General features: G+C 41.7%; 3 protein-coding genes and 1 long non-coding RNA gene across 6 annotated transcripts in view; 1 reads left to right on the plus strand and 3 right to left on the minus strand.

The window, feature by feature from the left end:
- Positions 1 to 2,637: 2,637 nt before the first annotated feature.
- Positions 2,638 to 7,472, plus strand: LOC119028356. Its single transcript, XR_005077689.1, has 2 exons — positions 2,638 to 2,679; positions 6,828 to 7,472. It is a non-coding gene; the product is annotated as an uncharacterized LOC119028356 (long non-coding RNA).
- lmo4b (LIM domain only 4b) lies at positions 7,379 to 19,249 on the minus strand. Its single transcript, XM_037114235.1, has 5 exons — positions 18,586 to 19,249; positions 16,676 to 16,916; positions 11,993 to 12,089; positions 10,618 to 10,773; positions 7,379 to 8,384 (listed from the first exon to the last, which is right to left on the minus strand). Exons 2-5 carry the CDS (start codon positions 16,909 to 16,911, stop codon positions 8,376 to 8,378), a joined length of 498 nt encoding a protein of 165 aa, XP_036970130.1. The 5' UTR covers positions 16,912 to 16,916; positions 18,586 to 19,249; the 3' UTR covers positions 7,379 to 8,375.
- A 31,621-nt stretch (positions 19,250 to 50,870) lies between these two features.
- Positions 50,871 to 60,685, minus strand: hs2st1b (heparan sulfate 2-O-sulfotransferase 1b). 2 transcript variants are annotated; one of them, XM_037114233.1, is made up of 8 exons: positions 60,566 to 60,685; positions 59,997 to 60,106; positions 58,069 to 58,307; positions 54,238 to 54,323; positions 53,699 to 53,837; positions 53,492 to 53,589; positions 52,293 to 52,450; positions 50,871 to 52,164 (listed from the first exon to the last, which is right to left on the minus strand). In XM_037114233.1, exons 1-8 carry the CDS (start codon positions 60,607 to 60,609, stop codon positions 51,938 to 51,940), a joined length of 1,101 nt encoding a protein of 366 aa, XP_036970128.1. In that variant the 5' UTR covers positions 60,610 to 60,685; the 3' UTR covers positions 50,871 to 51,937. The 2 variants fall into 2 exon arrangements, with proteins under 2 accessions (XP_036970128.1, XP_036970129.1); XM_037114234.1 differs by having other exon boundaries at positions 59,997 to 60,646.
- A 4,886-nt stretch (positions 60,686 to 65,571) lies between these two features.
- The window catches only part of LOC119028082 (claudin-18-like), a 7,118-nt gene continuing 879 nt past the window's right edge, over positions 65,572 to 71,810 (minus strand). Inside the window, exons 1-5 of one of the 2 annotated variants that reach the window (XM_037113587.1) lie at positions 70,626 to 71,810; positions 67,556 to 67,720; positions 67,333 to 67,471; positions 67,138 to 67,251; positions 65,572 to 66,561 (exon numbers count right to left, since the gene is read on the minus strand). The exon at positions 70,626 to 71,810 is cut by the window's right edge and continues 879 nt beyond it. In XM_037113587.1, coding sequence (XP_036969482.1) covers positions 66,420 to 66,561; positions 67,138 to 67,251; positions 67,333 to 67,471; positions 67,556 to 67,720; positions 70,626 to 70,845 — 780 coding nt within the window. In that variant the 5' untranslated portion in view covers positions 70,846 to 71,810 and the 3' untranslated portion in view covers positions 65,572 to 66,419. Of the gene's footprint in view, positions 66,562 to 67,137; positions 67,252 to 67,332; positions 67,472 to 67,555; positions 67,721 to 69,588; positions 70,464 to 70,625 lie in introns of those variants that run through there. The other variant, XM_037113588.1, reaches the window with a different exon arrangement.

Here is a 71,810-nt window from a genome sequence, read left to right on the forward strand (position 1 = left end):
ACAATGCAAAGTGTTTAAACAGCAACAACAACTGTTCAGGCCAACAGCGGAAAGTTTTTAGTAATTTAATATAACTTACCATTGCCTTTTGATTTAACAATAGGAGCCCAGTACATGTTTCATTGTCCTTTATCCGACTTCCCCTGACGTCCTCCTTTGCTGCAGTTATAGTCACAACAGCCACTAGAGGGCGCCACCCAACAAGAAACGTAAGTATGTGTCAAAATACGTCGCTTGCACAAGTCGACCTACATTGTCGTTTTTCCTCAGGAGCCGCTGTTAGCCGAGGGGGAAATGTTCCCAACGTGACCAAACCAGAACGTGCCTTAACAGGAACACTAATACCGTCAGTCAGCAGGATTTATGAGAAGGCAATTTGTCTAAAACAAAGATAATGAACATAACGTTTCGCTTCCAAAATCACAAAAATAACTGACTGGTTGAACGAGCTCCAACTCCCACTGAAGTATCGCAACACACCGCTACTCTCATTTCCCAGGAGTGAATGTTTGTCTATGTGGAAATCATGAAAATCCACATTAACAGGTAACTTCTCTGTCTTTAGATCATGAGCTGATGCTACACAGCAGTGCTGGTTCACCTTTTTGGCGTGCTACTGTTTATTTACAGCATCCAACCTGAAACTGGAGACGCCAAAATAACAAGTTTTTCTTCCACAGTTTCATACCGCACACTGCATTCATCGGTCGAACGTGGCAAGCAGTCCAAAACACAGCCAACCATTTAAACGACTGAATGTGGAAACAGGCTGGTGAGTCAGTGAATACCATTATATTGTAGTGTTTTGACCACTAATCATTATAATCTGAGGAGAAACTGGATGCAGACTGGAGTGTGGTGTTGAGACGCTTCACTTGCCCAAGTTTTGTCAAAAACCTGATAAATGGTTTATGAGATACAAATGAACAAAGGAACAGACAAAACCCCTTGGACCTAATCAGTGTAATTACAGAAATGCTGGAACCAAATGGTGAGATGCATAATTTTCACAGGTTTTGGCAAAATGTGATCGAGACCGGCCAAGAAAACAGATGGACGGATGAGCTAATGAAGGAACAAATAAAGAAGTGAAAGTTGAACGACGGTACGGAGGAAGTTCTATTTAAGAAAGACAGGATTGATGTAGCGTGTATTTATTTTCGACACGGTAGAAAACATGATCGCACTCGAACGTCCTGTGAGGCTGCAGCGTGGTAATAAGTCATGGTTCTGGTGAATCAGAGCTAAGAAAAGTTCAGCAAAGTCAGTTTTTTTTTTTGCTTTAAGACATTTTAAAGGCCTTAAAAGTCTGTTTATTTCCCACATCACAACACTTCCTGTCGATGAGTCTCAATACTTGCTGCACTCTTGTTCCCACGCCTTGAACTCAAAGGTTTTTTGGCAAAGTTTTGCTCTACCACATGAAGAAATGACATCGCTAAGAAAAAAAAAAAAAAGAGGTGGGAGCTAACATGTGGCTACGAGGCTACAGAGGTTGTCGGGGGAAATTAAATGTCATCACGCCGCCGAGCGCGGAAACTCATCGACCCACTCGTCCGCCTTCACAGCCTCGTTGTGTTCATACTCAAACTATTGTAGCTCTCACTTTACAGATGATTACCTCAATATTACCAGGTAACGTAGAATAATACTTTTAAGCTTTTGAGATGTTTAAGCTCACACAATTTGAAATTCAACAAACCTTTAAAATAAACAACAGCACGTTTTGATTTTTTTGTATATTTAGTCTTAAATGTGTTGTTGCAGAAAGTTCCATTAGATTTTAATTTACTGTTAGTTATTCATTTCTTTTCTTCTTTTCTTTAACCTGGACCTGAATAAACAGTTTCATTTCAGCTGCATTTTCTTTTTTTTTTTTTTGCTTGAATGACAAACTTTGAAATTCAGCCTGAAACTATGTTCCTCAAGTCGGACGCCAACTGGTTCTATAAAGTTGCGTCTTAAAATCTTTTTTTTACACAAGTCACACTCAGCAGTCCTTTAACTTTAAATTACCTTTTTATGTTTTTATGTTTTGTGTGTGTGTGTGTGTGTGTGTGTGCGCTCCAAATGTTGCTGAAGAGTCTTGAATATTGATCTTTCTTCCCTCAAACCTCAAGCCCAAACATTATGTTGTCATTTGTTACAAATCATTCGCACAAATTATACAGTACGCCCCGGTCTTCTCAATCAAAACTGGCCATCAAATAAAAATCTTGTTTTTTGTTGTTTTTCTGCAACATTTACCAAAATAAAAGTTTTCAGCACAGTCGCGAGGCTTCTTTCCTTCTGTACCAGTGTACAGTCTGCACAATGCACACAATGGCAGAAATCATGTGGGGGGCACAGGGAGGTTTTGGACCCCCCCTCTCCAGGAAAAAGAGAGATTTGTCCCAGTCAATAACCTTTATCAGTGAAAACACATCATTTGAAAGTATCTGAAAATAAGCAATGAAAAAACACTACAGACTACTACAGTAATCATTATTTAATGTACTAAATAACATAACGGCTTGATTACCAATGGAGGCTGTGGTTTTTAAACATCCCCCCCCCCATATGCCTCAGAGTGGTTTGGTCCACTTCCAATCAACCTGCAGCTCACACACCTGTCCCTGTGGAGGTCTGTCAGCGTGGTGCTGGTGCTGCTGGTGCTGCTGGTGCTGCTGGTGGACAATAGTAAGTAGATATTCTGCAAAAGTTCACCTTAAACAAAGCTGCTTTTGTTCTCTCTTCACAAAGTTTTTGGGTTCGAGCACAAAAAAAATGCATGTTTGGTTTCGACAAACAGTGTTTTAGCTTGAAGACGCTTCCTGTTTCAGTCGCCACAAACACACATGCTGTAGCGGTCCCGAGGTCTCTGTGAGAACTGCTGGTTCTGTCTCGACAAACAGGGCGAGAAAATGTCCCAGGTTGTCCTGAAAAACATTCAGGAACTGCTCAACAGAGACGTGAAACATCTCCAGTGGTGGACATCGTGGTTAAAGGGATATTCCAGTGTATTCCCCCCGAGAGATCAAGTTTGCCGACCGCTAGTTTACGTAGTTTTAGCAGCCTCAGAAAAGACCGCACGACAACAATACACTGCAGTATTCACTTCCAACAAGAAACTGCCATCAAAAAGCCACAAATAATGCTCAGAACAGCACCAAACTTCAGCAACAGCACAAATAGAGTTTGAGGCATCATACGTCTGCTAGCTTTGCCGGATTTCTATTGAAAAGTGAACACAGCTCACCACTCTCCTGCAGCAGCTTCCTGTTGTGAGGAAGTCCCTGCTAGTTGAATACCGAGTGCAGTTAGAAATGCTCAGTTCCGTTCTTTCCCGTCAGCTCTTGATAATAACTGTTATAAACTGGTAGGCAAGACACATACGAACTTTGACTGCATTTCCATGGAGTAATAATCATACATTTTCGTCCTTGAGCTGCAGAACTCTACTGCACTCGGTAATCGACTCGTCAGAGCTTCCCCACAACGAGCTGTGTTGTGTGTAGCTAGCTGATGTTTGATGCCTTGAACTATGTGCTGCGACCCTATTTGTGCTGTTGCTGACGTTTGGTGCTGTTCTGAGCATTATTTGTGGCTTTTTGATGGCGGTTTCTTGCTGCAGTGTATTGTTATTGTGCAGTGTTTTCTGAGGTTTCTAAAACTACGTAAACTGGCAGTCGGAATTAAAGTTGGATTAAATTTACACCGGAATATCCCTTTAACATAAATAAGAGTGGTGCATCATTTGTGAAGCCAGGCCGCTGCTCCGCTGTGACATTTGTTTTTGTACATAAACTGTTTTTTAAGTGGATGGAGCCTCCGATCAAAAAGCAGGATAATGTTCTAAATAACATAACGGCTTGATTTCCAGTAGAGGCTGTGGTTTGTGTTATGCACCCTGCCTCCTCCCAGGGTCATAAACTCTGTACTTCTCCTCAATAAATAAATCTATAAAATGTGTTGAAGTTATTCTCGCGAAGCATCTGGAAGGTGTTACGTATATTGTTTCGGATACGAAAAGAGAGCGAGAGAGAGCCAGTTCCTGAACAAAGCTCCTCCACAAACATCTGCTCTTCCGTTAAAGAAAAATAAAAAAAAATCTCCCAATCACACCGAGATTAATGATGATCAAAAAAACTGGCGGCGGAATGAAGACGTAAACTAATTACAAATAAATACAAGGTGACTAATCATAAGTAATCCAGTTGCGGTGCATCAGCAGACTCCCCCAGCGAGAGCAGGGGAAGGAGCCGGAGTTGAGGCGAAGTGATTTCCCTCAGGCAGACATGCCATTTAAGTGTGCTCCATTGTTGTGGGTGAGATCCATTAGCCCTCACTCTGCTCCGCCACATCAAAGCAAATTCTCACATATGGATTATGTGTGAATGGTTTTTTTCCCCAATATATATATATATATATATATATAAAATCTAGAACTGAGCTATTTGACATGTTCAATAAGTTGATGATGTATGAAATGTGTGTGTGTGTGCATCATGTGTGCAGCTTATGTGTGTGTGTGTGCACGAGTGTGAGTGTGTGTGTGTGTAAACAGCTTAATGGAAGCAAGCGGATTTCATAATGGAAAGGGCCAACGTCAGCGTAGCACGGAATAGTGTTGTTGTGATGTGGATTACTGAGGTCAGTTAAAAGCAAAAAAAAAAAAAAAATCAAACCCAAAATCAACTTAAAGGATCAAATGTGATAGTCAAAGGCTTCTTTGGCCGGGGAGTCGTTTTAATAAGCAGGTGAAAGTGGGAGCGCGTGATCTGCCTCTCTGGTTATCACCTCCCCCCCCCAAAAAAAAGAAAAACACATCGGCGTGGCATGTTTCGTAATTCATTCTCCCAATCATCCTAAAAGACCCTTAAATCAAATGCAGCAGTTAAGCTAAATGAGGATGATGCTTGTGGAGCGTTCTGCAGCCATCCGAGTATTAATGCTGACTGCATTCTGATGTTTACGTAGCTGTTCCGCCCAAATTCCAGGTTTAAGTGGTTCAGCCAACCTCCAGCCAAAGCTCCATTTAAATGTCACGTGAAAAAGCAGAATTATCCCTCGAGATTGTTTGACTTCTTTTTTTGGGGGGGTAAATCCGAACATATTGCTTTTGTGCTTTGGCTGAGTGAAGGTCTGAAGTTCAGTGTGACGACGCGAATGTTTGTGATCAGTTTTGTGAGAAAGTGAGACAAAATCTTGGTGACACTTCATAGAAAGTATTATTAATAAATGGTTTATTTATAGTTAATTATAAGTTATTTCACTGTTAAACTATGAAACGCTTCATAAACCATTTATTATCAATTATAAACATCAGTTCTACTTTTATAATAATGTTTATAGATGAACTTCACAATATTTATCGACATTTGCAAAATATTGTAACCATCAGTTGCAACTTTACAACACACAATTGCTAAATAAATGGATTTTAAAGCATAAACATCATTGTTAAATAACTATTACCTCATGATTAATTAACTATATTTTTTATTTAACATGTATTAACTTGTTATAACTTGTTATAAAATGTTAGCAATATTTGTCATGTGTTGTACTTTTGTAATTTTGAAAAAAATGCACCAATTTTAATTTGCTAAATTTGAATAGTTAGCATTACAGCTTACACTCTTGTTTTTGCAGACCTTAAAGGGTAAATTCACCCAAAAATGAAAAGTCTCCTGAATAGCCATGACAACACTGACTTGAAAAGATGTTATTCGAACGTGTGACACGCGGTTGAGATTGTGTACCCACACATCAGGAGTGCACGCTTACGTATTCAGCTTAGCGGCTAAAGCGAAGATTTCCAAATCAAAAGGCTTCTAGAAAATCATCTGTTTTGGGATCTCTGTGCTTCTGGCATTACGGTGGAAAAGCTGCATGGAGCCAGTTTATATTTTGGTTTTAAAACAAGTTTCCAGCTTCTTCAGCTGTTGCTGAGATGTTGCGTTCGCTGTTTTGCTGTGAAGCTCCAGAAAACGTTTTGTGGACTTCAACCATCTTTCCATCGACATTGGGATGATTGGATAATAACTGAACCTATTTATAGGTAAACTTTAACTTTGTATCACCTGTAACACCTGTGAGTCGGGTCGGATATCTGTGTGTGTCATCTTATCTTGGACTGAGATCTAATTTTTTAGCAGTTATATTGGATCAGTTACAGCGTCAGCCTATTATCATACTGCTACAGCGAGGACATACTTGTCCAAACATGATCTTGAAATGTTATTCCAGTGCGAGTTAGAAAAAGCTCTGAAGTGACTACAACTTGTCAGAGGAAATTATATTCTAACATACTTTCTTTTTTATTTATATGTATGTATGCATCCTCGAGAACAGAAGATCTCAAACTTCATCATATCAGGAGCCCAAATCATGGACCCCTGTTTTGTAAGATCTGTGAGAAAAAAATTTTGCTTTAACTTGACTTTGAGAACTGCTGCTCTTGAACTCTGAGGTTTTGTGCCCATGTCTAGGACTGATTTTATTATTTACACCTGTGATTTTCAGAATATCCTGTCTGGTTTACACCGTTCAGATAAAAATGAGGACCTACTGTATGTTGATTCAAAGTAACCCACTCAAAACAATCAAGACAGAAGTTCCTCCAACACTTACAGCCCGTGAAAATACTTCAGGACTCGTGTTTCACCATTTAGGAACCACTAGAACGAGAGTTATATTTGGCATTCAACACGGTTTCATCTGGCTTTGGAAGATTTTCACAGCATTTTTACTTCATTCTAAAAACGCAACAGTCTGTTAACTCTTTACTCTGTTTGAGCTGATTTTTGCATGAAGTCTCATCCCGTAATGCTGCATTGTTTCAGGGACGGCGGGCGGCTCGCGAGGGGCCCAGGCTCCACGAAGATAAGCGCATCAGCCATTACCGGGTTCCTCCTTCAGACCTATTAGGTCTTGCAAGGACTTCAAACACCAATTTGTTCTGCAAATAGCCCATTCAATTTGTGCCTGCCAAAGAGAGACACCTCTCTCCCTCTCTGCAGTAATTGAATCTTCAAAGGGACATTTTCCTCCATTTCTGTCAGGTATTAGAGTGATGAATAGCAAACGGTCATTTGAACAGAAAAGAGAGGATACATGTTTATCCATTTTCAGTTAGACGCTCATCATACGCCTTGATGATTGCATGGCTGGAGACTGAATGGCAGCGCGGCGGGGTCTTCAATGGAAGGACAGACGAGTTGAAATATCTTTTTTCTTTTTGCATGAAAGATAAATTCTTGGGCACTTTGCGAGTGAGAGACGGTTATAATTCTGTAATTCAGACATAAAGACGCTCCTGGAATGCTTCATTGGTTTAAAAAAAAAAAGAAAAAAAAAAAGAAAATGAGCGACTCTACAATGAATTTAAGGAGTCTTTTTAAATCTTCAATATTTTTATTAATTAAATACACCATACTGGAGCAAATGTCTCGGAAAATATCACAAATAAATTTCTCTTTCGTTCAGCATTTATATGTTGGTGATGATCTCTACATTACTGACTATGAGCACATTTTCTTCAGGTTTTCCATGGGTTCAGGGTTTTTGGAAGGGGGACGAGGGAGGACTGGAGCTGAGTGCGGAGGGTTCAGATGTACTGTAGCCACGCCTGGACAACAACATTTACATGCATACTGTACATACATGGTAGTTTTACAAATACACCAAGAGAGTGTTCATGATTTGTTTTTCCACAAAAAGCCACAGTTTTTTTAAAACCCCCTTTTTTTAATATATATATGTATATACCACCAAAAGAAAAAAGGAAAAAAAAAACAAAACACATTCCCCTTTTGACAACACTTAAAATATAGAAAGTGGAAACACCATGTTGCTGGGAAATGACGATAGAAAAGGAATAGAGGAAAAAATGAAAAGTTCCCGGTTTTCCCCCCAAATGTCTTTTAAACAAATATGCAGAGTTAAAAAGTCTGCACCTCTTTAACCTCAATAGTCTTTTTTCCCTCTCTTCAGTCACAACATCCTCTCGTGTGTGTGTTATTTAATTTTCTCTTCCTCAAGAGTCCCCTTGGATTTTGACCGGTCTCTTTCTCTTTTCTTTTCTTTTTTTTTTTTTTTTACTTAATCCAAGGTCATGGAGTCCTCAGCGTCCTGATTCAGGTGCGTTAAGTGCAAGTATCCGCCCGTATTTGGGGAAAAAAGCCGCGGCTGAAGGCTGAGTGTGTTGGGCATGGGGTTGCAGAAATAAAAAGTCAGGTTACTTGGTGAGATGGGCTGGAGGATTCCTGTGGGGCAAAGGGCCTGGGAGCACAGCTAAAAAGGCCGGGGTGCTGCTGATCCACGCTGTCTCGGGTGACAATGAGTAAGGGCTAAAATGAAGGCACACATCCTGCTTCCTGTGCGGCTCCTGCCTAACACACCTGAATAGTGAGAAGGAAGGGGAAAAAAAAAAAAAAGCATTTTAAGAAACTGTGCGCCCGTCATTATCACTTCACATAATGCCATAAATGTTTCACCCTGACACATCAACTTTTTCCTGCAGCTCTGGTGTTTTAATTTATTGATCAGCCAGGCTTTGAAAACCATCTGGTGTCCCATTTACTTTGCATTAACTTAAAAGTGCATCCACGAAGCGATTCTCTTTGGTATAATTATAACCGCGCTCCGACATAACTGCAGGAGGTGTTCAGTCCGATGAAACAGAAAAATGCTCTTTTCTTCTTTGCCTTTTTTTTGAGGTTTTATGATTCTAAGGGTGATTTACTTTTCCCTTCATCCCTCAAATCACTAGGAGGGCTTCAGTCTATTAGTAATTGCAAACTCCTACTTGGGGGCTAATTAAAGTGACTGACGCTGGGAGGGTCTCACTCCCCTGGGTCAAAGCAGCTCTGTATGAGAGAGGTAATTTGTCTGTTCTGAACAAAGAGATTAGGAAGAAGCTGGGAAGAAAGCTTAATAACGGAGCATCAAATGTCCTGCGCCACGAACAACACCAATTATGTCACGGCGGAATCGCACATAATCAAAACAATGGTCGCCAGATAACCCCCATGTTTCCGCGTGAGCAGTGACTGCTTCATCCTCCCGCACTCCGTTTCTACATTCAGCCCATGTTGTGCTGCTGAGGATACACGAGGTATATTGATTCTGAGAGGTGTTATCCTCCTGTACGTCTGTGTTATTCACTCAAATTCTGTTTGAGCAAAAGCAACGAGAATGCTGGAGTGATAAAGTGCTTCAGCAGCACGATAATTCTCCTTATTTCACTCACGGAGATAACAAAAGCATCCCGAGACTGTTCCCACTGAGGGATGCGTCTCTGTTTATTTAATAATTCTCTCTGCTATAATTAAAGCACCAGGGCCAATATTCAGATTGCATTTTAGCATCAATAATTCAGCAGTTTTCACTACAATTGATGTTAGCGCATAAATAAGCAATGAGGCCTCATATTTACTACACCAGCCATGCTGCAAGAGACATTGAGGGTGGGAGTAAGGACTTAAACAGACATTTAAAATTAAGCTAGATAATGCAACGGCTTTCAATTTAAATGTGAGGAGCTCTAAGAGCTCTAAGAGCTGATTTGTAGAAGTGACAAGCCCTTAAAAGGCCTGTGACGTGGAGGGAGGGAGGCAGGGAGGGAGGGAGGAGGGGGCCTAATGGAGTTCTACCTCTCCTCTACTCACAAAACCACTCAAGGTGAAATGCATGCTCCCAACAATATAATTCCTCTTTCAGTCAGAGTCTGACACACTCCAAACACCTCCCATATCTCTGTGTGTGCTGTGTGTGCAGACAAGGTATCAATAAAGCTCCTTGTTGTGAGGCAAAAATGATTATATCTCCTGCGGGCAGAATGAAGCTATCCTGAAGAATGAAGTTATCCTTCGTATATGATTAGGCCTTCTGTTTTGCTTTCACTGGAGGCATCAAGATCAAATCAGGGAAAAACCATGATGACAGCTTTCATGATATACTGGCTGCTGCAGCTTGCCGTCTGTGTTCAACCTCGGGCCCTGGATACATATTTTTGGCCTTGGAGTAATAACTTAGCCCAGGTGATCCCGGTCTTGTTGATACAGTACTCAAATGCCGGTTTAAACACAGGGTATTAATGGCAGCGAGGGTCGTTTTTCAGCACAATTGGAAGTCTGGCTCGGGACAGCAAATAAATTCAAGATGAGTCAAATATGTATCTGCCCGTAACAAACCGAGTGCGAGGACAGCAGCACAAAAAAATCATTTTCACATGTTTTGTGCTGACGGTTAATACAGATTTTTCTGAGTGCGTGTCCTCCAACACCAAGAATGATGGAAAAATCCATTGGCTGTCTAAAAATAAAATTCATCTCTGCTCTGCAAGATTTAATATCCACTGCATGCCTTGCAGTGGAGTTGAATCGACGACATCAATATAAACAGAGTGAAAAATGTTGCCGTGAAAATTACAGATGTTTTTCTTTTCCTGCTAATGACTCCAGCTGAGTGATGACAAGCTTTTACTGACTTCTACTTTACTTTGAAGTCATCAGCCTTCTGCCCCTTGTAAGACTTTGAAATGAGACCACAAAGAAACTGCGGAGCACTCTCCACCATCACAGAGCCCTCGTCATGTCTCCCTGGTGCAGAGAGAAGGCGGGGGGTGCTTACCTTCTGATCGGGCAGTAGCGGGTTCGTCTGCAGTGAACTCAAATGGCCGTTGATGAGTGCTGTGGGTCTGTCGTGTTCGCAGAACAGGCTGCCGTTGATGTAGTGGAACCGATCCCCGGGGACGAGCCGGTTCCGGCAGGTGGAACATGTGAAACACTGCAGGAGGGCAGAAAGGACAACCGATCACAACCAGGCCTTCCAGGACCACTGGGCAGCGCTAGATCCTATTATGTAATAACATCTCGGAGCTCAACACACGCTCGTGAACGCAGCACAAACAACAAGTGTGAGTGGTTGTTGAGGGTGGGAAGTACAGATACAACTCATTCACAGCAATTCAGGGCTTTTCTTGAGTATCTGATTGATTGTTTGGTCTCTAAACTGACTGAAAATCATGAAAAATATTATAGAAAGTTCACAAAAGTCATATTCAAGTAAAGGTAAAGATATTATAACTGTGTGATATAATCAAAAAGTGATAATGCGACTATTTTGTCAGGTCCTGATATGATTCAAGATTACGGGGAATCATAATTTTCTTTCCTCCAAAAAAAGAACAATTTTCTTGTCAACGTGCAAACACGCCTCTGCAGGACTAAAGACTTTATTATACAGTAATTCTGTCTTGTAACATTTTATTTTGCTCCTTTCGTCATCTGAATATTTCATATCTTGATTACTTGTCCAGCTAAATAATTTATACACAATAACACAATTTATACAACTGGTCAACCAATTTTGTATTTTTTTTCAGATTACCGATAAAATCAATTAATTTTAAAAAGAACTACTTTGATTTTGGTGTAATATGCGATTTGTAAAGTAGCTAGTCACTTAATAACTTTAGTGGACTCAAAAGTACAACGTCTGCCTCTGAAACTGTAGTGGAGTTCAAGATTATGTAGCAGACAATGGAAAATATTCAAGTACAAATGCCTTCAACGATATTTAGGTAGAGTAATTGAGTAAATCTATTTAGTTACATTCCATCACTGATGCTGATGTTATGAAATGAGAGAGATATTTCATTCAGTGTCACATAAGACAAAGAAATTTCTCACAATGGAGAAGCCGAAGCAGCGAACTCTGACATTTCTATTTAAAAATGGTTTATTGCTTTATTGAGCTGCTCTCTTTAGATTCTAGAGCGGCGAAACTTTTCAGCAGTTCACCGACCGCATGAAACACCAAACAAGCTATTCAATCATCGTGTGATCGATTCAAGTCAATACAACCTTTTTGTTTCCTGGGAAGTGCCATCGTATGCAGCAGCGCGTCAACTAATTCAGCACTATAAATTACAGGGCTATGGTCTTCAGTGTGTGTAGCATTCCTAAAGTGACCCGGTTGAAAGCTTCTTTAAACTTGAGTTTACCTTGAGATGGTACACGTTGCCCTGCGCCCTCATCACCAGTTCACTGGCTGGAATGGACTGACCACAGGCGCTGCAAGCTCCGCTGTTTCCAAATAATCTGCGAGGACAAAACAAAGAGGAAGATGAGTGGAAGTGTTACTATGGAACCATGTGTAACTGTGGCAACTGTGACATCTTCATTGTTGTCCGTCGAGTCGTGTGACTGAACGGGCCAAGTTCACTATTCCATTTCTAACTTGAAGAGAAAACATGCGGGAGGGGAGAAACAGAATAGAGAAAAAATAAAAAAAATAAAATCACAATATCGACAGAGAAATGACTCCTCCAGCACTCTGCTCTGCACGAGCATCCAGCACTGAAACTGCATATTACTTCTGGTGCACATTTTTTTTCAACCCTAATAATAACCTGGAACATAAGCAATCAGGACCTAAGAGGATTTGATTGTACATCCAGGCGGAGACATAGTGCTTTTGCCATTAGGACTCCTGTGAATGCTCTGTCAGTGCCGTGTTTCCATTAGAAACCCGTAGCTACTCGGGTTGATATATAATGTGCATGGGTTAACCTTTTCAATCATGGTGTCAACACTTTAGATTTGCTTCTGCTCATCTCTTTCGTCCCTAACCTTCTCTCACTCGCTCTCCCCTCCCTCTCTTTCCGTCTGCCTCTTGATAATGAAATGCTTGCTCCAGCTTCCCTTCTATCTTCCTTCTGAGTCCACAATTTAGATTACTTCATCTCGGTGAGCAGCAAACTGAATGAAATTTCGATTTGAGCAGAAAGTAATTTACTGGGATCTGGACCCATTTGTCATCATATCTCACCGGGTGTTTGCTCTATCACTGCACTTTTCCTAAGCAATCAAATAAGACCACGGCATCTGACATGCTCCGCAGAGAAGGGGAGAGAGGGATGGAAAAAGAAAGGGATAGGGGGGAGTGGTTAACATTGGTGTGCGTGCATCAGATAAAGTTGTTTGGCTTAAAAAGAAATTAGCGGGGAAAAAACCAAAAAAAAAACCAAAAACACAGTATGTTGTTGTTAAGACTGACATTTTTTACATGCTCTGACATTCTTGAGGACAATTCATGAAAAGTATTGAACAAATTCATGCTGAGATGGAGCGAGGGGGAATAAATGCCTCTACCATCCCGAGCATAACCCAAGCAGTTGTTAGATGTATTGACGAACAAACAAGCCGGAGCTCTTTGCAAAGGGACACAGAAATGGCTTTCAATAAGACAGCCTAGGCAGAAGCAAATTTTGTCTTGGCATCATTTGGAAAGGCTCCATCAAAACTCAATTTCAGAAACTAATTAACTGGAGACTGTCGTCACAACACTGCCAATTCTCTGCTTTCACTGGGACAAACATGATAGTGGGGAGACGAACATATAGGCCTCCGCTTTAAGACGCTTATGCTCGTGCTATGTGTGGAGAAGCGAAAACTGCAAAGATGTTTCTGCATATCAAAGGCGCCTCGATCTAAAATATTCTAACTTTGCTCAGATTTGAAAACGTGTTCCCTGTGTGTTCGTGATGAATTCTTTCCTCGAGGAGTTTCTCTCCGTGGCCAAGCTTTTTGAGAGGTGTCGAAACAAAAAAAAAACGTTTTTCACCGCAGCCTTTTATGTTTCAACCACAGTGTGCAACTCATAGCAGGTTAATTATTTTACCAGAGGATAGCTCTTGATAGTATTTGATTTAAGGAGCCGGAGCCTTTAGGTGCTCAATTAAGTTGCTATATCGGTTTGAACTTGGGCTCTAATGGCCTCCTCTGCCAGTGACCTACAGCGCTGAGGTGAAGTCGACACCCCAGGTCAGTATAATTAAGGCCAAGGGACTCTTTAATTGCAATGACACATCTGGTTCCAGCTTTTCTCCCCTCCTAAATAAATCAGTGGTCGGGACTTGTTTCTGGAGGATGGTTTTATCTTGATTTATCTGTTTTCCTCCCCCAGTGGATGTGACTTTGCTACGACCAACCTGTCTGATTAAATTAAATAATAAAAGGGGAAAAACACATTTGCAGCTGTCTGTTGTCTATATAGGCAATGACTATTGGATTTCATTTCAGCACTGACTGCCAGGTGAAATATAGCATGGCTTGCCGCTGGGCTGTCTGGTAAATGCAGACCTCATTCACCAAGGCCTTTGAGTAGGGTAAAATTACCCCACAACAATGATTTCTGCAACACAGTCCATTAAAAATGCCTCTCTACATCAGCAGCCAAAGCACCTTAAAAGCACTAGGCCATATTGATACTGAAGCGGGGCTTTGCATAATGGCAAGAGCTGCATTAGAGAAAAGGGGTGGAGGGGCCGGGGCGAGGGGTGGGGTGGGGTGGGGAGATTGCGAGGATGAGGGAGAGGGCGTGCGTGGATCCGTGTTGTGTGTGTGCATGTGTTTTGGGAGGAGGGGGGATGGTGAGGTGTGTGTGTGTGTGTGTGCAGGGGTGGAGAGTGGTGGTGGTGGTGGTGGTGGGGGATCAGCCAAATTACACTTGGTTAATTCAGAGTAACAGATCTGGCCCCAAGTGAATTGAAGGCCTTGAATTAATTCTGTTATGACAAATCAAGATAAACGTTTCCCCTAAATTGCATGCGATTTAATTAATTTCTGAGATCCCGGTTTTTTCCCCGGCCTAATAGTTCACATTCTCTTGTGCTGTCATAGTGCTTGAGTGGGCAGACTTCAAAGTGATATTAAATAACCAACTATTAGATTTACCTCACACGTTCTATTGGAAAAGTGCCATTTAATTACCTAGGCTTATTCAATTAAGGGGACAGCATTCTCGCTGAATCCGGCAGCCACAAGTAAATTAATTCTCCCTCTACTAGCAGCCCGCAGAAATAATATCACCTCCAGCTTAAAACAACATGATCCCCCCACAGCAAACGCAAACTTTGGCTCAAAGTTTTGACATTAAAAGCTTTTTTTTTTTTTTTTTTGCTTCGGTGGCAGCGCCGCGTGGAAAAACAGGGATGGTGCCTGTCCTGTGATGTTTGTGAATATTTCCTAGTTGATTGATGGGAGATGGGTATCATCCCAGGCCAGGCACACAGCCCATTATAGCTGTGATGTGATGCGTTTCGACTCCTGATCCATCAAGATGAGCGTTTTCATATCACGCCGTATTAATATGAGTTTGGAAGCAAACGGCTTAAAATGTATGTCGCACGGGCAGTTTAGCAGTCTATTACAAAAATGAGTCTGGCCCTTTAAGATGGGGGGGGGGGCAGGGGGGGCAAATGGCCTTCGCAATAATCCCTCTTCTCTATCTGTCTTTCTCTCTTGCTCTCTCTCAAAAGCCAATTTGGTTAATTAAATGTTTTGTTTGCAGTGTGGCTCTCATTCATTTCGGACACGTCATTGGGAGCGGATACAAGCCAGGGACCAGATCTCATTAGATAAAACCCATCAGGACTAAAGGAAATGGAGGGGGACTATAATTAAAGCATTTAATTGTGTAGACTCACTGTCAGATGTTTTTTTTTTTTTTTTTTCTCCCCCGCTCCTATCTTTATCTCTACAGAGATCTCATGGTTCCATAATATGCATTTTAGCTCTTCCACCAAGCATGCTCTCATTACAAGTGGAAAGGTGTATCCCCCCCCCACTTCCAATTTTAATTACGTTATAGTCCCATTATGAATGAAGTACCCCATTGACTTCCTCATCCTCTTCATGAGGTGGGTGTGAGAGCGCACAGGCACACTTTACATTCTGAATTATCTGTGCAGATTCAACAGCAGTGTTGCATGTCGTGCAGGTTGTTGACTGCAGAGCAGCTCCATCTTTTTAGATGTATTAATGCAAAAATAAAAATAAACCGTACCCAGAGCTTTGATACATGAACTGACGTGTATTTTAAGAACCTCGAAATCATGTCTTCCGTAGATAGAAAAGTGATCTGATGTCAATTAACAGGAGCTAAAGTCAAGACGGTTCTACCGATTCAAGAACGTAGTTGAACTTTCGGTAAACTGCACCCGGCGCCGTCACATCAGACTGCTCCACATTACCAGAATGAGAGTGTCATCAATGAGCTCTGGTTGGGTGTCTTTCACACCGACTAGAATATTTAAAAAGGGCTCTCTTCTCTAATTAAATGGTGCTTTTTCTTTAATGTTACACAGAACCAGATAAGAACACGCTCTACATGTGCCTCGCTGAGGAAGCACAAATCTTACAAGACCAATTTTGTGTCCTTCAGTCGACCATGAGCAGCCAACAGGACAGACATGCAGATGGCCTGCAGAACAACTCTCTTTTTTTTTGCTTTGTGCTCTGACAACATGCCAGCCTGTTTGACCTCCTTCAGGGTAGACCAGGGAGACTTCAACCAGGAGACTTTAATGAACGCTGATGATGTTAGTACAATTTGAGACACATGTTCAGCAGAAATACACCCAATTCTGCTGATCTTTGCATGACCAGCAAAGATCTCTGTTAATTGAGTTTTAAAGCCTTGTTTATGTCAGTTTCTAACTTGATTCACTGCGCTTTCTTAATCTATTCCAGGACTTTTTTTCAGAAGTAAAGTTTTCTTTCTTTTCTTTAAACATCCATGCAAGATGTGAAATAAAAATATCTGACTTGCTGTTACATTTCGTTCACAACAACGCTGATAAATCCAAATACCGGATGAATGCATTACAAACTCTTCTCCTCACCTGATGTAGTCGTTTCTGCACAGGATCATGCCGCTTTTTGTGTAGCACGACGTGCCGATTTCGCCCAGCTGGGCCTGGCAGCAGGAACACTTGAGGCATCGGCTGTGCCAGTAGCTGTCCATGGTGTAAAGGAGGAAACGGTCTGCGATTTTGCCCCCGCAGCCTGCACACCGCTTCCAGGACAGAGAACCTGTGCCCACCGGTGGTGGCTGGCTGCTGCCTCCAGGATTCACCATTGTCCCTAAAAGAAAACACACACACACACACAGGAGAGACGGTGGCTGTCACACCCACAAGGTCGCTGTTTGTAGTACACAACCAGTTCAGGACCTGTCGGAGGTCAAAGGGGCTACGCTAGATCCATACACAGCAATGAGGCCATGAACGCCACACGACACGAGTGAATTTCTATCCAGTTTAAAATCCCAGCCCCTTGAGCATGTTGTTGCATCAGCGTGGTCTTTGAATGCAAATGGCACCGAAGCATAATAGCTGATCTCGTAAAGGGAACAGTTCTGAGTCTTACAAGAGAGCTACGAGTCATTTAGCGAACTAATCTGCCCTTGATCTCCCTCTCATCCCCGTGCTGTTGCTTCTTTGGACCTCTCATGATGAAATGTCTGTTAACTGATAACACTGGCGGCCAGAAGGAGAACAATTATGCAGCACGGGGGCTTTTGTTGAGCTGTCCTGAGTAAGAAAAATCTAAATAGCACAACACTTCAGCACCGCAATTTCTCCACTGCAGCTTGAATAGCTGGAAGGTGGTGATTATTGCCCAAACACAAAGGAATACTGTATGAAAAAAAAAAAAAGCCCCCCGGTTCCAAACCGACATGTGAGGCAGGTTTGGCTCGCTGGTCCTTGTGTTTACCAACACTTGATGCTTGCTTGGCCTTTGACCCGAGCCGCGAATTCGATCCTGCCCCCCCCCCCCCCCCTCGCAACTCGAGAAACCAATATTTACCAGCTTCTGATAGGACGCACTGGACACGAGAGCTGCTGTAATGATGCTAAGTGTTGTAATCTCATGCGATGCAGGCAGGCAGGGGTTTTGGTTTTTTTTTTTTGCACCCCACAAAAATTAAACGTGGGTTCTTTTCAAATGTAATCCTCTACCAATTTGGTCAGGCTAGACTACAGGGATAAAGCCAGATCTTTGTTGAAAGGCAGGTAGGCTAATTAGAGTTGGGGAGGAGGAGGAGGAGGAGGAGGAGGAGGAGGAGGGGGGGTGCACACAGAAAAGCATTCAGTAAGCCCATTAGCGATGGCTCTTAGGGACAAACCACAGCAGTACCTCAGTGCTGATTAAATCTAAAAGGAGATGAATCAAAAAAGGGGGCCGACCTGAAAGTGACTCCCTGGATAAACAAGACGGACCATCGTCAAGTTTCATTCAGAGAGGAGTTTCTTCTTCTTTTTCTTTCTTTCTCCCTCTCTTTTTTTTTTTTTACCCTCTGAGGGATGGAGGGGACAGGAGGAGGAGGAGGAGGAGGAGGAGGAGGGTGGCTTTTAACTTAAATGGGCTAACTCAAGTAATTACACGGGCAGGCAATTTGGGCGCAGAGACCAAGTCATGGAAATAGAAGAGAAGAGGGGGGGAAAAACGTATCAGGCAGCCATGTGCTATATATTTATACACACACATATATATATATAAAAAAAAAAGGTCCTTTTTTAAATGGAAAATGAGAGAGAAACGCAGCATCACACTGGTGTTAATGCGTGAGTGTGTGTGTGTGAGAGAGGAAGAGGAGGATGATTAATGTCGCAAGACGATCAAATATCATTCATAACAGCACAAACACACACCAGGCAGACACAATTAGAAGCGACGTAGCTGCTGTTTTTCAAAACGCAAACAGATAAACAAATTTTTTTTAGAAGAAGAAGAAGAAGAAGATACCCACCTCGTTTGTCTCTCTTGAGTGTAATGGCTGTAAAGTTAACGAGTGGAGGCGCAGGAACGTAAACAGGTGAAGAGGTGGAGGAGGTGGAGGTGGAGGAGGGGGGGAGAGCTGCAACAGTCCCGGGGAAAAGTACAGGTGAAATGCGGACACACTATCGCGCGCGGTCGGCCTCCTCTCTCCAACGGCTCGAACCCCTCTGCGAGCTCGGGTTGGTTTGTTTTCAACACCCCCGGCGGGCGGACGGACGGAAGAAAGAAAAAAACAACAAAAAAAACAAAAACAAGGCAGCGAGAGCAAATGGAGTTATCAGATAGTATTTCCACTGGACGGTTCCCGTTTGACTGCCGCTGCTTCGCTGCTCGTTTTGTCGCCCGAACAAGAGGAGTCCATTGCCACAAAAAAAAAAATAATAAAGGAGAAAAAAAAAAAGAGGCGTGCTTCTCGCTGTAGTGTTCCTTCAGAAACCGAGAAGAAGAAGAAGAAGAAGTGCGTGTTGTTTTTTCGCAGAAGAAGAAGTAGAAAAAAAAATGAAGGAGGGAGAAGGAGCAGACGAAATAACGAGGCTTGGCAGAGAGGCTATAATTGACCGTCCTCCGGTCTGGTTTCTCTCTCTCTCTCTCTCGGTCTCTCTCTGGTCCCGCTCGCTCTACATGTGTCGCTGACAGGAAGAAACCTCCAGTAAAAACCCCTTTTAGCCGCGTGACGACAGCGCCGCCGCAGCCAATCGGCGCGCATTCCATTTAGCAGGGAGAACAAATCCGGCCAATCAGAGGCAGGCGAGGTTTGGACTGAGGGACACGCAGAAAGGGGAAGGAAGGGAGGAAGGAAGGATGGAGGTGCGAGCTGCTGATGCACACAGGTAGAGTTTACACCACGAGACACTTACATACACCTGTGCCCTCTTTGATTAATAATAAATAGTGTTTATAATCTTTAATTTGCTGTGATGTCATCATAATAAAACTGACAAGGTCTCCATTTTTTTTTTTTGTTTTTTGGGTCTTTCTAAACTAAGCCCGCTGCGACACATCAGGTGCGCAGGATTCACCTCACGTCTGAGTTTTTTAATTAGTTGACATTCAATAACTGCTTAGTTTACCGAGGGTGACTCCAGCCTCTGGAGAAATATCACGGCCTAATAGCTGCGTAGTGGCGCCATCGTCTGTCACCGAGAGTAATCGCAGCGGAGGGCCCTGCTGTCGTTTACGACCTCATTAAGCCTCAGGTCATTGGTTTCAACACCTATTAAGGCTAATCTGCAAGACCTGGATTTGGCTGAGATCCTATGATTCAGTCATTCATTCATTCAGCCGCACAGGTTTTTTAAAAAAAAAAAAAAAAGATTCTTTTGACATGATAAATCTGCGAAGCGATTGCAACACCTTTTATTAAAAAAACAAGGTGGTGCTGACATGTTTTCTGACAGGACGCTGACGGAGAAGGGAGTTCCTCCTCGCTCATGTTCAGCTTCCAACCCCAAAAGACAGAGAGAGACGGAGAGAGAGAGAGAGAGAGAGAGAAGCGAACCTCTGTGGAAAAACAAATGACGTCTTCAAAACAAAACAAAAAAGTAGCGTCGCCATTGGAGAAAAGTTGCCTCGTAGAAAAAAAAAAGTTGTTTGAAATTCACCGGGTTGAGTGGTTTTACATGACAAAACAGCTTCATTATAAGATGCCCCCGGCTTCATTAGAAAGACATCAGATGTATAAAGATGATCTTTTTCTTGACTTTAATTGTTTAATTATTCTCGCAGCTCCGAGGAGATTGTGCTGCATCAAGCTGATTTCCCCTTTGGCAGAGCCCAGTGCTACTCCACCTTGGTTTGAGGCACATTCTCCTGACACCCTCATCAAGCCTCTCACTCACCAGAACAAAAAACCGCAGAAGATTGCAAAGAATATCTTTTCCACCAAGGAATGATTAATTGATATAAATGATTAAAACAGTGGGAAATTATGGAGTGAATTTGAAAAGGGGCCTCACAGGAAAAGCTTTGTTTGTTCCAGGCCTATTTTAATGAGCTTTTCATAACTGGGCAAGAGAAATTACTCTGCGTGTTCCTTTTTCTGAAGCTCTTTTGCAAAATAATTATGGCTAGTTGAAGTGAGGAGGAGGAGGTGGAGGGGTCAGGGAGCTGTGAGGGGGTGGTGGTGGTGGGGTGGGAGGCTTTTGGAGATGAGGGGGAGGCGGTGTTCCCTCAGAAATTGATCATCTCCTTGCTCCGCTGAGATCCCTCAGTCCTGTGGCAGTTTCCAAGCAGCTGCATTATGAAGCAGACCAGATGAAAAAAAAAAACAAATAAAAGAGCAGCACACAACAATATGGCAGAACACTGTTTCAATGTTTAAACAGGGGGACAAGAGAGCGTCAGATGTGGCTCCGAGTGTTGATACTCCCCACAGGGGTGATCTCACCGAGATGAAAAGGAGACCATGGTGCTTCATAATGAATCCGCTTGTCCTGTGGGAGAAAAGCAAGAGAGCCACATTCAAACACGGTGGTTAACTTCAGATTGGGATTCACTCGCTGTTATTTTCCATTAACGTGACATTGAGCCACAAAGAGACCGGTTTTCAATCTGCCAGTTTGCACACCGCGGGGCAATCCTCTGTCTAAACAAAAACACAGGTCACTCTAACTTTCTCTCACACTCGTTTCACGGGATCACGCTGGATTGTTTACCGGCTGCTGTTTGTGATATAGAATCGCACACACTTTACTCTGTGTGTGTGTGTGTGTCTGTTGGAGAGAATGATATTCAGTTCAGCTGAGCCGACTGATGAGGGAAGATAAGAGTTCAGATTATCTCCAGATAGAGACTGACTGAACGGAGGATGGCAGACTCGGACAGATCTCCAAATGGAATCTTCTAAGTAACTGGCTACTTACCCAAAAACACATTAGGAATATTTCGACATGTTGGAAAACACATTTATTCACCCACTTGCCTCACGTAAGGTTCAGTCCCATTTCCACATTTTTACCCCCTACCCCCATTTTTGAGTGCACTCTGTCCCTCTTTCAAACAGAGTTACAAGGGGTGCTCAGTTGAAATCTCCCCTCATGAAACCTATGAACAACCCGTCAAACCTTCATACGCCATCAGTAGTCATAAAAGTTATTTATACATGCAGACATGACTGGACGTTTGTGGAGCTTTCTCTCGCATTACCGTAGCATTCCTGGTATTATCGCCATGCCATTTTGCCACTGATCTGATGGAGACAGAGAAGCATGGAAGCTCACAGTCTGGTCACAACTTCATGCTATTAATCAAATCATCATAACATGCTCCTACACTGCCAGTCCGCACTGATATTAGAGGAGCGGAAACCAACATTTGAGAATTGACAACCCATCCAATTCACACTCCAAACAAACAGGGAGGGGTAGCATATCACCGTAGTAGCCGTTAACTGCTGCTAACTTTAGCTGCATTTGGCTAGTAAGCTTGGTCAACCGTGCAGCTAGCGGTCGTATTAGCAGTGTTGGTGTGGTTCCCTATCGGACGATCAGCTGTTCAGGTACAAACTGGCTACGGGCTAGCTGGTTAGCATGCTAACGTATATAGAATTTGCAACAAAAGTACATAGGTATCTGATATTTCTTCACATTCCAGTTACTTAATGTTTTGAATAAAAAATTCTTACATATGGCGCCTACATTTAGGCCATTATATGCTATCAAAGGAGAGGAAAGATATAAATCAGCAAAATAAAACGTGAGCTAGATAGCTAGTTATCTAACCTGCTATAGACATCAGCAAAGTAGTAGTTATTTTTCTGTCCAAAGTTCCACCTAGCAGAACCTTTAAAGCTCTAAAACACTTCTATTGTTACTTATCCTGTTTGTTTGGCCCGCAGGTATCACTTCACCTGGTGCAGGTTTAGAATTGCCTTTGGGTTTCATTGCCGTTGGACAGAGTCGGGCTGACTTTTGAGTCTAATATCAATCCTCTCCTCTCACTCGGCGTAATTTGGCCAAAAAGCATATAAGCAAATATCCCAAAATGTCCATTTGTTAAAATCATTCTACAACAAGACCAGCTCATCCAACATTTAACAACTGAGTCAGTTATATCTGAATGTTGGTGGTGAGTTTGATGTCCAAAATCTAACAAATCATAAAAATTTCTGGTGCTTTTGTGGGATGCTGTAAGACATTTTTATTCACAACGTGGCAAATCAGTTCACTCCAGCTCATGGTTATGGGCGACACAGACACAGTCATGCGATGTGTAGTTGGAATGGCATGAAAATAAGCACATTCACAATGAATAAATACGTGTAACCAAAAGCCTTCGATCCGAGTTCATGGCTGTGTTTCTTTGTCTTGTGGTACAGTATGTTCTCTGTTCTCCTTTCACTCTCCCATATGGTTTCAGCTCGACTTGGGTCACGAAACAGTAAAACAGCCAGAAACTCAACTCAATATTCCCCTCTCAAAATGTGCCTCACTTCATTTATTTTGTGGTATTGATCTTGTTCATTTATTGTTTGTAATTAAACAGAAAACAAGTGAGCTTCAAGTACATAGAAATCAACAACTTAATTAATATCCCCTGTATGTCAGTGGGGCTCTTTAAAAGCCTTTGCTCATAGGTCTTGATTTCATCAGCTCCGGGCTCTGCAACAACTCTGAGCAATGTGTCAGGACCAATACAGTGATGAGCTGAAGATCAAGAGACAAAAAGTGAAAACAAATATTGAACTTAGAGTAATATGTAAATCGAAAACAGCTCACGGGTCAAAAGTTAGACAGAACAATACAAACTAGCGTGCAAGGAAGTATTTGCAACATTTCTTGGCCTTAAATGTCTTCAGCATTTTGGAAAATGTGATCATTTTGCATTCTTTCTGAGAGGACGATGAAAAGGTTGATTTTAAGTTCATGTCTGTGTATAAATATGCACATTGTACGAACTAATAATATTTTAGGATGTGACAAAGCTTTGGTTATGATTAGACACAAAAACATTTTGCCAGGTTTCAGGTAGATCATGGTTTGGGTAGAAATGACGGCTCGTACTCATCAGAAAAACAAACATACCGGTCAAATGTGAAATCAGCTGATTACGACCAATATTTAGACTTCCTCTTGAGCAGCAGCCTCTGGTGGCCAAAGTGATTATTGTAGCAGCAAAGGAGGGAGTCAGGGTTAGAAGTCTAAAAAGATTTTGTAGGGTTATGGTCAGGATTAGAACAAGGAGGTTTGGGACTTAACCATTAGTAAGCAGTCTGGAAATAGAAAGTTGACTGTGAAGTCTCATCAAATACAAACTCTTTGATTTTGAATTGTAGGCCAATATCGACCGAAAGCAGAATTAGACTCAACAGTCAATAATCTCTCAAGAATCAGCTCCCCTACTTTTAAACCAAACCATACGTTGATGGTATAACAAAGATCTAATTCCCCGGTTGCTTGGGGTGGTGCAGCAGTCATGTTGTCTTGGGAGCTTTGATGTAGCCATTGGCGATCCATCTTTTAACATGTTTAGGTATGAGGATGTGTGTAAAATGATCACTGGTCTGAGGTTACCATCTAGATACAACCCTGAGTTTTCTGAGGTGTCCACTGGCGCAACACGACTGAACCGAAAAGCTTCGCTATGACAAGAAGAATACGAGTGTGTTTTCTTTGTGGCATTTCAGACAGTTTGTCACTTTCACAGAAAACGGTAATTTAATTCCACAAAGCTTTCCTCATTTGATGCCACAATAAACAATGGGGGATTTTTTTTTTGCCTTCTCTAAATTAACTGTACTTTAAGCTCATGTCTGTACAAGATTTTGTTCTTCAGAAGCAAACCTTTCCTGGCGACGCTACGTAAATGAACCTATCTCGTCTGTCATGACATCTTTATATAAGTGTAATGGATTTTGTAGGTTTTTTTGATGGATCAGGGTGCACATTTTCAAACAAACCAGAAGCCCTTGACAGTAATGAATGTGCACAACAGAGCCAGAAATCATCTCAGCGTTGGTGTGAGAGAGAGAGAGACAGAGAGAGAGAGAGAAAGAGAGAGAGGGATGTGGATTGATGGAATTCAGCAACCAAATGACAGAGAAGCAAAAACAGCCCTTCCTTTAAGTGCTTTAATCGTCGGATAATTGCCTCTACACACTATTTCAGACTCTCTGCATGCGCACACGTACAAACACAAACAGAACACCATGTGCTGCCTCTAACAACATCGCTTTAATGAAATGTCGTGAATCCTTAATGAGTCTCGATGTCTTGTGATAAATTTCATAATTATTCAACCCCACACAACCGGAGTGGGAAATTCATCAGTCAAAGCAAATTAGCTGGGATCCATTAGAGTTCAGTGTCTTGTAGGGACATTCACTTTATTAGCTCCTTACACCCATTGCCATAATTGGGAGCATATTTCATTTGTCTCTAACCCCACTTTACTGAATGACCGCTCTTTCGCTTTTTTTTTTTCTTTTTTTTTATTTACAACGACCTGCTCTGTGCTGCATAATGTGCATACCGCCGCTGTGGTCCAATACAATACATTGTCAGAGATGATGTTGTTCCTTTGTTCAAACTGGGCTGCGTGTTTTCAGAATGGCATCACTTTCCCCACTGAGGCCAAATCTACCGGGTCCATCTCTGACAGATTCATCTCAAACTTCAAATGAAAGAAGTGGTAAGAAGAAGCAGTGATGCCTGCTGTCTTTAAACGTAGATTAAAACAAGCCAATAATGAAAGAGGGTTTTGTCTCTTGGCGAGGAGGCAACGGTCTGAGCACGCAAGCTCCTTGTTGATCAGCGGCACACGGCGGAGGGGATAATTTCTTTAGGATGACTGATGACGGCTTCCACTCACAGATGCCTCTCTTGTTTGTCTTGGGGCTGCCTCGGGGTTCGCCTTACCCTCGCTCCTCTCCCTCTTGCTCTGACAACCTGCAGACATCTCAGATGAGCAGCATTCTTCCCACAGAGACACCCAGTCTCAGACGTGGAGGAATGAACGGGGAAGTATCTCAGTTCAGTGTCGAAGCCGTGAGAAACCGACGGTGGAGAGTGGCACTCAGCGGTGATTTGTAGAGATTAGGGATCACGAACAGGTGCAAGTCAAACTCTTGTGCTCTTTCTTAGTACAACTTGCATTAATTTGTAATAAATGGCGTCTGAGTACTGCAAAAACAGGCAGCACATTTTCTGAAATCTTCTCAACAATCAATATTAAGTTTTGGTTTGCAAGCAGGGCAAAATAACAGCCTTCATTCATGTTCAAATACCTAAAAATCAAATTTTATTGATATGGTCTTTTGGCTGACTGATGTCTGCAGTCTGACTTGTTATAGGCAAGGCAAAACCTCGCTGGAAGGAAGTCAGTGCAGATGGTTTGGTCAATAAAGTGTGTGACTTTAGAATGGCAGACCTTTTTTCCTACCGACTGTCGACGATGGCTTCTTTGAATCACGACCACAAGCTTCCATAAATAGTTTCCGTGAACTTAACCAAAACGTTTTACTGCCGAAACCGGACAAACATTTTTTTGGGTCACTCCTTTCATTTGTTTGCTGTTCTAAAGCAAAACAAACCTTAACTTTGTTGAGTTTAGCCAAGCATTCCTTTAGTTTGGAAGACTTGTTAGTATTTGTTGGTGCAAAGCCAGCAGTAGCACAAACGAGCGCTAACACTCGGCTGGTATTTTCACAGCTTCATTTGTACCTGTATCCACCGAGACGGGTGGAGAGGCACATCTGAAGGAGTCCAGGCGGCACGGTGCAACTTTGTGTGTAGGGCTGAGTGAGTACAACACGCAGATAATGCAACTTTCACAAGTTTATGTATCATCGGAGTAAAATGTGTCAATGTCTGTACCTGCGATGACGGCAAATCTTATAAAAGACCTTTCTGTAAATGGTTTTCTGCGGGTCTAGACTCACTAAACTGACAACAAAGAACTCTTCTGGGCCAAAGTATGCACTTTAACATGCTGCAAAGATGACATACGACAGCCAGCTAGCGTGTTCTTTCTGCACCTGCATCAGCGGAAATACCTTTACGTACCACCAGGTGGCAGCAGTTTGTACTCAGCAAGTTCCTGGACTGAGGTTAAAAACCTGTTGTTATTATACAGTGTTGTTTGACTGACACCATTCCCGCTAACATTGCCACTACTAATCAAGAATATGTCTGAGCAAAAGCTGCAAGTTGAAGAGAAAAAGACAGCTCCATGGACGATTCTACAGACTCAGTCGGCCAAAAAGCCGCATCTGCAGCACAATACTGATTGTTCTGTACATAGTTTTCTCATACTGCAAATAATAAATATAGCATGTTTCTATCAACTCATGTCATCTTTAGGCTTAAATTAACAAGTTACGCATACTCCCGCCCACTTAATGTCTAAGTCCATTCCAAGTTTTGATTGTTAGATGAATAACTTATTTGGTTGAACAGATACAGATCGTGTTGTACCTGCTCACAGCTATTCCAATCCCCTTCGGCTTCACATCAGCTTGTATTTTTGATCAATAACAGCTCCCCAGTCAAAACACACCTATTACGTTTAGAATATTATGAGACAAGATTTTAAGACCTCTTCAAGTTAAAGGGATATTCCGGTGTAAATTTAATCCATGGTCTAACACACTGTGACACAGAATAAGACCTCCCCCCAAGAGATCAAGTTTGCCGACTGCTAGCTTACGTAGTTATAGCAACCTCAGAAATGACCGCACAATAACAATACATTGCAGTATAATCCTCCAGCAAGAAACCACCATCAAAAAGCCACAGATAATGCTAAGAACAGCACAAAACTTCAGCAACAGTGCAAATAGGGTCAAGGCATCAAACATCTGCTAGCTTTGCCGGATTTCTATTGTAAAGAGACAACAACTCACCACTCTCCTGCAGCAGCCTCCTGTTGTGAGGAAGTCCCTGCGAGTCGATTACCGAGTGCGGTTAGAAATGCTCAATTCCGTTATTTTCCCTGTCCGCTCTCGATAATAACTGTTATAAACTGGTAGGCAAGACACATATGAACTTTGACTGCATTTCCATGGAGTAATCATCGTACATTTTCATCCTTGAGCTGCGGAACTCTACTGCACTCGACTCGCAGGGCTTCCCCACGACAAGAGCTAGCTGCTGCAGGAGTGTGGTAAGTTGTGTTCACTTAATATGAAGACAGCTACTTTAATACGTTGACGTTACAAGGTAATCTACCAGATATTTGACTGGCCAAAGCTGTACTTTATGTTGAATTTCATCGAGGTTCTGTGCGTTTTTGTTTTTTTTTCTTTCGCCTAGGCACTGTGTGTTCTTTTACATGGCTAAAAATACGTCTCGCTGTGACATTTAGCGGTACAATGCTCTGCCTCCTGCTGGTGCTACTCACTGCTGACGGTCATCTACTGCAGGTAACACGCCGCCTAACGATAAGTACCTCATGTAATCAAAAGACCTAAACTATCACGGTAAACTCAGAAACTCTTAGGCTCATATTTTCTATTAATTGAAAAGTCGTGCGCACTTACTGACAAGGACTAACTATACCAGGGATGAAAAATGTTTTACAGATTGGTTAAACTCAAAAGACTCGAGAAGGACGGCACTTAACATCAAGCAGAACTATTTTAGTCAGTGAGTCTTTGTGAAACGGTAATGTTAGCAGATCCAGACGGCTGTCATGTGGATGTATTTTTCATTAAATGGATTAATTCAATAAAGTAAATGGATTGCAGGATGAGACACTGCTTCAACCTGAAGGGCAAACTCCCTCTCATACTTAGTGCCAAATTGAAGCATTTCCCTTAGTTATCTGGGGGGGGCACACAAGTTTTTTTTTTTGTTTTTTTTTCCACAACAGCAGAGGGCTCTTCACCGAGGCCTTGCTGTAGCGTCTTAATCTCATTCTGCGCACATCACGGCCATGTTTGTCCAAAGAGCCTTCCGCTGTGGCGCTGACCTGATTGGAAGGTAATAAAAATCCAAGTTGAACAAAGGGAAGAAATACATTCAGGCGCGCACGCCGGCACACACGCACGCACGCACGCACACACACAGAAAATAGCACCCTTATCATCCCTGTTTCATTTAGAGTTGATTGCTGTCGGATTATAATGCAATCACCACGCTGTGTGAGCCGTAACTATGGGAACCGGTTTTAACTGTTTATCTTGCCAGAGATCTTAATTTAAGTTTGAACACTCCGGATCACTTAGATGTGAGAGACATGGGAAATTGACAAAAAGGGGACAACAAAGGGAAAGGGAGGGAGACGGCAGCCGCGGAAGAAAACGGAGAGAAACAGACACTTTCTTGTTCTGTCTGCTGTAGTTCATATGCAATTTAATTTGTCTTACAGAGAGAAAATCAATTTATGATGACAATCCACAGGGCACTAATGAAAGCAGCGGAGCTCCTTTGCCATGGGAAAGTTTCTGCCTGAGAATGCCACTAATCTTGGTAAAATGAATCATTCACACTTTATTTGGACATCTGTGTTAACCCCCTCCTCCTCCTCCTCCTCCTCCTCCTCCTCCCTGCTTTCATTCATTTGTGACAGTTTTATTACAACTCGTGCAGGTGGCTGGAGGCTCAGGAGCCAAAAAGAAATGCCGCATGGAGATGATCCAAAATGTTAAGGAGGTGTTTTCCTGCGTGGACTACAGCTGTCACTAAACTTAGGACACTTTAAGCTAACACACTGTCTCAGCACACTGGACAAAACAAGGCAAGATTTTTTTTTGTCCTCGTGCAGAAAGACTCGACTTTAAGGTGTGAACAAACCCAGATTAAAGGCTCGGGGGGCTATACGACTTTGTGTAAGCCTGAACTAACTCCATCCTTAATACAGGAAATTGCACACGCTGCCACAGTATCCACTGTGTGGCCTGGAACTCAAGAGAAGCAGCTTTATCACCTTTTAGGCATTTCAAGAATTCTACAAAGCGTCTGCAGACGGCCCTTTTTCTAAAAAGCGCCTGAGCAAAGATTATAACACTTTATCTACGTGTCTTTTTCATTCATTTTCGTTTTTAAGGTTTGATACTTATGTTTACTTTAATGGTGGAACCTTCCACTGCATTCATGTCACTGCTGCTGTTCAAATCATCTGCCCCCTCAAGTGCTCGCACAACCTTAAGTTGCTAAGCTAGCGCCACCATTGCTAAAGCTAACTCATGTCAACTCTGCGAATGCTCAGAATTTGCAGCTCCCGTCACGACTGAAACGCACCGACAGCCCTGCAAAGAATCCACAACGTCCTCCAGCCTCTCGAGCCTGCTGCTGACTGGGTCCTTGAGCTCGAGTTCACTTTAAAACGCCTGTAAAAACTCCCATTATCGACAAGATGAACTCATTGGCAGTTTTGATGAAAGCAAGAATTTGAGATCACCAAATAGGGGATAGGACTGGCTGAAAGAGAATCAAACATTATTCTGAGCATAATGACATTAAATTAATTTTCCACCCGTGTGCCGTGTTTTACCCCGAACCCAAGTTGACTGAATTGTAAGCCGAAGTGTAAAATGGAAATAAGTTGAAGAGGCGAGGTCAGCGATCAATAGGAAGTTAATTAATGAAGAGTATGCAGTGTTGTGAAGTATGGATTTCCAATTGGCTATGATTGTTCTCCGATCATTGAAATGTCACGAGCATTACGTCTGAAAGAAAATCAACCTACCTTTAATTTACCTTGAATTTCCAATCTCATAAAGGGAAATATTTAGCTGTGCCTACAAAACCAACCGACTCGCACTGAATAGGCGCTTTTCTTCTCTCTCCTGGACGGCAGACTTGGTTTGCGGGAGAGGAAACGAGCGAATGAAGCTGAATCACGGACAGATCACGAGTCCCCGAGACGCGTGTCGATTGGTGAAATGTCAACTTGTTGATGGAATTCAGAAAAAAAAAAAAGGTATTCGAAGGTATGACTCAACTCCTGGCTATGAATAAAGATGGCAGGTCCTTTATGAAGCGTTCAATTACATTCTTGACATTTGCACAGCTTTGATCCAAACCATAGAAGAAGAGGCTCAGTTCTTTTTGGATAAACGTGATAAGTGAGAACAAGGCCCGGAACATCCAGAGCACATATGATTAAAGTAATATGTTTAATCTGTGGAGGAGAAGCTGATGAATTCATCATGTGCTATGTTTAAGATAGAGCTGTGCACACACTGAACATAATGAGCATCCGTCGTCCTTGACCTGCCGTGGACGCACGAGCACGCTGCGACGGAAAAGATCACGGCCGTATTTGATGTTATCGTACGGAGAACACGGCCGCGGTATTGTTCAAGCTTCAGAAGTTTGCGTGAGGGGGGGGGGGAAGTTGTGCTGCGAAAAGAGAACAAGGATAAAAAATTAAGTTCTGATTACAATTACGGGACGTGACACTTAGCTGATTTCAAATCAGCGAGGCCAAATTTCACAAAGCCTGTCAATGGTGGCAGCGAGCTCGCCAGATCCCTCCCCAATCAAAAGTTTGCTCTATATAATTTTACGCAATCAGATTTCTCCACAGTCATCCAGTGCAATCAGGTAATCAGAGGGGAGCATTAACAAGACAAATGGGGTTTAAAAAGTGGGTGCACTCTGTTTGCAGGAACTTCCTATGGTGAAGCCCCCTCCCCTTCTTGATTACTCCTATCACCCTCATACAGCGCAACATCCCCACTAAACAGCTTTTCGACTACAGTACAGCCTGTATGTTCAGTGTGATTGACTTTACATGTAAAAATCTGACAGGTAAATTGTGATTCTTAAGGCTTTTTATGTCAAGTGATTAACCGCTCCAACCGGAGAGTGCGTCCGAATGACTCACGCTGTCGACAAAAACGGCACCGCGGCCTCTTTCGCACATTTTTTCTTTTCTTTTTCTTTTTTTTTTTTTCATTTTACGTGTGTTCATTAGTTCTGTGATCCAGATTGCACAGTCAGGGACTATTTATACCAGGATGCATTTTCACTCCATGTGTGCAGATGTAGTGTGAATGTGACGGGCTTTGTGCTGACGGCTGTCTGTCTTCTTTCCACCTCGGCTGACTGTCTACAGTTTCACCAAAATAAGCTCAACGTACCGCGACTGTAGAATCTTAGAATCGTGAACGAGGATCAGGTTTCCACAGCTGTTCTTAAATCCAAAGGTTTATGTTTAAAATCCTTCTGAACTCTTTAAAGGGGCACAAGGACAGTTTGGAGAAGAAATTCAAACTCAAACTTTTTCTTATATTTACGATATTAACAAGGTAATAACACAAACTCACATTTATTTGTTCTATAACTGAATGAACAAGATGTTCCCCAGAATACTGATTGAGGCTAGAAACAATATAAACATATAAACAAAGTAAACCAGTATAAAATTGTGTTGTTTTTTAAGATCAGTGTGTGTATTATTCAGTCAGTGTGTTTATTAAATATGTTCAGGCATACAAAAAAAGCAGTCACTGAAGATCTTTCCCTTCCTAAAATTACATATTGCACCTTTAATATTTCCGGCTTCTTGTAAGATAACAAACATATCAAACACTTCCACGCCCAAAGTCACTAAACCGCTGATATGTACGTTATATCTTCAAAATCCAGAGAAATCTGTGAAATCAGTCGCCGTTTCAGTTCGTTTCATCAGGAAACATCAGATGATTCTTCAGAGATGGAGGAAGAGAAGTGAATGAAACATAAATGAAATGTTAATACGTTACCTCATGGATGCAGATTTCTGCCTGAGCCACGCAGAAGGATTTTCGTCCACAGCGGTTGCTTCCCAATGAAGACTACAACTCCCATGATCCTTCAGTCAAAACTTTATACCAGACAGGTTTCACAGTGGAACAAAATGACGTTGTGAATGTAAAAACTTCACGATGTCATCTTTTCATTGCTTTGTCTGCTTCTGTAAATGTAATCAGACACGACAGTGAAATGAGAGCGTGGCTGTTCAGAGAAGTAGAACGTACTCTTTGGTTATTAATTAACGAACACAACTGTGGGCCAGTAACGCTATATTTAGTTTTACTGTTTTACCAGCATTTTCCTACAACTTAACTCAAACAAATGAGCGGAATATGTCAATTTGTCTAAAGTAACGTTAGCTAAATATCGTATGTCAACAGTGGTCGACAGACTGAGCTAACCTCGGTAAAACAAAATGATCTCTGATCTCTGTGATTAGTATCCAAGCATGTGTTGAAAAGATTTAGGTTAATTCACCTCATCAGTCAGAAGTTGCTACATTTAGCTTTAACACCGACTGTTCTGAGCACCGTGACAGTCGTGACAAGCTACAAATTAAAGTAGCCTCAACTTTTAACAGTGACTTACTGGCAATGTAGCTCGCTGGACACGCAACCACCAAGCGTGTAACAGCCAAAAACCACAGCTTCAGGGGGCAAGATGGTATATTTGCCAAAAGTAGGTATTTAAGTTTTATATGCATGCCTCTGGATGGTAGAATTTGCTGCATAAATCTTAGCATGAGCAGCCTAACGATCCGAATCAACGCTATTTAATCATTGAGTCTACGTTTGTTATCTGTTTCAGTTGACAAACATCATATGTGTGATTCACCATTTAATTCAACTGGGATCATAAAATGATTTGTCTCTCTACGTTCACTACCATGCAAAGTTTTCATGAAATAAACTCCCAAACGATCCACCAGCAGCGGTGCGACTTCAGCTCGCTGTTATTGTACCGACTACACAGTAACATCAATCTTCTGCTCCCGCAAATTAGCATAATTCCCCAAAATGTTAAATGACTATTTCTTTAACCACGGGAAGCGTATGTATAATTAGTACCTATTTTATTGGCTGGACTGTGGCGTTTTCTCATACATCAAGCCATACGCACCTCGTATGATAATGCACGACACATTTATTCTGTGCAGCGCCTCATTGGAATTTCTCTGCCCAAACTTTTCCTCCTGTCCCAGTTCTAATGATACATTTCTGGGTAATCTAAGCGACTGACCTCTTCCGACACTTACCCAATCCTTGGAGCAGATTTTCTTGGCTCTGAAATAATTAGGGAAGTCGATGCGAGGATGACAAAAGACAACAGGAAAATGAAATAGGCCCCTCTCTCTGGCCCTTAGGGTCTTTGCAAGCAATTCTAATTAAGCCCATCCAGAAACAGAGGAACTGGATTGAGGCAGTTTCTCATCAGGGTCCCTCCATGAGCCTCTTTTGTCATGAACACACAGCCAATTACAAAGCTCAACAATAGAGTGGCGAAGTCTTATACCCTCCACAAAGACAAGGCACTATGGAGAGCTCAAAATATCCATAAGCGTGGAGTGACTTTGTGAACACACTCTCACCTTCTTAAGGAGCGAAATCAAATATGCCTTCGTTTTTAGCTTTTCTTTGCGCGCGCGTGGCCCAAATTGTCAGACTTAAAACCAGCTTGGAGGTTCGATTCCCGGTGGCAAACGCTGCACAGTAATTTTTATGTTTCCAAGGGAACGCTTCAGATCCAGCGGTTTCTTAAAAAGGATGTGTGTTCCACTAATTAAAATGAAATACATTTCAGTGTAGAATAAATCTCAACAACTCCCACTCTATATCAAGACAAGCCAAAGATAACCTCACTTGCTTATCATCTTTGCATATTAGTCTTGGCGAAATAATATGAGTGGCTGTGTAATCGTCGAGCTTGCCAGACCTTAGATTATGGAGCTGTCTCTCATTTTATTCATTGTGCACAGAGGGTAATTACCCAGAGATAAGTGTTCCTCTATCAGGGTCCAGTCACAGCGCTCCGAAAGCAATCTCCTCAGACACGGGTCCCGTCCCAGGCTATTTGGGCGACGCCGAGTGGGAAGTGGGTGCTGCAGGACGCCGGCTGAGCTTTGTGGTTGCCTGCGCTCGGATGAGGCCTCCTGACAGTCACGGCCAGGTGGGCCAATCTTTCAATCAGACACCCTATTTACCATTGCAAAGCTCTACTGCCCTGCCTCATTTATAGCCGCTTAGCTTCCTTGTGATGAAAGGCAGATAACAGTGTACATGCACCCTTTCCACTTCTTTCCTCAGATGGAGGGGGGGGGGGGGAATCATCTGGTGACCTTGAACATTATTATTTATTTGTGTGTGTGTGTGTGTGTGTGTTCAAAAATGAATGCTCCGTTGGATTTGTAGGAAGAAAAAAAAAAAAAAATCAGACGCCGTGTCAGAAAGTGCAATTAGTCAGTGAAAGAGGATTCTGTTTTCTTTGTGATTTCTGATGGTCGATGAGTGAGGCAAGATTCATGCTTTTAAGAAAAATCAATTAGCAGAAGAAGAAGAAGAAAAAAAAAAAAACCCTCTCTTTTGTGTTGTGAGTCTGTGCCCTAGGTGTCCGGGCACACACACACACACACACACACACACAGAAGAAAAATATGTAAAGTCAAGAAAACAATATCTCCTCATGACACATGGAGGAGTAGACAGACTTTTATATACTGTAGATTCTAATTATCCAAACTAACATCTGACTTCCAAGTTAAAAAGGAAACATAAACTTGAAACTTGAAATCAAAAGTGATATTAAAATAAGATACTGAAGGCATTTCAAAGGTTACTCTTGACCTAAAGGCCCCAATCAGTAATATCTGTAGTCAGGAGGATGAAAAGTAAGATTTCAGATTGTCTCCTGCATTTTCTGACAGCACGGATTGAGACAAACCTTTGCAGCCTCATAAACTATCTCTTAGTCCATTCACGACAACATTATATATTGTATAAGATGATGAGGCTATATGTTTTATATTAAAGAAAGAAACATGCTTATTTGATTTCTATTCAACAGTTAATGAGGAGACTGAGACCGCCTTCATGTCTGGACCATTAATAGCTGGTTAGTTTAGCTCAGCATAAAGACTGAAAACAGTTGGAAGCAGCTAGCCTAGCTCTGTCCAGAAATAACAAAATCCACCCACCAGCCTCTACAGCTCGCTGATTATCATGTTATTTTGTCTGTTAAATCTGTATAAGGAAGTGACTGCTCTTGTATTGTATATACCCAGGCTGGCTGGTTCCCCTTGTTTCCAGTCCTTGTGCCGAGCTAAGCTAACCGGCTGCTAGAGGTAGCTTGATTTTTTTTTAAACTTCTATGATAGGTTTACATGCCTTAGTTCTCATACTTCCCTGTCTGTCTGAAACGCTCTGTTTTTTTCGCTCCTGTCTCTTTAAGGCTCCTCCCCCTCCTGAATACCCAAGTCTCCTTTGATTGGTCAGCTCACACACGCCTGACCCAGCATCGCTAACAACAGAGCAGCTGTGCTAAATTCATTCTTATGCACCAAACTCTTATGATGCAGTGTGATGTCACAAAGTCACGGAATTAAAGGCGGGACTTCTGACGAGGCGTTTAAGGAATAGTGTTTTCTGTGGGAGAGCGGAGCTTCTGTTGGACTTTGACCTTTTAAACTTTCATAAATCTTTTACATGCACGCAAACTAGAATAGAAAAATAACGTCGCCCCAAATTAAAAAAAAGACTTTGTTTGTACCTCAAAATAGTACAAAAAAATATGTAGCACTTAAGTTGACTACTTGCTTATGGTTACCCACAACACCCTGCTCCATGTAGAGCTGCAGAGAGGGCTGCGTGTTCCCTCTCGGGGGCTGAAATCCCAGCTTCATCCAGAACTCCATTGAAACGCAGCGCTGCGTCTTCTGTAAACGTTTCATATGTCAACTTGATTTTCTTTGAGCTGAGTGTTCGGTGGACATGAGGAGACCTTATGTCTGCCACGTCACAAAAGGAAAATCTACTATGAGAACAGCATCAAGTGGAAGCTTTTGATTATAGAAAATAAACATGTTACCTCAACGCACCAGAGGGGGCCACGCCGCGGGTCAGCCAACTTCTGCTCTCATGCTGCCTTTTCATGTTTACCATGGATTTATAAATCTTTGACAGACTTTTATTTATATGACTTCATTCACCATACTTGCTGGAACTGGGCACACTCCCGGTTTTCCAGTGTAATCAATCAAATTTAGCAACATAATGGGAGTGTTCAATAAATAACTAGGCTAAATCTGACTGGACCGTTGATTTATTTTAAACTTGTCTTAATGTCTTACGGTAAGTTGCCATATCTCTGGTTGTGAGTGTCAGTGTTGTGACAACTGAAGTTTTAGCCACAAATATTATATTATATCAATATAATGCCGGGAAGTATGCTAATATGCTACTTGTGTTTTTTAGGAAACCAATTTTGACAGAAAGTGTATCTATCAACACATTCTCATGAATAAATGGCTGAATAGATCGATTGCCAGTGACTCCCAAAATAACAAATATCACCATTCCCAAAACTACACGAGTGTTGCGGCGAACAGTGACGGCGTACCTGATCTTTGTCATATACAGAAAACTACTTCCTTGACTTGAGGTCACTAAAACTACATGGTTTGGTTCAGGAAAACATCCTGGTTTGGGTTAAATATAACTTAAAAATGCTTGTAAGTCACAAGAACTGTCACACTGGACGTGAACAACAGTCTCCTGGGGGAAGTCCTGTTCTTGTTTGACAAACCCGTCCATCTCCTGACCTCCTTCCTCTGCAGTCTTTTCACTCTTTGTACTGCTTCTCACTTCCTCCTTTGCTGCAGTAAGAATCCTTCAGTCACGAGAGGTCGCCACCTTGCAAGAAGCGTAAATATGGGTCGTAATGTGCTGCTTTCACTGTCGATGCGGAGCATACAAATGAAAGGGTATTTATACAAAAAAAGTTTAACAATTAAGTGCCAAATAAAGACCTCAGGCCTCCAGTAGTTGCTAGTTGACTCCAGTTTGAACTCTAAATCAGTGTTGAAATGAGGACATTTTCTTCAGAGCAGTCATTAACCACGTCTCTGCAGCTCCAGGTTCTCGCCTCAGATGATCCCACTGAAACTGAGTCCCGTGTCACCCGGGCACCCAGAGCAAACACGGGCAGGGCAACCTTTATTTATCATGGGAGAGGTTTTGCTAAGCGTGCATGTTCTTTTCTTGGTCTCGTAACCGCAGGCATCTAGTTTTTTGGCCTTTGAGCAGCATTAGCGGAACAAATGGGAGCAAAGTGGTTGTTTTTGGAGGCGAAATTGTTACTCATTCCTCCTCACTGAGATTTTCCCAGCTGGTGTGGAGAGTCCAACAGACACAAACCTAATTCTCTCACTTTTAGACTACTGCTGCCTGCGTTCAAGTCATCCAAAATACACAACCCGTGTCTTAAAATTTAAGTGCGATAAGATGACACCATTATTGCTCTTACAAGACCATCTACGTCGGGTCTTTACAGGCACAGCATGTGGCTTTTCTCCCCCGCTGATTCCAAACTGTCCGACCGTGTTTCTCAACAGCATCATCATCATCATCATCATCATCATGTGTCTCCCCTCCTGCCAGAAAAATACACTCCTCCCTCTCAGACAAGAGAGTAACAGCACCAAACCATTTCCTGGTGTCACATGTTTCAACTCCGCGAGGCCGCAAACAATTCTTTCTTTCATTATAATGAAACATGAGATGCCAGATAATCTCATAAATATGTGTTGTATTTCTTTTTCGGCACTCACGCCGGTCGGGAGAAAAGAGGCAGGCCTTTGTCCGGGGCTTCCTGGCTCACAGGAAGTGATTGCAGTGGGACAGTGAGGGACACTCATCTCTTGGAAAGGGGGAATGCTTCGAAGACGTATCCCTTTTTGATCACGGCTTGCTGACGGATTGCCCGGAGAAAGGCAAATGGGGATCATACCGGGGCCCGATGACAAGAGGCCAATTTTGATGTCCCTTTTCTCTCATTGCGGTGCTTCTCTTTCAAGCCAAAATCTGTTTGAGCAGCCTGGGAAAATGGCCTTTTACCCACCTTCCAAGTCACCGAGTTGACAGGACGACTCGAGCTAAATGGAATTCAGATGAACAACTGAGACCAAATTAACTGCTCTCGTCTAAAATACCCGCTGCAACGCAAAAGGCTCCTCACTGCTTCACAGATATGTTCTTCATCTTAAATCATTCATCAGGAGTCTGGTCCTTCTTTTGTCTTATTAATCGGATTTGATCAATGCCCTATTTAATTTGTAAAATGGTTCGGGTCTCGCCACCAAAAGCACACAGTCGAAAAAAACCCCAGAAAAACTCAAGTGCTGAAATTCCAGAAAAAGAAGTGGACGAAGTGAGACCGAGGCGCTGAAATGAAAGCAGCCTGCAAGCGAAAACAAGCGCGCCGCTTCGTTTCATCTCAGATTGTTTAATTGAAAAATGTTGACCCATGTGAGAAACATTATATCCGAGCAACATCAAGCTCCACGTTCAGTGTAACCGTAACCTCAAAGGCCACATGTTCTCACAGTGTTTATAATGCATTAGAGGAACAAACTCTACACTGTACTCTCTTTACAAATCCCACCTGGCCGTGTATTAGTTGCAGATGTGGCTCTCTAATTCATAATGAACTAATAATGGTTTTGTTAGTGCAAGATTGTTTTCCTTCCCCCCCCACGCACACATAGATGGAGCTAATCTGTCCTGGAGGTGTGGCGGAGCAGCAGAAGATATTGCACCCCGCATGAAACATAGACTCTGGAATGTGTTGTTGCAAGATAGCAGGGCTTTGAATCGTCTTAATGTGACTCACTCGCCGTGAATTGAACGGATCTATGTAATTAAATAACAGCTCCCCCCCCCCCAAGGGAGTCACCTTTTAGTATCCTGCCGAGATTATGATTGATTTTAAAAGGATAAAAGTTCGAGCTCTCCAACATACAGGGGGGACGCACAAGTTCAGCACCTTGTTTCATTGAATGTTTCTGACTGTATTTGCCGCGGATGAAACAGTGTGACACCGACCTGCAAATGAATGACTCCATATTGTCATTGGTGCAGAGATATAAAGGAGAGCTCAAGGACTAGACACGCGAGATAAAGCGGAACAAAAGGCGCAGATCTGAGGGCATCAATTAACAGCCTGATCAAGCTTTTATGTCACAACATAAAAAAAAAAAAAGTCTGAGTCATTTTTTCAGCTGCATTGACACGGAGTCATATTCACAATATTATGGATAGATAGTTGTAAGACTCAGTTTTATATTGTGCTCAGTGCTGTTAATTATGTCTCAAAAGATGTGCCCAGAAAAAGTTATGGATGCTCAGCCTTGTGTAACGGCATAGTGCCAAAATAAATGTGGGTACAGGTTACAGGTTGTCGCCTTCGTGCTTCACCATGCCGACACATCCTCATACCTACATGACCAACGAAATGATATGTGTCACTGCTCATGAAACAACATGACCAGTGGAGCCATAGGGGACGTTTGTCATATGCTCAGAGTTGCGGTTAGGTTTAGGCGAGAACTTTGTGGAAAAGTTACTTATGTAGGTCAGGTAATTTACTCCAACTACATAATGTACATGAGGTGACTTAACTACATTATTAAGTTAAAATAACTTTGATTTTTGCTTTCATACTGGTGTAAAAGTCCCGTGCTTCTTCGACCCAAACATCCATCCCCTTTATACTACTTCACCAGACAGAGATTGTCATGTTAACATAGCTAAGGGCTCATCCCTACATCAGGCAAACGTATCCGTAGACTAACATGGTAAGAGATTGGTAACTATATACACAGTTTGCAAAACAACAAAGGGGAGATGATACTTAAAATGTAGTTTGAACGTTATAAATCTGTTCTACCACTTTGGAGATGTCTAAAGTAAAAAAAAAAACTCATGGCGTTTACTTGTATTACTGTTGGTGCCGCTGTCTAAAAGATAGCGTTAGCAACATGGCTACCGCTAGCTGACTGGCTACTGTCCAAAGCAAAAAACAACAATGAGAATCCCAACTTTACTTGGAAACCCTGATCTCAGTTCTATTACAAAACACACTGAAAAAGCTCAGATGCATTAATAACTCATCAGGGTTTTGAACTGTCTCCAGTCCCCGTGGTAAGCACATATAAGCAGGGCAACAACTTTCTCCACAACAGTGGTGCTCTCCATTGTGTGAACGCTCGTCTGCTAATTCTTGTTTTACTTGTTTCTATCGCTCTCCCTCTTTGCCTTCTCTGTCAGCGGCGTTCTGTTTCTTTTGCAGTGTAGAGTTTCCACAGTTGTTCCAGTTGTTCCACCATTACCGGATGACAGAGACCACAGAAAACAATGCCTCTTCTTGTTTTGGTTGCATAATTGTGCACATGCCTCCTTTATGCTGTAATGCTGCCTTCAGTTTTGCAGGTACCATACGTCCCAGCGGACGGGCCGAATAGCAAAGTGAATGCAAGGCTTATACGGAACCAGTCTATAAGATAATCCAGTCATTTTTACAATGTGTGGTAAGTATTTACTTCAAAATGACCTCGGGAACATCGATGTGCTCCCTGTAACTATTTTTAAGCTAGTTAAAATAAAGCAATGCTGCTTCGGCATGTGGAGAAAATCCAAATCTTGACAGACCTACCTTGCCAGGGTTCAGTTCCTATTCTGTCTCCTGAATGGTCAATTTATGTCACTGTCATGTCGGGCTCAACGTCAACATGGAAATCCCTCCTATTGTACACGCTGCCAAATTTAAGATCAGCCTGTAACTCTGTGAAAAAATCTGCTTATGATTTTAAAAAATACCACGGAGTGTGCCAAACACACATAATGTATTGCGTATTGAGCAGCTTATTTTTATGATTTATCTGTATGGATTTGGCCAATGGCCTCTGCTCAAATCAACCTCCGAGGGAAAAAGGGAGGAATGGAGACATTTGGAAGCGAAAGGTCTGACCATGGATCATGTTTTAAATTTATATCTGGTGTGCAGAACGGCCTCTCATGTATTAGAGTCCTGCGCTAGACTCAGAAATAGAGCCCAATACTTGAAACATTGGAAATCACATCTACTGTAGAGGTAACACTTAGTGCCAGGTGCTTTGGAAGCCTCTCAAATTTCCATTAGTTTGCACTGTAGACCGGCTGCAAGGAGCTCAGAATACGTAGCACTCCGACGAAAGAAAAGACCATATTGTACCGAGGAGCGTGTCACCCAGCCTTCGGTATATCAAAAGGTTGGAAAGCATGTTGACGGCGTGCAAAGAACGAAGCCGTAACACGTGTGGTGTGAAGTATTAAATTAAAACGTCTTCCTGTGACTTCCCTCGTCGATTTCACCTCTCCACTTTGATGTCTGACCTGTGAAGAAGCTGCACGCTCTGTGTTATTGCTGCGTGTGTGTGTATAGCGGAGTCTCATTAGGGAATTTTACCCCAGCGAAGAAAAAAAAAAAAAAAGATTTTGCAATAAGGAAAACAAGGATGATAAAGAAAATGAAAGGAGAGAAAGCAGGAGGAAATCCAGAGGAAAAGAGGACTGGGGATATTGTAATTAGTTGCACCTGTTTCCTTTAACCCAGCTCCAGTTTCCCTCTACAAACGCATGCAGATTACCCATCAAAGCCCTTCGTCGCTGCCTCTGCTCAATGGATCCTTTGTTGCCAGTTGTCAGGGAGGCGGCCCACAAAAGTATGTAACACAAGCAGGCCACATTGCTCTGGAACTTACAGTACATGCAAGCCTCCACCGGCCACAACAAGAATAATGGGGGCTGTTTGTAGACACGGAGTCTACATCAGTCCCGTCTGCATGTGATACACTGGTGGCACTATCTTTTTTTTTTGGGGGATGTGACCACAACAGTTGCATCATCTGTCGACACTCTAAAACGGGGCCTGTATTAGCTGCTGGTGAGGAGAAACAAGCTCGGCCTCATGTCAGCTATGCAAAGCTCGTTTGCGCGTTCACAGGGACAAACGCATAAACGCAAATGTAGATACAAGGGACTGCACTGCTGCTCGTCCTGATACTACCCACACTGATGATGCACACTGTGGTCTCCGCTTGTTTTACTTAAACGTGGACAAATACGCATATTTTTAAAGATAAGCGGTCCGGTGAAAATCATTCTCTCTTGTCAATATGAAAAGACAAAAACCTGACACTGAATTGATTGTCCTAACAAGTGCTGTCTGTGTATCCAAAGCCTCCTCTGTGTCATTGAGGTTAATTGTCGTCGATAAACCATTAAAAACACCTCAGTCAGCCACACCATCGCGCTGGTCCTCCAATACACTGAACGCACTGGGCTGCCAAAAGTGAAGCCCAGTCAGTCAAAGTTGGCCCGACACAGGGTTTGATCTGGCACATCAGAGGTTCGTATTGTTTGTTTTTTTTTTAATTTCATGTGAGGTTAAATTCTCTTTTAACGGGCTAATTTAGGATCTCTAATGATTCATTTCTTCATAGTATGGTGCAGGTTAACAATTTGCTGATGTGTTCCAGGTCACAAGTCATAAAAACATCAGGAATCTGGCAAGTTGTCGTCATCCCACTGCATCCCGATCAATCAGCAACTGAGAAGATCATATATAGGGAAGATCTGGAGGTATCGGGCCCTACTACAAGGTAAAACAACATATAGAATGGGTGAAGATCTGGGATGGGGTAGAGGGCTGCATTGATACCGCTCTGAAACGACGGCAAAGAAGAGAACAGATTTCAGGTTTGACGGCAACGACGTAACAAGTTGGTTGTTTTCATCGAGGGAAAAACCTGGTTGGTTTAACCAACATCGACAGCTGATTAGTAAGATGTAGGTAAGATGAACCGAGCTGAAACTGAACCTGGTGTCTACATTACCCACAATGCAGCTTGGCTACTGAGTGATATCACTTGAGGCAGTTTATCAGACTACATGCAGCTTCCTCTTGACCCAGAAAAGGCTTTACACAACTTCCCAAGACCTGTAAACACACTTTAATGTGCAAAAGTGGTGGAGTTACCCTTTAAAATCAGCTGCTACAACACGCCTGGCTCTAGGAGATCTGCACTCTCCTGGTTCAATAATGTGATCAGGTAAATGTTCAACCTGAAACAATCAGTAGAGCATCACAGTGGTCAAAGAACTACAGATGGACTAATGATAATGACGCTCACAGCTGCTGCAGCTGCATCATGGATGCAGTGCATCAGAGATCTCAGTCAGGCTGTATATGGAGCAGAATGAGGCTGATGACCTCTATAATCAATATCACGTATGGATTGTCCACGTTTCAATTTCTGCTGGATCCTGCAGCGTTCCTATTTCCTCCATACGGTCACCACATAATTGAAAACAATTAGAGGCGTGACATTTTGGTCAAAGTCTTCCTGATCCCAGATCAGCCAGCCGCCTGCACAGCTGCTGCAGCCTAATAGCATTCATTGAAAGAAACTGGCCTTGATTAGGTTATTATTAAGATCATTTAAGGTTCCAACAAGAGACGTGTGGGGAGGAGTGACTGCGACGCGGCGGTATTCTCTGTCATAGAATTGGACGCTGATAGGTTCACATGCTCACCTCATGGAACGTATCTGACAATGAACGCGGCGGCGGAGGCAGGGGGTAAAGGGGGAGAGAACATTCTGCATTCAAGCGCTAATTAGAAAAATTAGATCTATGAAAGGCAGCAAGTGATCTAGGCCTTCAACCTACGTCTGTGTACCGCTGTAGCAGCACAAAGAGGAGGCAACAATAAGCACTGAGGAGGAGGGTGAGGGTGAGTGTGTGTGTGTGGGGGGGGATAAATAATTTAATCCATTATCTACTCTGCAAAGCTCATCAGCACTGCTACACAATGGCCACGATTGAATTGCTGATTGCATTTCTCTCCTACCCTCCAGGAGAAAATGCCCATGCACCACTATGTGCTCTCAGCGCTGCCAGCACAACCGAGAGCAGGAGAAAAGACGGAGAGCGAGGGAGAGACGGAGCCGTGTAGAGTGTCTTCCACCAAGGTCAAACTACAATACAGCAATCTAATTAAGAGTATCAGAGAGTTTCCTGTATAGGGTCAACCTCCCCGTTGTGCTCGCAGGCTCATGTTGTCCATTATGCATTACATCATGTACTCCTACATGTAAATGATGGATGTGATGCTGTGATCTTCCTGTCCACGTTCTTTTTAATTGATAAGAGTGTGTATATAAAAAGAGTCGTTGCTCCGTTGTCTCTCTGTTTGAGCAGCGGTGTGTGAGCTTTGATTACTGCTCAGGTTAAGTGCCGCCTGTGATTTGTTACAGAGACATCGTTGTACCCAGAGGATACATAGCATTAGCCTTTGAAATACTCTAATTCTTCCTCTAGCAACCCCCAAGAAGCTAATGTTTCAGATTTTCAGTGAAATGACAACTATTAAAGGAGAACTTCGGTCGATTTAAACATGCAGCTTCGTTGCTCAAGCTACCGTTGACTTGCCAGTACCAAAAACGCGAACACATTTCGTGCGCTTAACAGGCTTAACAGGCTCATGGCTCATGACAGGCTGTAACGAAAATGCTGGAATACGTTTGCGTCTCCGCCAGTGAGGAAGTAAGCGCACGCTCGACGGACTGACTAGTTTGGTCTAGCTACTGGAAGACACGGATGTCAACAAACCGGTATGTAGCTACTTGCACAAACACACTGTTTTAACTACTTTTTTATTCATTGTGAGTAATACATGCAACAGTGCTGTGTTGTAAGGTGTCTGCTGATGTTGCATAACTTTTGGGGTGAGATGTGGAGCATGTTAAGAAACTTAAAACACACTGTAAAGTCCTGACCCTATGCTGTTAGCTGTCGATGCTAACTCTCCGTTCACGGAGCCCTGTAATGGTTGGACCCAATGTGTTCACGTCTTCGCTACTGGCAAGTCAAGGGTAGCTTGAGCAATGAAGCTTCATGTTTAAATCAACCGAAGTTCTCCTTTAAATTGATTGCCATGACAATTAATACCGGCAATCAAGGTCCCCAGAAGATGATCCTATGCCTTCTATCATCAAATGCCACCGGCGCACAATTGTTGCTAATCTAGTAAAATATCTAAACAACTATCACATGGATTGAGATACAAGTTTGTACAGACATTCATGGCTCCCAGAGGACGCATTGTAATAACTTTGGTGATGCCCTGAGAGTTCCTCAAAGGCCAGATTTGTTTTTGTTTTGTTTTTTATTAATTGCCTTTACAACTACTAATGGATTGTAATGCACATTTGTGCAGGTATTCTTGGTCCCCAGAGGATGATCCAATGATTTTATTGAGTGCTACAGCTCACACTTGTAAATTTACCAGTAAAATATATCAGGACACCTCTACCAGAGGGGATTGGGATTCATTTTTGTGCAGACATTATGGTTTCCAGATGATAAATCTTACTGACATTTGTAATGTGGATGTGAATGTTCTCCTTAGGATGAATTGCAATAACTTTGGTGATGCCCTGACATTTCCTCAAGTGCCACCACAAGGTTAACAGTTATGCTTTTAACTATTGAATAGACTGCAATGAAAATGTTTACAGGCATTTAATGTCCTCAGTGGATGATCCTCTGACTTGACATCATGTGTAGTCAGCTGAAACTTAATTATCCAGTGAAATATTTCAATAATCACGGATCGGGATTCATTTTTATACAGACATACATGGTTCTCAGAGGATGAATTACTAGTTTAACTTTGGTGATACCCTGACTTTTCCTCCAGCGTCATCATTAAATACACATTTTTGGTTTTAAATGAAATCTATCAGCGAATTTTCAGTGACTTGCCATAACGATATCTACACACATTCAAGGTCTCCAATGGACGATCCGATGAGTTTTCATTGAGGGTTACCAGCTCATGTTTGTCACATATCCAAAATAATTATCTCAACATCTACCTGAAGGATTGGGATAAAATTCTGTCCAAACATTCCTGGTCCTCTGATGATGGATCCTACTGACTTTTCCTCTGCCACCAACATGTGTCCACATCAGTGGTTTTGAGTGTAATATCTTGACAACTACAGGACAGATTGGCACAAGATTTAGTATAGATGCTATTTTTAACCTCAGGATGAAAAGTAAACACTTTGGTGAACTAATATGGGGGAAAATGGTAAATTCCTGCTTGACGCACTTACCTCAAAGTACTGATTTTTCTAGTCCCATCATGTTCTGCTCATCTATTAGTCACCAGGTATTATCTTTTAGAGAACTCAATGCTTAGCTCTGTGTTTCAAGTGTAACGTTAATGAGGCACAAACTGGGACTACTTTGTGCTAAAGTACAGACTCAAGGAGCTGCTAGCATGGCTGTAGACTCTTAGTCTTGTTTAACTATCCTTTTGACATCATCAGATGTCAATGTGTAACAGGCTGAAAGGCAAGAGACCATTAATGGATGAATGTGACGATGCTTTACGATAGCGACGGCTTCCATAATCCCCCCCCCCCCCTCAACTACAATCTATCATCTGTGCCTGGCTCCAGTAAAATTGGAATATCAGGAACACTTAAAGTTTTCTTGGCCCAGTGCCTTTGACATGCTGGCTTAATTTTACCTTCCATTCCAGCGTGGCACATTTACATAAAACACAGTGAAAAGTGGTACACATAATGGTACCCTTTGGCTAAGCCCTTTAAGGTCCTGTCCACAGTCCCAGTGAGGGGCAGTCAAGCTGCCTCTGCTCTGCTCTGTTTGTTTTATGGAGCAGTAGTGAAACCACTTTGAGGTCAGCTAGCTGCAAAAACTGTGCTGGGTCTCCTATGGTCCGCTGAAAAAACGGGTCCAAAACCGATCCAGTGGGCCATTTCTAGTAGTCCGGCCAACTTTCATTGACAAAAAGAGGTCATTACTCTACACTGCTTCAGCAATAACAGGATCAAATGCTCTAGATGGTTTGTAATGGAGATATTTTACTTATGTCTGGGCTGCTGGCCTTGCTGATGAATTCCTCTTGCAAAGGTGCTTTCTGCAGGAAGAGGCACATCATTAAAAAAAGCCCAAAATGTCCCCTTTCACAACATGCAGCAATGCGGGCACTCCATTTGCACACCATGAATTAATTTGAGTGCTGTCATTATGCAAGTACAGCACAAATTGTCCAAGACCAAGTGAAACTATTTATAGCTATCACAAGGCCCGAGAGCCAAGTGTGCCTAATGGTGTAATTTGTATTGTTAATGGTAATGCACTATTAGTTTGTTCCATTTGGCTTTGCACAGGTGCATTAATGGGGGCCTGGTGAACCATTTCAGTCAGCCCGAGCTCCCATGCTGCTCCGAGCTGGATTTCGGAAGGACCACGGCTCCCTCTAGTGGCTGAGGGCAGAAGAGCGAGACCAGAAACTGATGCCAAAACTGTGCACTTGAAACACAGGCTGGAGTCAAGGTTAGGATAGAGGCGGGTTATTTCACTGAAACAAAAAGACACATCTTTTTTTTTTTGTTGAGTTGATGAAATCAACCAGGGGAGTCTTGCAGTCTGCAATGAGCCACCAACAAACAGTTCCCACAGCAACAAAGCAGGATAGACTTTTGAAATATTGTGTTCCTAATTAACCTTCAAGCTCATCAGCCACAATCAATATAGAGTGTAGCCTTTTTTTTTTTTTTTCTAATTGAGATGAAGTAATTATCAGACTGTATTCATCTCGTTAATGAAACAATGTTCCAATATGCCTGCAGCGAAACTGTTAATTGAGTTCTATTTTCTGAGACGGGCAGCCTCTCCTTGTGTCCATGGCCACAAAGCGTCAAATATGGGTTGGGGCCTTTGTGTGTAGACACAAGAACAGGCTGTGGACTGGTGGAGCGTGCTAGTGCTTCTCCCTGCAGACACCCTCCCTCCCTCCTGTCTGTTCTCCCATCAGAGAGGAGGCAAGAGTCGGTAATACCGCTGACTTCAGCAGATCATCCCGTCCCAGTCTGTTATTTCACGGTTTCAGTGGTTAAGTACTCCCTGTTGAGTAAGATATAGCGAGGCAATTATTCTGTAATTATGGAGCCAAAAGACGAGAAATGGAGTCAAGAGTGAGTGGGCTCCTGTAAATCACTGCGAGAGAAAAGCGGGTGAGAAAACAAGACTGGTGGTCCACATATGGGAGCAGTCATTGCCCCCATGTAGCGTATGAAATAGAGGCTCCAATCCCGACATAGGCGACACTGAAAAACTGTGGAAAAATAGCTAAAAATAATCTGCAGTTTGATAGAAACAGTATAACCCAGAATTTGAAGATTTGATTTATTCATTTGGAAATGGCAACTACTTTTTTCCAACCAGAAACAGTCACTGGTTCCAGCTTCTCCATTTTTTGCTTTTCTGTCTAAATCATTGTAAACAAAATATGTTTGTGTTTTAAACATTTTCAGTGACTAATCAAGAAATTATACAAGGAGTTGTAATGTAGGATTTAGGGTGTTTGCAACTTGACCCATTTTAAAGTGTCATTTTGCAAGCATTTTTGTTAAGACTTAAGAAAATCTCTAAGCATCCCCAAAGCAATCGCTGGATCAAATGCTCTGACAAATAAAATAAAAATATTCGGTGACTGTGGCTGTCACAAGCCTGTATTTAGCCAATCCAATCAGTTCCTGAAATGATTCAGGCTACCTGCCTCGCCACCGATAGCTGTGCTCACAGTACACAGCCAGTGAGCCTGTTGTTCGGCAGGTGGCTATTGTCAGCACAAAGCACACTGCCCCTGAGCTGGGCTAACCCAATTAGCACAAAGCACACTGCCCCTGAGCTGGGCTAACCCAGTTAGCACAAAGCACACACCGACTGCAGTAAGGAGTAATTATTACATTGGGTAGACTTTTAAGACTAAGTTGAGTTCATGATGATCATTTTGGTTGGGTTTTTATGACCTTGCCATTCAAGAGAGCTTATTAAATGTAGCCAACTAGTCACCATCACATCTCCCTGCTTTCCAGCGAGAGCTACAGGGCAGTCAGTTTAGTCTGCCTAGTCTGCATTCCTGTGTTTTGAAAAAGCAGGTCTGGATACTTTGAACATTTAGCTTGATCTTGCTCGTTTCTACAATCTCACCAACCCCAGCCTTAAGACTTGTAGTCTGGATATTTCACCCCAACAACACTGATACATCAATCCCTCCACCCAATAGTCCATCCAGCAGTTGTTGGGTTAATTCAATGAATGAACACTCTGCTGTCCAGAGGATGAGACTTAATAACTTTGGTGACCCCGGGACATTTGTGGCTTTGAGTTAAATGTCTCAACAACAATTGTACAACAATCTCCTTAAAATTTCCTTCACACACTCATGTTCCCCTCAGGATGAGCTGTAATCAGCCCTCTTTGTTGACTTTCCATTTAGCTCCATCTTCAGGTCAACATTTCAATTTTTTTAATACTTGAAAATGGAAATACTTGAGTAAAGTACTTCCAAATTTGTACAGACCTTGTATAAACGCCCTCGGTGACACTCTATCACTGTGATTATCAATGCAATGACAGCTAAAGTACTCACATTCCCATCAGCCCTTGCTGTACTTTAGCTAATGGTAGCATGCTCGCAACACAGTAAATTAGAATGGATAACATTAAAAAATACATTTGCTTAGCATCAGGATGTTAGCATTGATTTAGTTCCTTTACTGTAGTGTGGTGACATTAGCATTTAGGTCAAAGCACCACTGTGCCTGAGGACAAACTACTGCTGGAGCAACATAACATATTACAACTCCAATCAAACAACAATTCAATTAATATAGACCTAACGCTAAGTTTTCTACAGACAAGATGATTCTGGAGGATTTCTGTCTGATAAAAGTTTGAGGGACGAACATATTTCTCAAAATCTTTGAGAACATATGGTGAGATATTAACGATTAAGGTCAATTTCTCATCAGTCTCAGGAGATTCTCTATAATTAAGTGAGCGCCATCTGTGAAGGTTATATTATAACTGCATGTTGTTTGGACATGAATATTAATATTCATCCTGAACAATCACATCATAAACATCGAAACTTCACAGCAGCGAAGGTTTAACACAAGAAGCCGAGAAGCATTATGGGAAATGTAGGAACCAGAGATGTAGGATGTTAATTACCTAAAAGTCTATGCTGCTCAAATACTGCAGTATTTTAAGTCAAATTATACAGATACTTACATGGATGTATATTCTGTGTACTTTAGGATGCAAGATAATAAATATATCAAATTGAAAATGTGTTCCTTTGACTCTGATGGAGCATCTAATATGCAAGTTAAGGAGCAGCTTGGGTTATCAAATAAACATAATGGATTAAAAACAGAATATTTACCTTCAAAACATGGTGGAGTTGAAGAATACGGCAGCAGAAAATGGAAATACCTGAGTAATGTACAAGTACCTCAAAATGTGTAGAGAACTTGTATCAGTGTCCTGAAAACCAAAGCAAAAAATAAATACTTTAAGCTACATCCTGCTTTTAGTCTTATCATGGCACAAACACAGAGATACGATCAGTATAGAACACAGTAGGAAAAAATTGAGCCAGGGAATTTGCAAATGATGTATTTATGTTTAGGTTGTTAAAGTGAGAAATGGTAGAGAAACAGGAACTGCAGTTCATAAGAATAAACCCAACAAAAATGACAACTTGATTTCTGGAAAATTAATGCAGAGAAAAAAAAAGAGGAAAAAACAAAAGTCATTAATGTTGTAATAAAATAATAATGTAAAGGCACTATCAGTTTGATCTCTGGCCCGCCTCTTTCTGCTGAAAATGACCCTGTGACCAAAACGTTTTCATTTTTGTTTTATACTTTCTCCAGCTGTGGTCCTTCCACAGGCCTTCCACAGCAGCTATCAGTTACTATCAAAGCAGCACAGCATGATCTCTGTGATAAAATACTGATGGGATGTGTTAAACATGTCTAAAAAATTAGAACATCTCAGCGGGATAAAAAAATATTAGTCACGCACCGAAGGATGCAATGGTCCGATCTATTTTCTTTTGCTACCGTTTGGTCCGAAAACACGTCACTGTTCATACAGAATGTACAAATGCAGCTCTGATGAATTTCTTTTGTAACAGTTTTAACTTCTGTAACTTGTAAACAAGAACCACTTCAGTGTGCAAAAACTGATAATGTCACAAAAAAGCTTGACATCTTTCTGAGCTCATTTCATTTGCAAATCTGTCACGGAAGAGAAAGACACATGTAAACTATGCTTTTAAACTTGATGAACGACTCCAGATTAGCTGCTTTTATCTCGACAATCAACACAAAAAAACAAATACAGGACGCGAATGAATCAAGGACTGCTTGAGTTCAGGTTTTGAGAGTGATTGTTCCAGCCTCCCCTGGCCTTGAATTCTTTCGCACAGTCCAGACTGACACTTTATCCGTGTCAAGTTCTCTCAACAGCTGCACCAGCAATAAAAAAAAATTAGACACATTCTTTGTAGAAAATTCCACAGTTCCATCTGAAAGGGATTTTCCATACTGTAGTCCAAGTCCTAGAGAAAGCATTCAGCAGCATCACTTGGTGGACTTGTGTCTTTTCCTCCCCAGTGTTAATGACTTCTAATAGAGTCTCTGCAGATTCCCTGTGCAGCCGCTCAGTTCACTTTGGGGTAAATCTTTTCATAGAAGAAGCTCTGAGCCAGGACGTAAAGTTCCCCATCCTTTTCCCTGACGGCGTGGGCACGGACAAACTGAAACTGTTCAAGTGCAAACTCATAAAACTCGTTTTCGATTTTCCAGATGTTGGACTGCTGCAGCTTGGCTATTGTCTCTTTGGTTGGGGGTTTCTTTTCTGTGGTCTTTCGCAGATGGGACTTCTTTCCTGGAGGAACATCAGTGACATGAATGCTTCACTTAAATGATGATTTCACCACCAACAGAGTTCACTCACCACCACAGGAACTGGGCAGTAACACAGACTGTGAGGCGATGTGTGTGTAGTGTTGGTACCTGTTCTGTAGAGCTCTGTGGCTCCCTTGAAGAAGCGTGGCAGTGCTGCCTCCAGGATCATGATGAAGTCCTCCAGCTCCTCCGTCACTCCCACCAGCAGGTACTCATTCACCAGGTTGTACTTGGCCTGTTCCAGAGCCCATTTACTGCCCACATTCCTGCACACAAACAGCACAGAGATTATTATTGTTGTGTTAACGATCAAACTTTTCTGCCCTCTCTGCCACCTGCAAGGCACTGTTCTCCTCCTGGTTCTCATCAAAAGCGAGGAGAAGAAGGAGAACTTCATGCCATCAATCAAGACATTAAATAAAAAGAACACTGCATCATTACCTGGTCACTGGCAGTACTTAAAGTGAAACTCTAGCCAAAATGCATCCTAAGCTTTTTTTTGTGAATGTACATGAGTCAAACCTTCGTGTAAAAGCGTAATTCCGACTGAATGGAGTGCTATGGGGACTTTTGCCATATCATCATAATTGCCATTTTTAAAACACTAAGAAGGCTTGACACAACATGAAGCTTTGCTCGTAGTATCACCAGGGTCTCTACACATGAACACCAGCATTGAGAACATTGTTTGTGTACAGAGTTTGCTCTGTTGGTCCGTGAGTAGGTCTGGGCTGCCATGCTAACGTGAGTTGTTAGAAAAACTCTCTTTTTAGTAAACTCTGTACTCATATACATTCGCAAGAAAAAGCCTAGGTTGCATTTTGGCGAGAGTTTTGCTTCAATAGGCCAACATGAGCAACCCGTGCTCTTACCCTGCCAGTCTGCTCTGGTATCAGAAGAGTGGTACTAAGTGTAGCAACCAGAGTTCAGTTTAATTTAACCTTCACGTGTCATTAAAGGAGAGGAATGCAACATTGAAATACACCAAAATGCAGGACAGTCATGCACAAATCAGCAATAACAATGTTAGCTAGCTTATTATCTACATCAGCAAATTAGTAGCAACTCGTTCATGCCTGTTATAAAGAAAATAATACAGAGTGGTGTTCCTGCTTACACACCTCACATCTTTGGCTGAATCAGCAGCCGCCTGCTTAAACTTTTGTTCGCTGCAGCTCGCTTAGACTCTGTTAATTGTGCAAGTTATTATAAAAACTGTGGCTTTTGCCATCTGAAAATTGCCAACAATTAATTACACATTTGCTCTGATTGAGTTCCGTTTGATGAGGCAGGTGCAGAGCACTCACCAGCACTCTGAATGGTGGCCGCAGAAGAAAGGGATCTGCAGCCAGAGTTTCTCTGGAGCGCAGTCAGACCCTCCTGACGAAACACACTCATCAAAGGTCTGAAAGACAACACAGACACTTGTTAGTGTGTATTTATGTGCAGAGAGAAAGACAATTGGCCTTGAAACACACTCATTTGAGTCTGAAAAATGGGCTCTAATTAAAGACCTTTTTGTCGCCTTGTTTCCTTCGTCGTAGACCTGGTCTGTAGTCGTCTCCGAAGCGCAGGAAGTAGTAGTAGGACACCAGGCGCTCTATGGGGTCCCGCACAACATTTATGTACATCGGCTTGCCCTTCACCCCGTATCTAAACAAACAGACAGGAGTTGACGTATCTTCAACGATTCGATTTGCATTTTACAGACACTTTCGGAGTAGATTCTAATCCAACAAACCATAAAGCTGCCACCCTTCTGCTCCTAATTAATAATGTTTATTTCGCTTCTCCAATCAGCTTCTCCATCAGTGAGCGGGTGGCAGCATCAGAGAGAACTGATACCGAGAGTCGCTGAGGAACACTTGCACCATTAGGATAATTACCTGCGATCACTGGAATGATAGTGTCGGGGGAGATAAGGACAACAATGCAATTAATCAACACTAAGGCACACGTTGGCAATCAATACATGACCTCTCTTTATCTGCTCTGCTAACTGTTTGTAACTAATCTGGATATTAATGGTATTAGAGGAAATGAAGGGCTTTACTTTGAGAAGTCCAGATAAGCCACGTGGCCGTGGTAGAAGCCGGGCTTCATCTCCCTCCACGAGGAGACGTTCCTGACAAAGCGCACCTGTAGACAAAGATAATGAAACTCATTACGGAGCAGCGGGGAAACTCCAGCAAACGGGAAAAGAGCAGCGACAACAAAAACACGGGGACAGAGGGGTGGAAAGGCTCGCGCTGCTCAACAATGATACATTTGTACTCCTGTACAAAAGACACTGACTCTTGTGATCTTCACGTTTATAACACACAGCATTCATTTCTGCCGCGATAGGTGTCTCAGTCAAATCAGTGAAAACAAAAGGTCGATGTTGTACCATGTTACCATTGCTGATGAAAATCCATATAAATGACACTGCAGAAATGTTCACAGGTGAGGTAATGTTGTAGCGTTAAGTCACTCTGATTCTCTCCTGGAAATTATAGCGACAGGCGACCAAATGAAACGCACCGTTACCTTCAACAAAGTACAGATTCCTCTGTGTTCGAATATTTTCCAGATAAAAATGTACAACAAAGATCTAGTTTATTTAGACATGAAGGCATAGGCCTGTACTGTCGACACACTAGGATAGTTTTAGGGAGAATTCCTTGTATTGAAATCACAGTAGATGGTAAAGTAGATGGTGCCTAAATGATCTTAAAGTTAGCCAGCAGCTCACCAAAAGGACTACAGACTTCTTGTTTCAATTATCAGGGGTGGTCTGTTTGTTTTCACTTGTGTGGGGATGCGCAATGAAATGAGTTTCAGCCAAAAATTCAAATTATTTCTTTGGCGAAAGCTCTAAGAGGCGCATTGAAGAACTGCACGCCTCCTTTCGGTGTCCATGTTCGTGTCTGCAGTGATTGTTTTGCCATCCAGGTGCCACGAGGAAAACACGCTGATAATATGCTATTAATAACATCATTGCTTTTTGTGATTGTGTTTTTTTACGTAGGACCTTTTCATTCCTCACACACAATCTGAAATCCCCTCCCCACAGATCATCACAGAAGTCTATGGTCCTGTTAACTTCAGTGTTGCAGGTTATTACAGAGGTCATCTCTATGTGTGATTAGAACAGTGCAGTGGAGCAGAGCTGACTGGAGGAATGTGTGTCTGGCTCTCTCTCTCTCGAGCTGCTTACAACAATATCCATCAAAAAGGGTAGGAAGAGGTGTACGAGGCCTGAGAGGTGAATCCTGGGGCAAACACCGGGTGAACTTGTTACTGTCTGATTGACGACTGAAGGTGAGTCAGATGAGAGTATCAACATGCTTTTAAAATGGAGCATCCATCTGGTTTGTGGTGGCAGGACAGTCACTCAGAGGGATTTTAGTAAGAGTGACTGGAACTGAAGGTTTTAAAGTTGGGTAGTTCTACACCGGTAATCACACCCTCGGTCAACTGTACAAAACCAAACCCACACTGCTTCCATTTAGAAATATGTTTCAGTGCTTTAATTCTTACATCAATCAGCTGCACGATGTCTACACTACAGCAGGGACTTCAAGCAGAAACCAAATTCCACCCATGATGTTGTTAAAAGCCAGCACCTCCATTTACGACTGTTATCTTTGACACACACTCTGACGGAGTAAAAATATGACCGAGTCAAACACACTGTCCAGTTTTGGCTAAGCTAAACGCCGTTACTGGAACAAGTGTAAATGTTCCTGCTGTAAAACGAGGTGGTCTGTGATGTGGCAGCAGACTGATTCTTCGTCCTCGTCTGTTTTATCATGAGCAGGGAAACAGACTGTTTGATGGGGGGCCTCTCTGTTGTGAGATGGCAGACAGGATATTACCTTGGCACTAGCAGCCAAAAATAACATGAGCATAGCTTTGAGGCATTTACACTATGTGTCCTAAGTTGCACTGGCAGCGTTGTAAATGCACTCGGGCTGTAATGCGTGCTGCTGATGACACACATATTTTCTGGAGCTTTTAAAACATACACAGAGGACAACTAATGCCAACTTAAACAAGATTCTCCTGTTACCGTGAACTTCTACCACCGAGTGTGTGCTGTGTTGAAACTGGAATGCTTTTACCCAGTTAATCGAGAGGCAAAAACAAGCTTATAAACACACTCAGGCAACTTAAACAGATCTCTAACTAAAACATCTGCATTTTTTCAGAGTGAGAAGAAGCATGCCGTGATGGGATAATGCTTCAGCGCTGTTCGTCAAATTTTGTTTCTCGACCTCTGTAACTATCCGCAGAGCAGCTGCAAGATATGTCAACAGTCATGTGTTTATCATTGTCTGGGTTTCAAATGAAAACATTAACTTTAAAGGTAAAGTGTTGATAGTCAGCTTCAACACAGACTGATGCTGTTATCGTGCATATTAGAAGAATTGTGCAGGGCTTGCGGCCGTTTACACAGTCCGCCAATTTATGGGACAGTGCAATGACTCTAATGGCAAAACTAACCGGGTGAATCACATGAACTCACCACAGCTGAGTCTGTGTTTCACTGCTGCAGACTGAAGGCAAACAGCACCCAAAACAAGACTATCCGCTGACGTCTGAGCTGAAATTTGTAGGTGTCAAAACCAAAACAGCACATCAGCATTTTATGTCGCTCTTTTATCCGTGGCCCAAATTGACTTCACTATCTCCTCCTCCTCCTCCTCTTTCAAGGTTTTATGATGCACTGCAGTGAAGATTAGAGCGGCTCAGATGGATGATGCCAGTTAATGACATGTCTTTGCTTGCATCTGTTTTCGGTTGTTTATTCAAAACAAAGCGAACACCAGCACTCACAGATAGGCTGCTTATTTATTCTTGTTCCAGGGATTGAGCGCAAAAGGTTATGTTCATAATCAGCAGACTGATCAATAATGAAGTTAGTTGCAGCTTTAAATAAAAGTCCAAGGTTATTATTTCATTTAAAATCAAAAAAGAGAGATGGAACAGTAAGTGTCTTTCCGATGGCAATATCCTTCTATCCATCTGTCTGTAATCTACTACTGAAAGCCTGACCTTCAATGAATGACAGGCTCCTATCTGAGAAACTTCTTGTACTCCTCAAACCTTTTAAAACTCCTCAAACACAAATATTATTGGGCTGTCTGCTGACCTCGTAGCCTTTAAGGAAATAAAGTACTTGATTAAATTAGGAAAAAAAAAATGTAGCACTCTTAAACTTCCATCTTTTCATCCTGCATATTCTACTACATAACTCACTAACAGATCTGAATGATAAGCAGATGCTGTTCAGAACATTACCGACACGGAACACACAGTCAGAGACTTACAAAACATGACTGTTAATAGGCCAGAACTGAAAGCCTCTATGTAAATACTTATGCAAAAAGTATTAAAGCCACATTCATGTGAAAACGTTTCATGTTTCAGTACAGCGGCCTATTTTTAATTCCAGATCATCAGTTGTGATGATCAAAGTGCCCACAAGCCTGTCATGAGCCGAGCGTCTGCTATGCCAACAAAGACCTCTTCTATCTTTGCTGTAACAAGTACAGTGTTATTATTAGCATTGTGATAGAAATGCGCCAATATGAGAACTGGAGTCAAGTTTCTGTCTTGCAGTTTTTTTATTGACTGAACAATCTGTGTAAAGTTAAGTCTTTACAGTTAAAGTAGAATAGTTAAAAGTTGCCATGTGAATGACTTTTAGTTTAAAGATTCAAAGCTACAGCTGGCAGCTACATTAATAGAGAGACAAGCTGTGCCCTGAGACTTGGCCAACTCTCACATATTACACCTCTAAATGCTGTAATAAACTCTGATGTGAATAGGATAAAACTAGGTCTATATTTTTACTGTCAGCACTGCATCTGAATACAACAATGGCCAATGGTCTCACCTGGTCTTGCAGAGACATGACAGGATTGTTTTTGGTTGTATTGATGTGCAGGACGTGGAAGCGATTCTTCCCACACAGGTCGTAGGCGATGTTAGTGAATGACGTGCTGGCCGTCTTGGGGACTCTGTTGTAGATGATGACCATGTCGTCTTTGTCTGCCGGCGGCGATGATTCCCGACCAGTATCTTCATTGTGGCGCTGCTCTACTTCAGCAACCTGGTGTCTGGCAATGGTGCGTTCTGTATGTGCAGAAGACACAATCAGACATCTATGCTTTTGAAAGGACTGTCAGAGATAGAAAACTTTGACTGGTTGTTTGTGCTCCTGAAGTCAATCACCATAATCCTCAGTTTACATGATGATGAACTGCCTGGCAGAACTCAGGATTTTAATGAGCTAAAAGTTAGTTGATGCTTGTTATCCTCATTTGGCAGCACACACACACACACACACACACACACACACACACACACACACACACACAGCAGGTGTGAGGCCACCAACACAACAACCAAGACAAAGACAATTGTATAAATGAACAAGTAGTTTAAATTTTAAGGGCATCAAGGCTGGTTAGCTTCCCTTAATTAAGAAAAACAACTTAGACCTTCAAAAAACAATAACACCAAAAAAAAAAAAGTAATTAAGCTTTTGATGATAATATTGACAGGAGGCATAATTAAAAGTGTTTTCTCCCACTTCTTTTCTCCACTGCAATGTTAATTAAACCAATTACAGGAATGGCCTTGGGAGCATATCTTGGACCGGCTGTGTGTTGCTCAATATAATGCCGGCGTCCTGCTGTCTCTGTGTTTGACATCATGAGGAGAGAGGCCATGTGTCTGCAGGATGTTTGCTGAGCTCCATTCAAGGCAGATGGATGATGGTCTCTTGGCCTTTCTTCTTCTTCAAATTATTATAATTATTATCACACAGTCAGTGTGCAGGCAGCACAATACTGTACAGCACATAGTCTACTTTCTCTTACAGCCAACCAGGGCTCCAGACTAACTTCTACACTGATGCATCTATCTTTTTCATTCAGGTGCCCTGATTAATACATTTAATGGGTAATTAATTATCTAAACATGCTATGTAAATTATTGTGAAAAAGAATAAAAGGTGCATAATAAAATATTCAGTTTTTTTCTTCATTTAAAGCAACATTATGCACAAGCTGGCATTTAGTGTAATTTGGCGCCCCCCACAGTTTCAACACTACTGTCATAAACAGCTGATATTTTAAAGTTTAAAAGTGACTAAATATTGTTTCTAAAAAACATCACACCCAACAACAAACTGTGACAGTCTCTACTGTTTTAAAGATAGAGTCAAAAAGTTAACACACCTCCACCAGCAAGACTCCAAACCAATGCCAAATAGTATCGCACCTCTTTTTAAGAGACTTTACTGCGTCTTTTACATTATATAAATGTCTTGTCAAAATTCGGTATTTCTTTTCGACTGCTCAGTAAAATGTAATATACAAACAAACAAACAAACAAAAACAGGTGTGTCTTATTTGTCCACAATGGCTTGGAGTCACTGGATCACATGACATGGAACCTGTTGACAGAAATTATGCATTTTCATCATAAAAAGTCATATAAAAGTAGCAGAAGCAGTAAAATGTAATCAGAAGAGGATTGTCTTAATTGTCCCATTTTGTAATACGATTCGGCATTGATTTAGAGTGACATCTGCTAGCTCAAACTTAATTCTTAGTGTTTATATTACAGATTTTACAGATATTTTAAGTGAGAAAACTCAGCCAATTCCTTCATATTCGCCGAGAATTTACAATAAATATAACTTTACTCTTTTCCACCACTGGTAATATTATCTGCAAGACTCAAACAGCACTTTGCAGGAGCACCATTCTGTAATAATGCTTACAAAGTTAACCACCACCTTGGTTTTGGTCTCACCGAGTTTGGCTCTCGACTCCTCCAGTTTCTGGATCTGGTTCTCAATGAACAGCATCGACACTCCAAACGCCAAAACAGCCAAAAGCTGAATCCTGTGCGGCATCATGATCCTTAAAAGCCCCATCAAACGACCAGGTGAACCATACCGCAGATACAACTGAACAGCGCTAATGGCTAACAACTAATCCGGCAGAGGAGCAACTAGTTCAGCTGCTGAAACAACTTATCTGTGTTGACTCACTTCCAGCAAGACACAATACATTTTGCACAAGTTAGCTGTTCAGCGCCATGAGCTTCAGACAGCCAAACCGCCGTCTAACAGGTTTAACAGACCGTTAGCCAAACAAACTAACGTTAGCTAGCGTCTTTGCTAACTATCATAATTAAGCTACGTAAAGCTCGGGCTAACGTCGGCTTTAAAAATTAAGACGGCTGTCACTCCGCAGTGTCAATTCAGACTTCTTTGTTTCAACCAGAGTCAATGAAGATTATGGTTATTAAAATACGAACACAAGCTGAAGGAAAACAGCTCGACAGAAACGATTAAAAACCACAGCGAGTAACATTACAGTGCAGTAGTGTTCAGGGGCTTGTTGCAGCAGGTAGCTAGCATCACTGGAATGTAGCCGCTGTCAGCTTCTTCTTCTTCGTCTCCTCCTCACTCTTCTTCTTCTTCGTCTTCTTTGTATATAACGGTTGTTGACACCGATGTTAAATGTGCACCTACTGCCCCCTAGTGGACAAAATTTGTATCATGGCAGTAAATAAAAAAGTGGAACTATATGTATAGTTTCCACTTTTTTAAATTATCATTTTATTTCATTGTATATAGATATTAAAATATTAATCTATCCATTTCAGAAATGTCGCTCTTTTAAGTTTCTTTTTTTTTAATTGTCAATAATATATACATAAATATGTAAATGAAGGTGAAAAATAGAATATATATATATATATATATATATATATATATATATATATATATATATATATATATATATACAAAAACACACGAGTGGATAAAAATATAAACATAGAAAAAAAAATGTCTCAACCAGTCCTTTTTAAACTCTGTATCTGTACTCTCTCTATTAAAAGTGGAGCATGTTGTCAGTCTGTCAGTGCATTAAACAAGTGAAAAGAAAAGCACATCTGTGGTGGTCAGCTAGGACGACATAGAGCAAAGTACAAATGTAACTGTGGGTCTTGGTATTTTAGACGCCAGCTAGTTTATCTGTTATTTTGGAAAATATTTTATAGTAATAAGGCTATGATAATGGCTGTGATAATGAAAGAGGAACAAAACTCAGATTATCTGGCATCAGCTGATCCGAACCACAGATGTCCAGTTACTGCACAGACCAGTAACAGGAAGGCGAGAAGCCTGAACTCTGTTATCTGAACCACTGAGTACATGTATGTTATTCTTTATAAATGAGTTCACTTCCTCCTCTGCTGTGAGGAGGGAAGTGTGTTAAGATACCAAATGGTATCAGCATTAATTTGCAGATGTATGAGTTCTCTTATTTTTTATGGATCTCAGGTTGAGACAAACAGTAAGAGGTCAGTGGTCTTTTAGTTCAGTTATAGTTTAAAGTTATTTGTCTTGACACACATGAGGTAAAACACTGAACTGAGGAAGAAATATTAGCAGATTTGTGAAGAACAGGTGTGAAATAAAGTATTTAGGTCTTTTATGTGTGTAAAATTTACCACAAAAGTGTAGAAATACTTTTAATACTGTTAAAAGTGGAAGTCCTGTATTCAAACACCTTTCTTAAAGAAAAGTAATAGGTAATAGGAGTGATAAGACTTTTTAATGCACAGAAAATAATCATTTTTAAAAACATGAGCCTTTATTTGTATTTGAATTCCTCCATTGCTAAATAATCCTTCCACTTGACAGGTGTGGCATATCAAGACGCATGATCAGTGCACAAGGTGTGTTTTGGATTGGTGAAAATGATATCATGAACTTGGAAAAAAGATATTCATTAGGACTGAAATATGGATTTAACATGACTGGGACACAGATATGCATGAAAAATGGGAAATATAACAAAAGTGGTGAGTTTACAATACTGTTGGATTGAAAGTGATGTTGTAATGTGTAAACATCAGTCACTGAATTGGCGACAAAAATCAAGATAATATTTTAATTTTGACATTCCAGTAATGAGTAAAAAGTAAAGTGTTTGTCTTTAAAATTAGATGGAGTGAAAGTTTCAGTTTATTCTCATCGGTAGTTAAAACAGATGATAGAGTATGTTGGATTTTCCCACGTGAAGCAGAAGTTTATGTCTTTATCTGAGGTGGAGACTCTCATTTCCCCTTTTGATACAGATCCAGTCTGCTGCTCACGTGGATGCTGATATGCTCAGTGAGTAAACAATCCTACTAATGTCTTTTTGTACAGTAATTATCATCCCTCATGTAAGCAGACAGTAAAATGGACAAGTCTGTCCTCTCAGATCAGAAATCTAAGCACAGATCATGTGTCTGTATGGACCCGTGTTCCCTCAGGCCCGGGCTCACTGGGCTTTGACATGAGATCCTCTGCTGTCAGAATCTGTTTGACAAGCCAAGACTGATTTCTGTCATAATACTTCTTCCTCCTGTGCTCTTTAACGTGTGTTCTGTTTCTGAAGAGATTAATGTGGCTGAGCTCGATGCAGCGTGTCCGAGCCTCCTCCTTCAGGGTCTGTTCTGGCCCGGCCTGGACCGCAGCTGTCGTCTGAGCTCCACTCATGTTCCCCTGACAGCAGCACCTGTTACTGTGTCGCCTCTGACACGTGACCCGATACTTTCCTACTATAATGTCCTGTTCTGTAAGACCTGAGAGAGGTTGAGGCAAAGTTGGAGTCGGTTGCAGAGCCGGACCTCCTGGAGGAATGAACACCCAGAGTCACATCAGATTCTGCTCTGACTCTGGTTCATTTACCAGCTGAAGGAGAGCTCAGAGATTATGTTTTTAACGTTCGGGATTCAAAAGTAGATTTATCTTCACTCCCGTTTATCAACCTGACTGCAGCAGTGATCTGCAGAGGTGTCCACTGTCGGGTGTTCATGGTCTGTAATGTTGACTGACAGCTGGAGCTGAAGGGGAAATTTACTTAATGTCATGGGTTTAAAGTTACAGAGAGGAGAGGAGGAAAAGAAGAGAGAGAACCAGAACCTCTGGTGAGTGCTGAGTTCTGTGACAGTTGACCTGAAACAAACACTTTACTCTCTTGAGGAAATGCACCGTTATCTTGAGTAAACTTGTGGATTTCTATGGGTTTGATGTTGGAAACATTTGGGATAAAGTAAAAACACAACTCAGTAAAATAAATTACATAGGCATAGTCATTTGTAAACACTTTACCACAGAAGTCTGACATATTCTCTCTTCAACTGCTGTTTGAAATGTTTTTAAGATAATTATTGTAAAACTTAGGATAATCTAATGTCTAATACTACATATGTTGTGTTGTTTTATTTGTTGCCCTTCATTTTGTGAAGCACCCTGTAACTCTGCTTTTGAAAGGCGTGGCAGAAATGATTTTTTCTTTATAATAATTATAACGATTAATATTAATATCATGTGGTGGTGATAGTCAGTGTCCCATGTTTAGGCAAGTAAACTTCACCAAAAGTTTGTAAGAAAAAAAAAGAAGTTGCGCTCATATCTGAACAGGTCAACACAGACTCTAAGTGGAAGTCTGTGAAAAGGAGAAAAAGATAATTAAAAGGTCTTTTCATTTTAACAAACGCCATTAATATCACTGAACCTCGGCCCACTTCACCAGCAGAGCAGCGATGCATTTCATAGCCAGTAGGTGGAACCACAGTTCTAAAGATGAGGATACAAGAGTTCGATCTACAAGGTCGAAGCTTCTCAAAACCTCAGCTGTGATTTTAATCTGGATGAAAATGGAAAGTCAGCATCAAACTCAAAGTCAGAAACAGTTCCACAGTTTGACTTTTAGTAAAGATCACTTCAACATATGTCTGCAACATGTTGCCCAAAGAATAATTATAAAAAGGAATTAGATAAATAAGGCTATTATTTTTATTTCTGGTTGGCTGTTGACTTTTACACACATCTACTTCCTCCTTGAGCCCAGAGAAGCTTCATGGATACATGACGGTTTGATCGTCACACAATACAAACAACAAAAACAGACATTTACAGATAAACAGGTTTAAGGTTTAATGTTAAAATGAGCTGAGGATGAGATTCAACCAGCCAGATCAGCGACAGATCTGCAACAATCGTCCCATCATCTTCATGCAGAGTCATGAAGACGATGCTACAATTTAATTAAACAATGAACGACTCACTTTGGGTGTCGTTAATTGTTGCCACCTACTTATTTCTTCCATTAATTGTATTATCATCAAATGTGATTTCATGCAAATTACCCCAAACCGCCCTTTTTCCCTCCTGCTGCTCCCTGGGAAATAAAAGGCAGATCCCAGAGGAGGAACAGGAAGTGTGTTAGCACAGCGTCTGACCAGTGGACAAGGCCCACATCAAAGATTCAGTGTGTGTCTGAGGAGGAGTCCCTTCACTTTATTCAATTACCCAGAAACAATGTGACAATTAATTTATTTATCATTTGGTGCCGGAGGGCCTCTGATAGCAGGTAACTACCACGGATAAACCGATGACCCCTGCATTCTCTTCTGATAACACTAATGGGATAAACAACAACACAATAATCAATATTCTTGTTGTTTGTTTCTAAACCTCTTTTCTGTGACAGGTTAGAAAATTAAATTAACTTTGTCTGGAAAGAAACTAAATTGGATGTGATTTCATTTTCTCCACTTAGTTCAAATGTGCGACGGTAAATCTTTTCTATTTAAAAGTGTTCAGAATACACAATGAAAAGTACATTATTATCACATATAATGACACAATACAATTATTATTACAAAGGTAGATATACATATCTGGTTGCAGGTCTTATCATAAATCCATCACAAGTTTAGTGCGTGAAGTCCTTCCATAGATCTGGGGAACACCTGGCAAGTTTCTGCTCAACCTAAAGAAACATCTTAGTGATGCGTGAAGCACTCTGAAATATCTGATGTCAAACTGTGTAAAAACTAAGCATCAAACTGCAGCATCACAACATGTAACACAACTGACAGAAATATCAGATTTGGAACTTTTTTCTTTTTTTTTTTACTGATTTATTCGACGGAGACTTGTAAGATTGTTACATATAAATAAAATGCAACCAATGCTATCTTGCAGTCGATATCCCTGGTAAGTAATAAAACAAACAGATTAAGAACAGCAAAAATGGAAAGCAAAACACAATAGATAGATAGATAGATAGATAGATAGATAGATAGATAGATAGATAGATAGATAGATAGATAGATAGATAGATAGATAGATAGATAGATAGATAGATAGATAGATAGATAGATTAGTTTTAAAATAAATTATCACTGTTAAACGTAGGCTAACTGTAGCATCACAAGCTGCAACAGAACTGATGAAAATAAGTTTTGTGGGGGCAAAAGATATTACCATGAGTTTGATTTCGTTTTTCAATTTTATTGGTTTATTTGACAGAGACGACACATTTCAGCATAGTTACAACAGAATACAATGCAACCCAAACTATGTGGACGTAGCTAATTGGAACTTTATGTTCCTGGTTAAAGCTTTTAATGAATAAAACTTGTAATACAAAACTATAACACAGGCATAAAGACTTTTAACACATCAAGGGACACAGACGAGCTGCAACTATACAGTGATGCTTCAACAGTGGACAATGATTAGGAAATATAAGAAAGAAATATATATACATCTGTGGGAAAATCGCCTGCATGGAGACATTAAATTTCTACACTGAGTTGATTTTTTTTTTTGCCAAACTAAAAGTAATTTCACAAAAGTTTACGTCATTATCTAACAACGTTTTGCTCACAGGTCAGAAATTCATTACATCTCATCCTCTCCAGTTTAAATCTGTAAGACTTTCTACTGTGTTAACAAGCTAACATTTATATAATTAGCTCCATTAACTTTGCAGCAGTTAAACCTGGCAGCTAATCTCCAAATGAGATTTTGTTTGCGCGGTGTGATCATTTTTAAATAAGTGACGCATAAATCTACACTTTGCTATAGTTCGTCAAAGTTTGAACTTGTAGAACAACAAGCATCATGTATCATGTATCTGTATATATATTCATATTGTGTCACATGCTATGGTGATGAATTCTGATCCACAGAAAATAGAAATCACATTCTTTTGTTGAAATCGGGATTATATGATGCTGTTACAATGTTTCACAAAGACGATAAATGTTTCTACCTAATTAAAAGTACAAAGAAATACAAAAACAACCACTCATCCAACGAATGCAGGCAATAAACAACAGGAAAGGAAAAGAGGTATCTGTGAGAGTGACCTGATTCTACACGTAGTCAAATCTCTGGTTGGTTTGCCTTCCATCCATGCTGTGAGCTTTGTAGGAGTCGTTGTAGGCTGGACGGGATCTGGTGTCAGACTTGTAGATGGTGTGTTGAGAGGCGGCTTTGTAGGCCATCCCGTCGTACCTGGAGAATATCAGAGAATAAAACATTTTAATTAAAGACAGAAATGCATACGGGACATCACGCTAGCTCCACCCTGTCTGAACATTTCAACAAACACGAGTGAATATTCAAATATGCCAAAACTCATTACAAAGAATAGAACTACAAGTGTGACCAGCGAGGACTCTGGTGTATCGTTTTACAAGCAGCCTCGTAAGCATTTGCAGCTCTGCATTATATATGCAGAGGGAAAAATAAACACAACTTGCATTTACATTTTGCTGAGTTCGTGTCCTTTAATTTGAAAGGACCTAAGATTTGTTCAGCCGGCAGCACAACGAGATGCATCCAGAGGTGCTTTATGTTGTTGTTCGGCTTTGTCAGAGGCGGAGATTTCTGTCGTTAACGGCGGCGAACATACAATCTGCACTTTGTAATTTGCATGTAGCATCTGCTTACTAGACATTTCTGCCGGATCTCCTCTCCATTAGGCAGTTTACTCATCTTTACTGTGCCTGTGGAGAGAAGCTGCTCGCTCTGTCTAAAAGTCAGAAAAGGTCACAGGTAAGTTATTGCTTCCACCGGTGACAGACGCACCGTTGCTTATTGTCTGGAGTCATCCCGCGGCAGGCCAGACACATCATGACACCGCCGATGACCAAGATCGCTCCACCGATCCAGCCCACGAACAGAGCGGGGCCGAAAGTGTACCTTGAAGAAAAGAAAGAACAATGATTAGAGGAAAACATACAAGAGCTGCAGCAGATAAATACCACCTGAATTCGTCTTTACCTCGGAGTCAGATTTCCTGAGAGTCCACCAATATCCGATCCTCCCAACAAATTGTAGCCGCCGTCGGCGAACGTCGTGAACCGAAAACTCTGCACGATCAAGTTGGCGAAGGCGGACACCCCAGCGATGCCGCACACACCTAAAGATAAAGAAAAGGCAGTGATATTAGTGCAGAATGATTCAGCGGCGAAAACAGAACCAGACACTGCGAACTTCACTGTACCTGCGAGAAGGAAGAGGATCCCGGCTGTCAGGGTCATCGTGGCTTTGACGTTGTCCTCCATGTTCCCCATTTTCAGACACTTCAGTGCGAAGATGGCGATCAGGCAGCCGATGACTCCGAATACAATGCCGACGATCATCAAGGCCCGGACGGCTTGGAGCAGAGCTGGAAGTCAAAGTGACACCAATCAGAAGCTTTCTCGACACATGGGCAACAAAAGTACCTCTCTGTACCTCAACAGAGGTGTTAAAATGAGCTCCCTGTCAACCTGCTGCAGAATAAAACACTGCTAACACATAAATATATCAATAATGGTAAACCTTTATATAAAATATCACAATGATTTCAAACTATTTCTGATATTTCTTAGATTTCAACCCGATGCGGACAGAAAGTCGGGTCAAGTTTCGTAGCCCACAAAACATTTCTGGAGCTTCACAGCAAAACAGAGTTGCAGCATTCGCTTTAACAGCTGAGGTCGATGGAGATTTGTTTTAAATGTCTAAAAAAAGAGAGCAAAAAAAAAGTTTGTTCAGGGTAATCCAGAGCTTGAGATCCTGAGATCCCACAACGATCAAAAAAAGATGTAATTTAGATCCTTTTTAAACCAAAAACTTCGCTGTAGCTGCTAAGCTAAAAGCGTTAGCACACATCCTGTCACGAGCTCGACTGCGTGTTGATGGTTTAAACACCATCTTTTCATATCAATCAGGAATCTCCAGGCTGCCGCAGATTTGGATTGAGTAAAGTTTTAAGTCCTCTGTCTTCAGTTTTTTTGGAGGACGCTGCGACTCTGTTTAACTGTGAAGCTCCAAAAATGTTTTGTGGACGTCACCCGACTTTCCATCGGCACTGCAGTGAGGAGATAATAACTGAATTTTCACTTTTGCGTGAACTTCTCCTTTAACTAAAACATCTGCATACTTCTTCCACCGCTGCCACTGTGATATAAATCGCAGCACTGTAAATTATTTTCAGTTATGAACATTGTTCACCAATTAAAAACAACAAAAGAAACACAACCAGCACCGTCTTCTCCCCCTCCGTATTTTCCGTCTACGGCAGATCAATTGTTATTTTAACACTCCGCTAAATATTACCCGACTTGTGAGAGGAGATAACCTCATTCAGAAATGTTGAACTTGGTTTTCTTGCACGTCGGCTGTGATATGAAAGCAAAACTCATTACCGAGTTCTTAATCTGAACTACTTTTGTCATTTCGCACAAAAGCAGTTCAAGGAGAAAACTGAGAAAAGAAAAAAACGCACACACACACTCAGACACATGATCAGCACAGACATACTGTTACACATAATGTATATTCAAGAACAACAAGCATGTAAATGTGAAACGTCGCTCTAAAAGTGAAGTTCTTGTGTAAAATCCCCCCCAAAAAATAACATTTTATTGATGCACGTGTGTCAAGATTATAATTTAAAAGAGGATTACAGGACTCAATACTTGTGTCATTTCTTTAAAGTTAAAGTAATTAAAAATAAGAGATGAAAAAGTAGGAAGAACTAAACCGCAGATGCGTTTGATTCCAGCTGTGGCGACGATATCAAATTTAATAAAACGAGGCAGCTGTAATAAAACACACTGACCTAAATGCCATCTTTCAGCGGCCTCAGATATTGTACCTGTACTATTCTCGACTTAAGCCTTTAAGACCTTATATACAATATGCTCTACACTACACTCAGCTCTTAAGCACAGAGTGTGGAAATGTACTTTACATTGTGTGACACTCTGGTAAAGCTTGTGCTTGCTCAGCTAAGCTTTGGATGTCTCATCAAATTTCCATTTGATTCCGGAGAGACACCATCTTTTCTGCAGTCGACTGCATTTTTTTCATGCGGTGGAGGGGGAGGAGGAGGAGGAGACGGGAGCACATCTGCCCCTAAAACCTCCCAAATATTCTAAAGTACCTTCCAAGGTCCTTTTGGAAAATGTTCTCCCTAATCCAACATGTGGAGGAATAGCCGATAAACGTGTCTTTTTTTTTTTTCCTCCCCGGGAGTGATTCTCTTACCTGGCAGTCCCAGGATGGTGAAATAAGGCCTGCACTGTGTCGTACCGTACGATGTCCCCACACACGAGTTCCACAAGCCAGAATAGGTGTAAACATTTGTCACTATTGTAAAAGATCGGTCCTGTAAGCTCCACATGTCCATGGCTGTGGCGGCTGATATTAAGAATACGCCCAGAGCGGACAGCATGAATCCTATTAACTGAATCATTGAGGCAGCCATTTTAGACCTCGCTCAAACAAAGTTAGTCAACCGATGTCGCCGAGCGGTGAAAATGGCAGAGTGCGAGCGCGCCGCCACTTATCATCGCGTGTGTTTCAACAAGGAACAGCTCTTATCAGATGTTTACCTAAAAATTTTCATGAGTCTTTGTCCCAGTTTCGGGGAAACGGTTGGCGGGGGAGAATTTCCGCCTGTGAGTAACAAAAGGGTGTGGTGTGACCTCGCGTTATTATTTCTCCATCACTCGATTGGAACAGAACCGAAATAGTTTGATGTAGTTTCATCACAGATTATTAAATCTGCCAGCTTGATGATACAACTGCTTGAACCAATATTACAGTTTAACATCAATAAGTAAATACAACATACAGCACAGCCATATGGACCCGTTTGCTTTAAGTCCTCTAGATATACGCCATTAGATATTTACACGTTCATAGTTACATTTGATGACTTTCTGCATCAGTCATAGTTGTTTTTAACATCTTTTCTTTTAATTCCCTGACGTATTTCCATCCACCTTACTTCAAAGTTGCTTTTTAAACATGTCTTTTGATATGTCAATCATGATGAACTTCATTTTCTTTAACATTTCTAAAGGTGCAATATGTAAGAATGGTCAAATTACAGTAAAAAGTGGCTAGGTGCTAGCTGGTTAGCATGCTCACTTCATGAGGTGTCTTTGACAATACGATTAAAGTTGTTCTCTTTCTTCACATTCTGTTAATTGTGTAATAAATTATACATTTTAGTTGAGGTAACATATTCTGACGTACTGCACCTTTAATGAAGAGACAACAGAAGAATAAAAACATACCTGGAAGTCCCAGAATGGTGAAATATGGTCGGCACTCTGATAGGCCGGAGCTCTGCCGGACACACGACCTCCACAGGCCCGAGTACGTGTACACGGCCGTCACGACGCTGTTGAAGCGATCCTCCGTCGCCCACTGGTCCATCACCGTCGCCGCAATTATCCCCGCTATCCCGATCAAACTCAGCACGAAGCCCATCACCTGACACAGAGTAGCCGCCATCCTGCCGCCTTTTTTTTGTTCTCAAACGGTCTGAATTCAAAGAGCTGACGGCGTCTCCTGAGCGCTGCGGCGGAGTGTTTGAATATGATATCAGCAGGTGTGAAGCCACAAGTGACCCTGCTTGTTTGCACACAGTCACATATATAAGGAGCAGGGTGGAGCGTAAAATAAGACGAATGATAAATAAATCAGGTTAATGTTGCTCACTAATTCTTGTTGGTAGAGGGTGAACATGAGGTGGCTCTCACAGGGTTAAATACACAGAGTCACTTGAATTTTCTTTGTATACGAATAGTTTGTCCAGATTCCTGCTGTCATGCTCGTTTCTTCACTGTACAGCTGCTGCTGATGATCTAGATTTCTACTTTTGTTGGTTCAAGCTTGACTGAAACTTCCAAAGTTACAACAGCTAAAAGCCACAGAGCCATTTACTACGTATTTCAATAATAAAATAACACTTGCAGCGGCTTTAACACCTCCCCAAAAAACTGAACAATACTTTGTGAGGCACTTGTCAAGCTTCAGTCTCTCAGCTTGTGATCTAATACAGAGAGGATTGAACCAGACTGACAGCTACAGGTGTTGTTCAGGTGCGATGACCAGTGAGTGAAGCACCTGTTCGTCTCCAGTTCTGATGCTAAAGCAAAGAATATAATTCATTGAAAGAAGGGCAAAGGATGACACTGAAGGCTTTTCATGATGGAAAATGAGAGAGAGACGGTTTGTCTGCCAAGTATTTTGTTTTTTGAGAGCGCCTGTCCTTTTCCAAACATCTACCAAGGCCGACGTTCGAGACGGTGCTGTGTAACAAACTACGTGCTGCATTTGTTTCCTTTGTATCGAACAGCTGAAGTGTTGGTGCTAAGCTAAGCTAACCAGCTGCTGACTGGAGACCTGAAGGAAAGTGAATAACCATATTTCTGAAATAGTAGACAGAAGTTTAAGTGTTTTTTAGTCACCAGTAC

This window comes from Acanthopagrus latus, chromosome 11 (genome assembly GCF_904848185.1).
Source record: "Acanthopagrus latus isolate v.2019 chromosome 11, fAcaLat1.1, whole genome shotgun sequence".
Taxonomy (NCBI): Eukaryota; Metazoa; Chordata; class Actinopteri; order Spariformes; family Sparidae; genus Acanthopagrus; species Acanthopagrus latus.

What these genes read in the sequence shown, in the direction of transcription:
- lmo4b (XM_037114235.1), bottom strand. Translation starts at nt 16,911, where the DNA reads ATGGTGAATCCTGGAGGCAGCAGCCAGCCACCACCGGTGGGCACAGGT. An exon ending in TGCAGAAACGACTACATCAG is followed by an intron (nt 12,090 to 16,675) that starts GTGAGGAGAAGA and finishes TTGTCCTCGCAG; the next exon opens with ATTATTTGGAAACAGCGGAG. An exon ending in GCAACGTGTACCATCTCAAG is followed by an intron (nt 10,774 to 11,992) that starts GTAAACTCAAGT and finishes GCCCTCCTGCAG; the next exon opens with TGTTTCACATGTTCCACCTG.
- hs2st1b (XM_037114233.1), bottom strand. Translation starts at nt 60,609, where the DNA reads ATGCTAGCTACCTGCTGCAACAAGCCCCTGAACACTACTGCACT. An exon ending in CCCCTGAACACTACTGCACT is followed by an intron (nt 60,107 to 60,565) that starts GTAATGTTACTC and finishes GGGGCTTTTAAG; the next exon opens with GATCATGATGCCGCACAGGA. An exon ending in CACAGAGCTCTACAGAACAG is followed by an intron (nt 52,165 to 52,292) that starts GTACCAACACTA and finishes ATGTTCCTCCAG; the next exon opens with GAAAGAAGTCCCATCTGCGA.